General features: G+C 38.6%; 1 long non-coding RNA gene across 5 annotated transcripts; it reads right to left on the reverse strand.

The window, feature by feature from the left end:
* Window positions 1–21,499: 21,499 nt before the first annotated feature.
* LOC141577557 (uncharacterized) lies at window positions 21,500–50,207 on the reverse strand. Of its 5 annotated transcripts, none has more exons than XR_012506805.1 (7): window positions 50,056–50,207; window positions 40,293–40,362; window positions 40,103–40,171; window positions 24,060–24,199; window positions 23,521–23,711; window positions 23,326–23,441; window positions 21,500–22,763 (listed from the first exon to the last, which is right to left on the reverse strand). It is a non-coding gene; the product is annotated as an uncharacterized LOC141577557 (long non-coding RNA). The 5 variants fall into 5 exon arrangements; XR_012506809.1 differs by having other exon boundaries at window positions 23,298–23,441; XR_012506806.1 differs by having other exon boundaries at window positions 23,521–23,876.
* Window positions 50,208–72,089: the final 21,882 nt, after the last annotated feature.

Consider the following 72,089-nt stretch of genomic DNA (forward strand, 5'->3'; position numbering starts at 1 on the left):
TATTTTACTTCATTAAAAAAACAAATAAAAGTGGGTGAAGACAAACTAACAACAACTAAACTACCTGCTTAATATCAGAAACTGTATAAGAGAAAGTAAAGGGAAAACAAAGGGCCTAGTGACAAACCTTAGATCCAGAAAACCCGAAATCATTATCAGGTACTCGCTGCAAAGCTTCATAGTCCCTCTCAAAAAAAGGAAGCAAAAGCTGGAGGGTCACGTGGGAACCACCAAATTGGATGAGAGTCCACCGAACCATGTGAACATCTGAAAATGGTAAGGTTATCTGGGGGTCTGTACCCTGTGAAATCTAGAAACCAACCCACTGAAGCCCCCTTTTGATATTGAAGAGATAGTGCTGATATAGAATCCAAACTGATCAGGTCAGGGCGCATAGGGGCAGAGGACAGAGAAGAGTCAGATAAGGGGAGGCAGGGCTGAAGCCGGGGGGGGAGCTGTGGAGGAGGTTCTCAGCAAGTAGAGGCCTTATTTTTGATTAGCTGGTGAAAACAACAGAAGAGGGGCTCTAGCAGGGTGAAACTGCAGTAAATATCCTTATTTGCCTCCAGTCCCTAAAACTGCAATATGATCATTTTTTAACAGAAAAGAACAAATCTGTGTCCATATTAGGTCTGTTTCTTTGGCTTTAACCCTGTGCCCTGTTTTCTAGGCTTAGTCTTGCTAGCTCTGCACCTTTTGTAAAATAATGTTGCCTTTAACTTGAAATATACAGGACAGCCTATTCTCAAGGCTCTGACCTTTAAGGGTATTAACACTTTTGCACATATATAAAGATAACAAGATGCAGAATAGAAAATAACATTTGTTTTGTTAGAGGTTTTACAGGGGCACCATGACCTGACCCACGTGGACAGCAGCAAGAACAAAGAATTCCTACACCTAGAAGTTTGCAACAACCAACCACACCTCCTCCCCTTTTCAGTATAAAAGGAGGCTTAATTCTGACTGGAGTAAGATGGTTCTCCAAGATATTAGTCTGCCATCTTCTCAGTCTGCCAGCTTTCCGAATAAAGTCACTGTTCCTTGCCCCAACATCTCGTCTCCTGATTTACTGGCTTGTCGTGCAGCAAGCAGAATGAGTCTGAACTCGGTAACAGTTTCTCCTACAGATGTGTCACAGAAAAGGTATGAAACAGAATCTCATGCAAAGCTGTTATAATTTAAAAAAAGAAAAGAAGGAGAGGAATTATATCCCTTTACATAAGGAAAGCATGCCATTAACATCTACCTATATAGCAGGTTAAAAATTACTAAGTTAATTTTTCAAAATAAGCTATGAGAAAATGAGAAAAATTATAGAAATTTCAAAGAATAAAACAAATCAGCAAGCTATAAAATGTTAAATGATAGAAATTTAAAATAATGACAAATCTAAAAGAGAAAATTTAAAAAATACTTAGTGAAAATAATATTTGAAAGTATAATAATTTTGTAGTCCAAAGTATAAACTAAATATCCATGAGTCCATACTAAGTAAATGATTCAATAAATGAGGCAAACAGACAAATCTGTGCAGAAGTCCAAATAATTTATGTAAATGATCTGCCCTAAAGTTGGTGAAGCATAACTTCCCATTCCGTAAGTGGGAGTTGTTCACAGTAACTCCTTTCCAGATAGTCTAGTAAGGAAAGGGTGGAGGATGGGGGAAAGAGTAACTAATGTTACTTGAGAAAACTGGCAAACATTATCTCAGCCAGATGGTCAAGCTCAACATCAACAGCAAAGTCATGTTTAGTGTATGTACTTTTGATTTGTTATGAAGAAAATGACACATAACCTTTGTAGTCTGCTTCTTCCCCAAAACTTATAACCCTGTCTGAGAATAAGAATGTCCAAAAAAGGGGACATTCTACAAAAGACCTGACCAGTGCCCTTTAAAACTGTCAAGTTCATCCAAAAAAGGAAAGTCTGAGAAACTGTCATACCCAAGAGGAACCTAAGGAGACATGATGATTAAATGTAATCTTGGAGGGGATCATGGAACAGAAAAAGGACACTAGAACAAAATATGGACTTGACTTCATAATAATGTTACAACATCGGTCCATTCATTAAACAATTGCACCACATAATGTAAAATGCTAATAATAGGCAAAACTAAGTGTGGGCCAAATGGAAACTGTGCTATCTTTTTAATTTTTCTAAAATTAAGTTCTAAAATTAGTAAGTCTAAAGGTCTTCTAGAAAAAAAGTTTCTTTTTCACAAAAGTAAAAATCATTTAAGTGTGAAATCTAAACTAAGATGAAAAGAACAAATATAGAAAATAAATAGACCTTAAAGGAATAAAAGATGCAGAGAAAAAAAAAATTAAAGCAAAAAGCAATGAAGACAACAATGACATAACACTACACATATATTAAAATGGACAAAATCCAGAATATTGACAACACCAAATGCTGACAAGGATGCAGAGCAAAAGGAAATTTTATTCATTAATAATGGGGATGCACACTTGGAAGACAGTTTGGGGGTTTCTTACAAAACCAAGCATACAGTTATCATATATTTCAGCAATAGTCCTCCTTGGTATTTAACCAAAGGAGTTGAAAATGTACATTCCCAGAAAAACCTAGCCGTGGGAGTGTGTAACAGCTTTACTCATAACTGCCAAAACCTGAGGTAACCAAGATGTCCTTTAGTAGGTCAGTGAATAAATAAAATGTAGTAAATTTCAGACAATGGAATATTATTCAGTGCTAAAAAGGAAGTGAGCTATCAAGGCATGAAAAGACATGGAGGAACTTTAAATGTGTATTAGTAAATCAAAGAAGCTAATCTAAAAATGCTATATACTATATTATCAAAACTATATGATATTCTGGACAAGCAAAACTATGGAGTCAGTAAAAAAATTCAGTGGTTGCCAGCGGTTGGAGAGAAGGGATGAATAGGTGGAGCACAGAGGATTTGGGGGGATGATGAACCTGCTCTGTATAATACCATTAGGATCAATACAAGTCATTAAATAATGTTCAAACACATAGAACGTAAAACACCAGGAGTGAACCCTAATGTAAATTATGGACTTTGGGAGATTATGACATGTCAATGTAGGTTCATCATCTGCAACAAATGTGCCACTCTGGTTGGGGCTGTTTATAACAGGGGAGGCTTTGCATTGTAGGAACAAGAAGCATATGGCAAATCTCTGGACTTTCCTTTCAAATTTACTGTGAACCTAAAACAATTTTTGTCTAAGAAAATTATCTTTAAAAACAAAGATATGAACGGATCCAAATGATACTAAAGAAAATGATAGAGAAGTTAGACATACATGTATAAGAGTGGTACTCAGTAAGTATCAGTAGGAAAAAAAAAAGCAATGAAACAGAATAAATACTTAAAAACCATAGCATTACATCCACCACAAAATCACCTCTAGAACTTACATATTGAAATTTCACATTAAGTACCAGAGAAAATTTCTCAGAAAGAGTGCCCCAGAGATTTGTTCTAGTAAAATTCTTAAGGTGGAAAAAAATATTTGAGGCATTAACACTTTATATTAGAAAACAGAAGGCAGTAACAGGGCACCCACTCCCATCGACATGGTGATAGTAACAGAGGTGGCCTGGTGGAAACTAAGGAATGTCACCACCACTCAGCACTAACCAAGACACTCTGGCCCCATTGTATCAGTCAGTTGAGACCATGTGAGGAGCAGTAACCAGGCACTCCTAGCCTTCCCTGCCATAGAAGTATTATGGAAGCCCCTTGGGAAGCCAAAACTTCTTCCCACGCTGAGCAGCAACAAGGAATATCCTTGGGTGTCAAGGAAGGCCAAGTAGGAAGCCTGGATTTCTACCCACTTCTTGCAGTAAAAGCCCACTGTTTCCCTGTTAAAGCAATTTCAGAGGAAACCAGCTAAAATACAAAGTTGAAATAAGACCCAGAGTTTAACATAATACCCCAAATACCCATGATTCAATTTTTTTAAAGTTATAATACCAAGAACCAGAAAAAATTTCAAGAAAGATGAATAGAGAAGAATAAGATGTCACCACTAATATGACAGAGATGTTAAAATTATCTGACAAATGTTTTAAAGCAGCCATCATAAAATGCCTCAACATAGTGAGGAATATGTTTCAAACATGTGAGAAACTAGAAAGTCTCAGCAAAGAAATAGAAAGTCTCAGAAAGGCAATACAAAGCATAAAGAAGAACCAAATGAAAATTTTAGACCTTAAAATACAATAGCTGAACTAAAAATGCAATAGATGCACTAAACATCAGAGTGGAGGGAACAAAAAACAAGCCAATTAAGCAGAATAGAGAACAATAAAATTACCCAGTTGAATGACAGATGAAAGACTGATTAACAAGTAATAACAGAGCCTCAGGGAACGATGGAACAGTAACAGAATATTTAAAATTCTTGGTATCAGTCTCAGAGGGAGGAGAAAGAAAATGGGGCTTAAAAAGTATGCAAAGAAATAACTGCTGAAAACTTCCCAGATTTTCAAAAGACATACACCAACTTATTTTCAAAAGCTGAACAAGCCCCAGGTCTGAGGTAAAACTGTGTAGAACATACAAGCAGACACACACATGAGTACAAGTAAAACTGGGGGAATCAAAATACCATTGATGGCATGTATCAATGTCAATATCCTAGTTGTGGTATTATATTACAGTCCCTAAAACAATTTTTGTCACATTGGGGGAAACTGGAAAAAGTATACAGGTTCTCCCTGTATTATGTTGAGAGTTGCATGTACATCTACAAATATGTCCTTAAAACTTTCCATTAAAAATCTTTTTAGCCTCCCAGTCCCAGTTTAGCCTGCCTCTCTGCTCTCATCATCCTGTAATTTAAAGAGCCTACAAGGAAGTCGGGAGGAGGAGTAATTTGACATTTCTTATATTCTTGAAAGGATGTTATTATAGAAACGGAGAGAAGATTGTGGTTGCCACAGTTAAGGAGGGGTGGGATCAGAGGAAAGTGGTTGTGGCTATAAAAGGGCAACGTGAGGCACTCTTGTGGTGATGGAAATTCTCTGTATCTTGACTGTACCATATCATCCTAGTGGTGATATACTACGTTCTATAAAACACTACTATTGGGGGACATTGGGGAAAGGGTACTTGAGATCGTTCTGCATTATTTATTGAAAGTGCATGTGAACCTACAGTTACCTCAAAATTTAAAGTTTTATTAAAAAATAGAATTCAGCTGATTAAAATTCATGTTTAGGAACTCTATAAATGACCAGGGATGAATACTGAATCTGTTAAAAATAGAACTAATCTTATTACCAAATAAATAAGGAAATTATGATTTTCAGAATATTATAAATGTAAACCTATAAGAAAACAAAAATTTGGAAGTTATAGGAAGGCCATGAGAGGGATTTTAAAAATCTAGGTCACCACCTTTTACAGAAAGGAGAAAATTTATGAGTTGTCACTGGTTACTATCATATAACTTAAAAGTATGTCATTAATATCTTAATAGTTCTTACTATATTTTAATGTTACAGATATCCCTTAGACTATTCTCCCAGAGAGAAAATATTTATTTGAATATCAGAAGTTTCACTTTAGATTATTTTTGTTGCATTACATTTAAACACAATTAAATGTAATACATCTAATAAGCCAGTATAGTGCCTAACATAGTAATAATGTTTCTGGAGTTAGAAAAGAAAGGAAAGGAGTTAATATGGTGTAGTGGAAGAGTTAATATATATTTTGGAACAGCAAAGAATTGAATTTGCATCTTTGATTTTGTATTTACTGGTCAGAGTCCTAGAGCAGGTAGTGACTTCATCTGAAACTCAGCTTCACTTTCTCTAAATTGGGCCAATACTGCTCATCTTACAAGATTTTTATCAGGACTGAATGAGGAAATGTAGGAACAACTTGGAACACAGAGCCTGGCATAGACTCTGCTCTCTGCGTTGAAGTTAAAAATGGATTAAATTCCTCAATTACAATTAATTCTTTTCTTCCCTTCAATATTATGTTCCATTATATTCAGAACATCTTGATTAAGTTCACAGGGAATTGTGGAGTGAATTTAGAATCACTTCTATTTAAAGTGGGTAAGTGTTAAGAAAAGAATCAGATTCCATTGTCATCTTCTACTATCCAGAAACCTCTCAGAGACCTTCAAGCACACAGGCTTTACTAAACATAAATTACCATTTATTTCTTATTGGGCATTTTGGGAAACAGCTGAGGCTTACTGGGGACAATTTTCTTGTTGGAAAACATATTGAAAATCCCTGAGATGGGTAAACAAAAGATAAGGTTGGAAACAAAATTTCAGTTCCGACATGACATACCAATTTGCTTCTCACGGGTGGACATTAGGTTGTTGGCAGGGATTAGCCAAACAATTTATATATTTCTCCCTTCCAGTCAGGCAGCATCTGGTTTGCAATGGAAGACTGAACATTTGCCTGCTCTTCTCTATCCCCAACTGTCCTCCCCATATGTACTCACAGAAGTAAAGAAAACTTCTAAATCAAATTAATAAAATGACAGACCATGAGGCAAATTATGGTACACTTTCTCTCATTAACCAGGGGTTCAAGTGGAAACAAATCTGCTTCCAGCTCGAGTTATGGTGTAGGTAAAAGAGCATCACACAGGTTTGCTGGCTGGCTCCACACCTTCACGTAACTTTGGTTCACTGTTCTGCTCTGACACTCACTGAGGGCAAACTGGTAAACTTGTTCTGCATCCAGGGACTTGTTTCCCAGCAGGGGATCCTCCTGACATTACCTGATGAGGTCATTGTGAAAATCATCTGGTCTGGAGAATTTTAAAGGATAAACAGATAGTCACACCATGATCAAGGGCTGTCAACGTATGAACCACCTGCTTTCTCAGAAAAAGTACCCTGGACAGAGGCAGGACACCCCTCTCAGCAAGTACATCTGTACAACAGCTATCAGCCAGCAACTAATCTATGCAACAGTTGACTGGCTGGCACCACAAGGGCACATCATCTACTAATCACAATTCAGGTATATGTTTCCACAAGTCTGTGACCCCGACTCCTAAAACTGTACACAAAGTTTGATCAACGTATTATGTAAGATAGGACTTTCTAAAATTTAGACAATTTAAACACTACCAATTAACTTGACCTAATTGGTATTTATAGGACACTGTACACAACAAATGCACTAAACACATTTTTTCAAGGATTTTAACAAAGGACCATAATGAGGGGGCCAAAAAATAATTCTCAACAACCGTCAAAATTGCTCATTCAAGCAAGTTATTTTGTCTGAACACAGTGGAATTAAATGAGAAATCCATAAAACAGAAATATGTTCTGTTATGAAGAAAGTCACATTCACAAGTGAAACAATTCTTTTCCAAATATCACATAGGTCAACAAACAAATCACAAGAAAAATAGAAAATAGTTTAAAGTAAATGATAATGAAAATACAACAGGCCAAAATTTGTGGGATGCAGCTTAAACACTGGTTAGAGGGAAATTTATAGCATTATATGCTTAAGAAAGATGAAAGTGTTAATGCTAATTATCTACATTTCTACCTCAAGAAGATAATGCAGGAAGAGAAAAATAAACTCAAAGTTAGTATAAGGAAGAACACAATAAAGGTAATAAGTCAAGTAGCAAATAGAAAAATAGTAGAAAGGATCAACAAAGACAAAATGTGTTTCCTAGAGAATAGAAATTGACAAGGCCTTAATATGTCTGGGAAAGACACAAATTAACATTATCAGAAATAAAAGAGAGAATATTATTAAAGATCCTGCAGAATTTAAAAAGAATAGTGAGGTAAATTCAAACAATAAATTCAACAAATTAAATGAAATGGACAAATCCCTTAGAAATCATAACTTACCATAATGGATACAAGTAGAACTACAAAATCTTTTTAAGAAATTAAATACAGAATCAATAAATTTCTCACAAAGAAAATCCCAGTACAGAATTGTTTCACAGAGGAAATAATCCCAACCTTAAACAAATGCTTCAAAAAATATGAAAGGAGGGATCAAATAACTCATTTTAAGGGCCAACAGAGCACTGAAAACAAAACATCAAATCACATAATCTGTTTACAAGTGGCCATCCCTCATGACCATAAACAAAGATATCCTCCATAAAATATTAGCAATGGAATTTAACAATTTTTACAGCAAACAATGTGTCATAATAAAGCTGTCCCAGGAGTCAAAGGATAATTTAATGTTTGAAAATCAGTCACTGCAATTCACCCTACTAACAAATTAAAAGAGAAAATGAAGGAGATCAATCATAGGAAAAAATTATGAGAACATTCATTCTTGGTAGTAAGAAAATTAAGAAAAGAAGGAAGCTACATATGATAAAGAGCATCTACAGAAAACCTAGAGGTAACATCACTCACTTCTTATGGTAAAAATTAAACTTTTCCCCAAAGATTGCAAAAAAAAGCAAGGATGTTTGCTCTCACTAATTCTATTCAATATCCTATTAGAGGGCCTAGACTTTGAACAAAGCTAGAAAACAAAATGCCTAAAGTTTGGAAGGTAGAGAAGTAAAAGTGTCAACTCACGCATAACAAGTTTGTTTATGTAGAGTGATACTCCTCTCTCCTCCCTCCTCTCTCCATGTAACCATGGGACAAAATAGAAGCTTAGTAGTTGACCCAAATATATACAATTAAGGTTTTCTTTACAAAGGTGCCAAGGTGCTTCAGTGGGGAAAGGAAAGTTTTTCACAAATGTTCCTGGCATTGCTACATATATGGAATGAAATGACTCATGACAGCTACTTCTCAAAAAATAAACAAATAAAAATAATTCAAGTTGGGATGTACAACTAAATGTGAAATCTAAAAGCCCCTAGAAAAAATCATTGGAGAATGGACTCTAAGTTTAAATAGCAAAATATTTTTTAGACAGAGAAAGTTCATATGAATCACTAACCATAAAAAAAAATTGATAACCTGTGCTACGTCAAAATAGTGACTTTCTCCTGTTCAAACAATATAATTGAGAAAATGATTAGGCAACCACAGAATAGAAGAGAATGTTCACAGTTGATAAACATACCAAAGGACTTCTTTTCAGGATATATCAATACCTGATATATCAGATTTTATCAATAGCTGATAAAAATCAATAATAAAAACCAAACAACCCCAATGGAAAAGATAAGCAGAAGACTTGAACACTTTATATATATTTAGATATTTATTTATCTATATAAATTTATATGTTATATTTTATATTATTATTTATTATTATACTTTTTATTGTATGTTTTATATATTTATGTTATATTATTATGTATTATATTTATAAGTATATTTTATATATATTTATATATGTAAATAAATGTTATATATAAGTGTATTTTTTAATTATATGTATATATCTTTGTATATATTATATATGTATATGTACATGTATATATTTATACAATCTATATATGTATATATACTTACATGTATGTCCAATAAACACATGAAAAGGCTCAGCATTAGTCAACGGGAAAATGATCATTAATGTCACAATGTGAGATACAACTGCACGTCCACAGAAATGGCTACAATTAAAATGACTGAGAACATAAAATGCTGAGCAGATGTGGAGCAACAGGAACTCTCACACATTGCTGGTGAGAGTGTAAAGTGTACAATAATTTTGAAAAACTGCAAGTATCTTAGAAATTTAAACAGACACTTAATGCTATGACTGTGGCAGGAGGTCAACTAGAGGATGTGACTGTAGGTTGACCCCTGAGCTGGACCCAGGCAATGAATGGTCCCTTGAACTTAGAAAATACTTTCTGTCCACCATTTCCCGTTTTCAAGGACACCACCTTAAGAGAGTAATGTGTTGCTGAGTCCATCTGGAAGGTATATGTGTCTGAACCCAGTTAAAGCCTCTATACAAATTTTTGAGATGCTGGCAGGTGGGTGCAGAGATCTAACTCTCTAGTGCCACCCAAGACAAGCCTCGTATGTAAGTTCCCTTGCTTATAAAACTTGCTACCTTTCAATCTGGAGTGCTCTGGCTCTTTCTTTGGTTTGTCCCTGTCCTCTTTGTATGGGGCCAGTTTCAGATTTCCCCCAGGAAGCTCCCAAAGTTTCAAACCAACAAAGACATTCCTATGCATTTATCAAGAGAATAAATATATGTGTCAATGAAAAGACTAGTATGAGATATTTAGAGCAGTTTTACTTAGAATGGGACAAAGCTAAAGAAAAAAAAATCCCCAAATCCTATTCCAGAAGAGTGAATAAACAAATTGTAACATATTTCTACAAAGGAATACAATTATTCCCATTAAGAAGAATAGGAACCAGCCAACAAAAACATGAGCTACTAATGCATGTGTCTACATAGATGAGATAAGTAAGAGAAGCCAAAGAAAACCCCTCAAGAATCTTGGGGGCAACATGGAGCAATAATATGGAGGAACAAAGTAATAATATTTTGCATTCATTGTCCTAAACCCATTCCATATATGATTTCATTTAATTCTAACTATATATAGTAGGTTTCATGGTTCTCATTTTATAAAGAATACATTATAGGACAATAAGTCATTAAGTATCATGCTCCGCATAACAGAGGATTAAGCCACAGATTCAGTATATCAGCCCAGTTCTGTCTCAATTCTAAGCCCTACACATTGAAGACTATTGCACTGACCTACAATTCATTTCTACTGTTGCACCAGTTTTCTAATCAAACATGCCACCTCATGTCTTTCTATTCTAAGAGAAGCCAACTTTCAGTTAACCTCTTCTTGACTGAAACAGTGAGAAGAGATTGTCACTCTTTCTTTGCCTATAAACTTTAAGGACCATCTTTTTTTATACTGAGGTTTTTAATATAAAACAGTACGTATAATAATATAAATATACCTGTGAATACAGAACTGAGAGGTAATAAATGTTAAGTTTGTGCTGTATATACCTAAAACTGATTTTGTAATAAAGAAATAAAGCAATAAATGGTAGTAAACTAACATTTGCCCCACTTCCAGAAACTCCTTGGAGGCAATCACTATAATGAATTACATGTGTATATTATCCGTGTATGTTCATGCTTTTGTATCCTATATAAGTGACAATAAATACTATATGATATTTATATGAGTGTTTTGATGAATGGAAGTGCCCTGATAGAATTGCTGTAACAGAAAAGAACAAATCTGACTCCATATTGGATCTGTTTCTTTGGCTTTAACCCTGCGCCCTGTTTTCTAGGCTTAGTCTTGCTAGCTCTGCACCTTTTGTCAAAGAATGTTGCCTTTAGCCTGAAATATACAGGAGAGCCTTTTCTCAGGTCTCTGACCTGTAAGGATATTAATACTATTGCACATATATAAAGATAACAAGGTCCAGAATAGAAAATAACATTTGTTTTCTTAGAGGTTTTACATGGGCACCATGAACTGACCCACATGGACAGTTACAAGAATAAAGAATTCCTACACCAAGAAGTTTGCAACAACCAATCACACCCGTCCGCTTTTTTAGTATAAAAGGAGCCTGAATTCTGACTTGAGTAAGATGGTTCTCCAAGACATTAGTCTGCAATCTTCTCAAACTGCCAGATTTCTGAAAACGTCACTATTCCCTGCCCCAACACCTCATCTCCGATTTATTGGCCTGTTGTGCAGAGAGCAGAACGAGTTTGGACACGGTAACATTATGAGGGCAATATCTTGGCTTTTCCAGAATACAAGGGCATTTAGGATCCTGCTAACAGTACTCTTTATATAAACACATAAAAAGTTTGCATAAAAATCTAAATATTTATCAAGTATTAAATATTAATCTTTCTACAGTAAGTATAAGGCAAAACACAATTTTTTCAGACCTAGAGACTTTTTTGCAGACTCAGAAATGTTTAGCATCCTCTCTTACAGCTTAAAAATTGAGAAACAGTGGAGTTTTAAAATTTAGAATTTAGAATTCAAATTAGAAATTAGAATTACTTAGAAGATAGAATTAATTATATAAAATGATTACATCTATTTCTAAATTATACATTTACAAAAAATGAGAATTGAACTAAAGCATTGTAACCCAAATTTAAACTGCTATGAATCAATACTATTTGTAGTTCCACAATTCTAAAACACATTTTTTACATTTTAATAATTTTTTACTCTGGAAGTTCATAAAATTGATACGTATGTTAAATGTACTTACTGTTTCTTTTCTTATCTTTTCCTCTGAGAAAAAAAGTGATGTTAGTAAATTCATGGGGTATTATACTCTTGGTGGAATTTTGTATTTAGGATATATAATCAATTTGTTTTAAGTTTTAATTTTTGTCATAAAACAAAGTATCATTAGCTACTTTCACCATATTCAGGGTGCTCAATGATGCATAATTTAATGCGTACTTTGTTAAAAGGATTAAATTTGCTCCAGAATTCCATTGGGAATGACTACCACTATTTGTTGTTTGCATTTATTTCACATAAAAAGATAAATCAGAGTAATCGAGGGACCTTATATACCCTTTGTAATTTTTTTCTACTTCAACATTGGATTTTTTAATTTGTGTTTTAGAAACGTTTCCCTAAAGGAAAAATAACTTTTACATCCTCACACTTTTCACTTTTATGCTTTCTTAAAACTTCAGAAGTAAAAAAGAAATTTTTTAAGTGCCCCAAAATCAGGAATGGCACTGTGATTAAAAGCAGAAGCTCTCAATCCAGCTACCTCCATCCAAATCCCGAACGCGCCTGCCAAACTGGGCGGCCTCAGGTAAATTTTTTACCTTCTGAACTTTAATTTTCTCACTTGTCATAGAGGGATTATACAACTTCCATTATATTTTGAGATATATAACATATTAATCATGCAAAGCATATAGCAAGTAGGTTGACACTTCATCAACAATGAAAATTAGATGTTTTATTATGGTTAAGTCAAAAGAATTCTTTGAGGTACAAATTTTCATGACATTTTACACTTTTTCTTCATACTTGAAGACATAATATTTACTAGAGAATTATTAATTAACCAGTTTAAGAAACATATATTTTTGAAATCTAATCTCTATAATCACTATGTAATTATGTTATTGAGATCAAATTTTAATAAAATCACTTTTTTAAATGCATATGTCTGCGCTCCTTCTACTTCTAATTTTTACTTATTTACACTTCCTCTCTTTTGTCCTTAATTTGATCTGCCAGGACTTTTCTATTATGTTTTTCTAAAATAAGTTCAAGGACATGTTTACAATATATTCCCTTTTCTATGTTCAAATGCATTCGTTTATACTTTTATCTTTATTATTTCCTATTTTTGCCTTTCCTTGAGTATATTTTATAGTTCTTTTTTGATTGAGTTGAGTTCATTTAATTGTATAATAGGGTAAGCACTTCAGAAATACACAGCTGTGTCATTTCTTTTTTCAGTTCTGATATTTTTTTAAATGACATTGATTTCCACTTCTCTTCCGAATGTTCTTATTCATTATTCAGAGCCACCTATAAATGTTGGTATGGGTTGGCATTATTTGCACTCTGTATCAATTACCTTCAGTAGGAGAATGAATTATGGGTCTTAGTCTTTCACTCTTCCTTATATTCACACCCTTAACCATAACTTTATTGTTCTAGAGTGTATTTCTCTGCCCCTTGGCCTTTGGGCACATCCATGGGAATTTCTTAGACCAGAGGTGACTGGCAATGATACAACTAGAGACCTTCATGTGCTTGTGCAGCTGCACTTGCATTTTTATGTTTCTGCTATCCATCACAAGAAGATGTCTTGGAGAACCTACTGAACCAAGCCCAGCCTAGTCTAGTGGAAAAACTCAGCCAAAATCTGTCAATCTCTCAATCTTATCTCACTCATAGATTCTGCACCAAGAATATGTCAATGCTGTTTCAAGCTACTGAATTTCATGTAATTAGTCAGCATTCTTATGACAATAGTTGATAAACTCAGAGATTGGTAACTAGAAATGAGGTCTTGTGGTAATAAAATTCTCAAACGTGTGACAAGGGATTTGACACCAAGTGGTAGGCACTGAAGAAACAGTTAAAGCAACTATAAAAATGGTGACTTATATGAGTGGGAAAACACTTAGTAAAAACCACTGCCTGTGATAACATGGAAGGAATAAAATCTACCTAATGACCTTAAAAGGGTAGGAAGAGGTAATTTTAAGAAGATTCTGAAAATGTGTGCTGTTATTGGATGCATTTGATAAGGTACTAAAAAGAAAGAATTGAGCTCAGAAAGAAAGTGGCCAGTTGGGGACAAAATTTGAAGAGAATATAGATGAGCTGGGAAGCCCCATGAAAAAGATCGGCAGGACCCTCAGGCAGGGCCACTACTCTCCTGCCAGCACCATCCAGTTCCCTGGCCCAGTGGCATTATCACGCTTTTTGCATCTAAAACTGCTTGCTTCTAGGAAAGCGGAACTTAACCCTAAGATTCCATTGGTTCCCTGAGCTCACTCCTGATTGGTCCATTTCTATCACTCCTGACTGGTCCAGTTCTACAAAGCTCATTCCTAATGAGTCAACTTTTGTTACATCTTATTTGCATATGATGTTGCAGTCTTGACCAGCAGCCTATAAAAGCCTATGTAAACCTACAGACAGGGTCCAGAGCTTGGAGTATTAACTCCTTTGGGCCCACTGGTGTAATAAACCTGAGTTCTCCAACCCTCCAAGTACTGCTTGGTCTCACCCGGATCCAGGTGGCTGTCACAACTAAGCTGTAACACTGAGCTGTAACACTCTTTGCTGCAACATAGTCAGGCCAGAAATTAAAGGGATGGAAAATAAAACTATTTCTCACAAAATCAACTTCAGGACAGAAACCAAATATGGAAGAGGGGGTAGGGATAGGGCCAGGAAAACATGGCCTCAGGCAAAAGACAAAAACAAGATTATAACTGGAAAGCCCATTTGTAAAAAACTCTGAAAGAATTAATATGAGCACCTCAGATACGCTCAGCCAAAGAAGGTTCTAGGATGGTTAAAGGTGTGGTTACACAGAAGTCTGATGCATCCTGCACCTCTAGAATTGATATAAAATAACAGCTACAGAGTTTTTGAAAATGTTGAATTGGCTAATGCCCTGGCAGCCTGGATGAAAGAAAACTGAAACCACTTCAAGAGAGAAAAACTCTCAGGGCTTCTAAATTCCTACAGGCAGACAGCACACTGGGAAAGCTGACCAGGCACCAAAAGGTCCCCCCATAGCTTTAGGGCAGAGGTGGGCCCATTTTCCCTGTAAAGGAATGGATAGTAAATAGTTCAGGCTTGCTAGCCACCTGTGGTCTCTGCATAGTTTTCTTTGCTTTCATTTTGTTTTTAACAACTCTTTTAAACTTAAAAGCCTTCCTCAGTTCCCAGATCATAAAAAAGACAATGAGTGGCAGGGTCTAGCTTGATGGGCCAACCTGTGCAGATCCTGCTCTAGGCTACATGGACCTGACAACATTTGCCCAGGAGAAATTCAGAACTCTACAGGACCAGTGACTGCTCTGTCAGACAGACATGTAAGACTTCATTCAAAGTTATTGCTGTGGGAGAGAGAGGCCTGAGTTCAGGCTGAACTCAACTAACCAAAGCAAAGGGTGGCAGACGATTTTGTAGCTGTGATTAGAGGAATCCCGGCCCATCTGTGTTTGCTGAGATTTTCCAAAGGAGAAGTAAGCGTTCTTCTATTTCTGTGACGGACGGTAGTTTTGCAACTTGGACCAAGGTGCCCCTGAATTTAGGGTCCACAGGGACTGGAAAATAGTGCCCTCTCTTCCTTGAAAATTTCTTTCCAAAGAGAGGGGCTCTCAGGTCTTTGAGAAACACATTCCTGGGCTGTTCAACTGGCAAAAGGATGTCTAAAAGAATGACATCTCAAGAGGCAAAGAAAGGATTTACAAGCATGCGTTTTCTTAAATAAATGCTGTAAGATAAGGGAGGGGAAGGACACTGTGTTTGGGCCACCTGGCTGGGGTGAGGGGGTGAGAGAGAGGTCAGGGCCTGAGACACAGGAGGAAGTCTGCTAAAGTTTAATGAAGCTGAGAGAAATGTTAAGGCTATTCTGATTTGAAATAATTAGCATTATATTAAAAGTATATATATATACACACACACACACACACACACATATATAACATATATATATATATATATATATATATATATATATATATATATATAAAAACATATACATATATACAAAACATGTCAATAATTTATAATTCACCAAATCTGCTCCGAGTATACATCCTAGAGATATTCTCATATACGTGCAAGTGTAGCTTTCTTAATGCAGGGAGTAAAATTCTAAAGTAAATTTTTCAGAAAGCAAAATTATGCTTGTCTTCTTGTCCCTTTCATTTGGTCTTCTGGGCTGGCTCATTCCCTGCCCAACGATGAAGATAACCCCATAAATTTCTGACAATATAAAATGTTCTCAAATCATGTTTAGTTGCACAATCCAGTCTTAATCTTGTCATTATAATGCCCTGACCCATGTAATAGTCAAAACTTTAATACTGACTTAATATTAGAACTTCCCTCTTTCCCCTGGTTGGGAGAGGAGATTATCATTGGTCTTTCCTCTCTAGCTTCAGAAAAATATACAAAGGAAAAGAGGAATGAAGTTGAATGAGTTAAGAACTTTCTCACTGATTGGTAATGTGGAAATTTGGCTTCAGTTCTCTTTGCAAGTGACATATGATTAAAGCTGTCTCTTCCTCTTATGGACACCTCCACTGGCTTTGGGGGATCGCCAGTATTCCTGCTCCTTTTCCCATTCCCACTGCCTTCTGGATGCACAGCTATTTGGCAGTAGCCCCTTGGCTGAAAATGAGGTCTCCTCTCTTCAAAAGGACTGACATGTTACTCTGGAGTTGAAATTTTTAAAAAAAATTCTCTATGTACCTCAGCCTTCTAGACCAATGGGGAAAAGAAACAATAATAAGGATACTTCATTTAGCTACATTATATGTGATTACATTTTAAGAGAAAACAGTGAAAGAGGAGAGCAGTATGGGGGATGCATACAGGAAGAGAAGACCAGAGACACAGGAACAGAGAGAGAAATAGAAGGAGACAGAGGTTCATCAGATCGTGGAGTACATGTTAATTAGTTTTTAAGTCTCCCTTTGCTAGTTCCTCAGCTGTCACAAAATATTTAGCACCTCAAAACACTCCTCTTTGAAGCTGCTAACCAATTAACCACCATTCGCAACTCTTTAGCTCCTAGTTACATGCTAGAAAGTAATTTTTCTAGAAGAGCTTCTATCTTTCTTTCATTTTCACTGAATCCTTGTACCCGCTACAATGTCTGGCATATGGTAGGCAGACATTTAATACAACAATTTTGAATTGATAAATGGAGAAATGTACCCTTCAGCCTACATGGAAGGGAGTTACACTCAAATCACCCTGGTGGGACTACAGTAATAACACCAGATGAAGTAAGTTAGAGGTAATATCTTACCCACAGGCTAAAAGTATGTTCATTTTTCCTTTTAATCCCCTAAACTTGTATTGTGCACCCATTAAGCAACCTTGAATTTCAAAATCCACATTTGCCTAGAGGGGAAAATTCGTATCATGGTAGTACACCCATGAAGTACTGGAATTCTAGTTGTTTTAAAAAACACAAGTCTAAAAAATACAGAGCCAAACTGCCTTGCTTCTAATCCCAGCTCTGTCAAATTATCAAGTGATCTTGTACAAGGTACGAAATATCCAGTCATTCTTATTGGAGAAATGGGAAAATCATTTCAGCACCTACTTCCTAGGATTATTGTAACGTTAAGTGTTAAGAGCTTAGCCTAGTGTTGAGGACATGCTAGGTATTCCACATGCATTAGCTATAAACATTTTTTCACTATACTCTCTGCAGAGTCCCTAAGGATTGTTTCTTGTGTTTCCAAAAACACAATCCTCACAAGCACAAAATGAGCTGTATCCTTTACTTCCATTTCTTCTGTATGCCTGTATTAAATTTCAGTTTAGGTTTGTTTAGGTTTTCATTGTCCCAAATGCGCCTGATGTTGTCTACCAGAAATACCATCACTGCTGGCTAACGTGTACACCAAGACTGCCAGTGTCCAATGTTTGCTTATGTCAATATTGGTACTAATGAATTTCATTTATAAAACTCAAACCTTATAATCATTGGGAAGAAGTCTAGCACAGTTCCCCTTCAGAGCAGAAGCCATAGGCATCGATGCTATTCATATATTACACAACTTTTTCTCCCAAGGGAATACAAACATAGGAAATTCAATGTTCTTGTTCTCTTTTTATAGTCCTTTATCCTAGAGTTCAAAAATAAATTTATGACTCATGATCAGAGGATATTTGAGAAAGTGGTATTATTCTATGCCCAGTTACCCCATTGGCTGGATTTCATCCATTGACTTTGAATCAAACTTATATTTCAGTTCTTTCTTCCATTAGGAAGTGTTCCACTATGCCCACACGTCCCAGAGTTCTGCTCAACAAAGCATGTAGATGACTACTTTAAAGCCCCACAACCATCACTAGTCCTCCAGATACAGTAAAACATGCCAAAACTCTGGGGTATGCACAGCTTAGTCTCAATAATATCAGAACAGGATGAGAGACTAGCTGAGGGGAACTGCGGGCTGGTGATAGTGGTGAGAAAGGATGAAGGAACCTGGGAGAACTCACGAGTGCTATTAGAAGCTTTCAGAAATCATGTCATTACTTACGAACATCAAGAGAAGTGAGGAAAAAATAAAATAAAGATCTGTTCTTCATGGATGGCTGACACTACTTGCTGTTATGTCCTAAGTGTAGAACCAAGGTTTGTAACATATAAACCACTCACATTTCAGAGCAAAGAGTGTTTATCAATCAACTGGTGAGGTGGAGTTGAGCCTCAGAAAGACTACATGTTTTAAGCTGCATCCTGGCTCATAAATTCCCCATAGAAACTGCTACCCCAACAAATGTCTTGATTTCTAAGACAGACAGATGTAAATGACCTCAAAAAAGATGGCTTTGAGCCAGTGACTAGACAGTCCATCTCTCTTAAATTTTCCAATAATAAAGGTCATACACAAGTAGCCAAGATTCCTACAAAGAAACAAAATTTGACAAACTTTTTCATACTATACTCCTATACTCTCAAGGAAAAGATTCACTCCCTGGGAAGGTAACTAGAACACAAATGCAATTTTTAGGAAATTACTTTGGAGTAGATATGGATATAAATTTACACTTTTGAGTAATATTTATCTACTCTCATCTTTAAAACTCGTCATGATGCTGCCTGTCAACATTGTAAGCTATAAAGCTATTAAAAGGCATTAATATTTATTCCTCATGACACTTCTAGGGGAATTTTAAATAATCCTTTGGAGGCTGTTTTTATACCTAGGGTTTATTTGTTTGTTTGATTCATAAATGGATACACTTATAGAGCCTCAGGCTCTACAACACTCACATCATTGGATATAAACCCACAGAAAAATACAGCATCAATGACAGCAGCATAAGGTACAATTTTAGGTTTTACAATGATCTGCCCATTAAGGGGCATTCATTTATAAGCAACAGAAAACCTGTCTCAAAGTGGCTTAAAAAGATAAAGGGCATTAATAGGCTTTAATAAGTAGAAGCAAAGAGAGACCAGCCTTTGGAGCTGATTTGATTCAGGTGTAATGGAATGTCAATCAAGACACAGTTTTTCTCTATCTTTCTTCTTTACTTTCAGCAGTGTTAACTTCATCCTCAAACTGCCACACTCATCCTAGTAACAATTTTAAGGGCTCTACACTTCTTTCTTCACATCAGTGGAGGGAGAGAGACTCATTGACAGAAAATTTCTGATAAGACAGGAGAAGCTTATTTTGCATTGAACCATAACACACATTTTATCCAGTCTTGTTGGACCTAAGTCAGAGATGACAATTTTCCCCATATTTTTAGATTATTGTCATACTGAAAATATTTTATATACAATTATGGGTTTATTTCCACTTTAACATCTTCATGTAAGAATTTCACAGTGCCAGAATATAATGACCTCATAATAGGAAGACAGCATTTTGATTATAAAGCAGAACATTTTTTTCTACCACCTCCTTTAAAATATTGCCACATTCACTAACTTCTCAGATTATAAAAAGCACATAGAATCAATTTCCTCTCCTTAAATACATTTTTATATCCACAATGCATGAATCAGATACTGATCGATGTAGTAACTTGTGGAGTTTTTGAAATATTAAACTTTTCAGTTAGCACAGTGATTTAAATCAACTAGGAGAACGTGCCCTCAAAATATTGTTTTATGAAATTTCCTAGCTATTACCATAATAGCAAAGTAAAAAAGGTTAAACTTTACAAAGAAACTAAAAGAAAATATTTTACTTTTGCTGCTCCTTTGAAAATGCCATTATTAGTGTTCAAATAAAGAGAGCAAACTTGTAATTTGAGTGAGGGTGAAATCCCTTAGACATAAAATTATCAATTTTATCACAGTTTTACAATAACTTATTAAGAGAATAAAGAGGTTACTTTATTTTAAAGCATTACAAAATATTTTATGTTGCAAGCAAAGTGAAATTTAAAGTTAAACATATTAGCAAATTGAACTAACATAATCACTCACCAATGTAGTTTACTGTTTAACAAATCCATAATTATGGAACTTAGGAAAGATGTCCTTTTTTGCCAAAATTGGTCAGATTAGCTTTGAATCACTAGGCAAACTCTACAAGTCTCTGAGTCTTATGATCTTCATCTATTAAATTAGAGAACTACACTAAATGAACTTTAATATCCCTCCCAAACTAAACATTGATGTAGCATTGTTCTCTTAAGTAATCCATTGAGGAATGAGAGTTTCTAGATACATAAAGCTCCCCTTTACGTTGTAAAGCTTTACTTTTACAATAAATGCATTATATCCTTCCATTCACCCTAAAATAACATGAGATAACTGATAATGCAACCTCCTAAATTCTGCCTCTCAAATTTGGAATCTGATTGACTGGATCAGCATGCAGGGATTTCTGTGCCATGGCTCCAATTCTCTGCAATCCTGGAAAGAACTCTGAGTCTCAAAATGAGAATACCAGACACTTCCCTGTCTCTCTCTCAGTTTGGAAGACAAAAGAGATTCTATTTATCAAAGTATATTTAAACAAGAAATCACCATGCCAATGCAAAGAATTATTATTATGGTGACCAGTTTTGACTTGTTCTTGATTAAAATAGCTGGATTTACTATAATTTGTAAGTTACATAAAATATATACATTTCTGAGAACTTGTACATTTATGATTCAAATTGTTCAATTAACTTGACTATTTTGTAGTCATTTTGCTTTGTTTTTAATTTGCTGCTTTATCTCCTAATTAGTAGGACCTGATCCTCAGTTTGCTTCTCCCAGAGTCTAGAATTTTGACCTCTGAATACACAAGAATGAATACCTAAAGATCTCTCCGTTACTCTGGCAAATCTGGTATCACCACCCATTTTAAAACAATGGCTCCCTAAACTGGGAAGGGCTTTTGTTTTTTTTTTTTTTTTTATGATTCTGAGGCCTTACAGTGTGTTATTTAATATGTCTGGGGCAGGACATAGGAGAGCTGTTTCTCAAAATACCCCCTGGCAATTCTAGAAACTGCTATTTTGGGAAAAACTACTTAGCTCTCAATTTTAATAGCTGTTGCTTATGTTTTATAACAAATAAAAATTTTTCCTCTGACATTGATCATAAGCACATTCAAAGAAAATGTATAAATATCCATAGAGGACTACCTATAAGAATCTTCTACAAGAAAGCCTTAAAACATTATGTTACTGGTAGAGCTAAGACACAGCAAGTAGATGGTGAGAAGTGAGTGGTGTTACCCTTAGGAGCCAATTGTTTCTGCTTTGTTTATAGTCATCCACTGATCAACAGAGACAATCTCATAACAGCTGTCATTACAAAATAAAACAGGGAAGATCTCTAAACGACAAAAACTTGGCTAAGTAGCTAATCAGCATTTCTGAGAAAATATTTCTAGCAGGCCTAAATGAAAAGTGTAAAATAAACTGCACATTTTCCTGTAGAAATTTAAAGATCTCCATGCCTCTGGAGTTTACCACAAATAGGACAAAAAAGTTAAACAAAATTACTATTGTTGACAAATAAACTAACTGCAAAAACATGTGTAAAATAGATGCAAATTCAACCTTTAGGAAGTTTAAAGCATGTATAGATTTTACATTCTATTCATTCTACACAGAAGACTTAATTATGACAATGAGACATACAACTTCTAGGGGTGGGAGTGTATACCTTAGTGGTAGAGCACTTGCTTTGCATGCATCAAGGTTCTGGGTTCAATCCCCAGCACCTCCACCATAAAGAAAGAAAGAAAGAAAGAAACAAACAAACAAACAAACAAACAAACATAATTACCCCAAATAAAATAAAATAAAATAAAACATTTGGTTCCAAGAATCAACACCATTCCTTGGAAACTTAATACAAAACCACATGTGGTTTTTCCAGGAGACCTGGAGTCTGCAGCCACTGCAGAATGTCTTCATGTGCTTTGGCTGTCTTCTTGGTATAAACCTAAAATGAGCATGGTGTTGGTGCCGTCATGCTTCAAGGCAGCTGTGTTATACACTGGGAAGTCTTATTTCGATAAATATAACTGTCCCATTACATTCTAGGGAACATAGCTTAAGTTCTCCTTGAAATGTTGGATGAGACATCGTATGGGCTGTCTGTAATCCAAATCCACCAGGGTGTGACTCCAAATACTGGCACAGGAGGCTGGAATGTAAATACACATAGTTGAAGAATCTATCACTTTTCCTCAGAGGAACAGCATATTCACAATCACTTTGTCTGTCAAGTCCTAATTACTTAATGTGACATGAACTTGAAAACAGGGGTCAGCTACCTTTGTCAGTATGGAGTTTCATGACCGGTCACATGCATTCCTGAAAAGTTCAAACCCCCGGGAGAGGGATGGATGATACAGAAGGCACTTGTATTAGCTGTTCTGGTGATTTTGTGTTTGGTCCCAGTTTCTTTCAGGAGAGGTAATATAATACAAATCACACAGATTCTAGCAGTTTCATAGCCATCTTTAATAACTTGACCTATTTTGCAATGTGCATTAAAGCTTCCACTTTAAAGAGATGGAATGATTTCGCTTTTGCCACCCTCCAGTTAAGAGTAGCGAACTGAGTAGCGTTCAAATTAAAATGCAATTCATGCAAAAATATCCAAAATATACTGGCTAGAAATGGGAACCTTCCTGAAGCTCTCCTTGTATGTGCTCACACTCTGAGCCATGCTTACTTCCTGCTCTCTTGTAGATCCTTCTCACCTTGCCTGTTAAACAGTATTTGCCTCCAGCATTTTCATCCTTAAAAAGCAAGCAATTCCTGAAGATGCGACTACAGTAGTTCTGTAACTGTTGAGCTGACGGTGTCCTGAGATTACCTGAAAGAAGACATTTCTGTCATTACATACTCCAATCTCTCTGCCAGCCCTTGCCTCAGAAATGGGAATGTGATCTCACCTTTCATGAATCCAGAGGTCAGAGAAGAAGCAGGTGTACAAGTCCAATGGGCTGGATCGGATGTTGGGTGCAGGGCCAGAAGGACAAGTCTCAGGTACTGGGGCCATGGCTGGGGCAGCGGGACTCAGAAGCACCACCAGGCATTGCCTCCAAGATCCCTGCAGCTGCGCTGTCAGTGCTGAAACCTTCCCCTGGAGCCCAAGACCCAGACGTTCAATCACTGTCATTTTGAACTAATAATGTGTCCAGGACATGAGCTTATGCTGAAGTCTCTTGGCCTGAGCCATAGGCCTCATTTGGAGAGACAGGGAAGGAGTTTATTTCCTCCAAAACATGAGTTCTTAGCAAAGAAAATCCTAAAATGACAACCAGAACTCTTAAAAGACAAGGGAATAGATGAGAGGATAAAATGATTTATGCCAAAACGAGGGACTGACTTATGACAGGGCTGTATATAGGTTAGGGTAGAAACAGAAAGCAGTTTTATTTTTCTCCCACCAGGGGCTGCAAACACACTTGGCAGTATCCAGCTTACCTACCTCTGGAGTGCATCCTGACCCGACCTCCGTCTACTGTTACTATATCCAGGGCTCTCCAAGGCCAAGATTCAACTTCAGTCTAACTTCCTGCTCCTCCCCTCCTGCTCTGCTCAGGCCTGATGGATGGCATGTAGACTTGCCTGTGGGAGAGAGAGGCATGATCTTGATTTTATTTTTTATCCAGTTAACTTTATATTTCTTCCACCGCCCCTCTTATGCTTTTGACTGTCTAGGATTGGGAGCATAAGAAGGACTTGGAAAAAGAAATACAAATGCTTTATGTGTCAAGTTTTTGTTTACTCATTTTTTTGTTTGTTTGTTTTAATGTGGCTCTTGGGTGCCCTCTGTCATGGGCACCATCAAAAAGTTGACTTTCTATCTCAAGGTCCATTTTCACATTCCTTAGAATATCCTCCTTCCCTGCTCCCCTGCAGGGTGTCCTCTTCCCTGATATTTAATGTATTTCCCTGTCTGGCTACTCACACCCTCTTCCATCTCTTGTCGGTAGCAGAAAACTCCCAGCATCCTTCTGCTAAAGCCCCTCCCGTCACTGGCCAGCCCTTTTGGGTGAGTTGCTTTTAAGACTGCTAGGGCTCTGATACTATTTAGCCCTTGCTGACTTTTTGCCTTATCCGGCCATAAGCGGGTAACTCCAGCCAATTTTCTACCTTCAAAATTATGCAGGCAAGAGACAGCCATCAACTTCTTGGTTGGCTTAAAACTAAAATTGCTGGGGATTAAGAACTCTTTTGCATTCCTCTCCAGGAGCAGCCTGATAAGGACTAGGATTTGTAGCTCAACAAGCACCCAGCCCAGAAATAGGATGCCTGCTCCCCTTCCTGTAAGCAGCCCACGTTTTTGGAATGATTCTCTCAGGATCCCTTCACTCCGCAGTAGTTGATGGGAGGAGAGGAGACTCTCCCACCAGCCGGAAGGATGGAAAAAATCCTACAACTTCTTATTCCTGTAAGATTCTTCGAAAGAAGGCTTTCTCAGTGAATCTCCAGTCTACTCTAAATATTGTTCAAAGATGGGTGGTGATAGCGCCTGCAGTGGTTGTAGTAATCTTTAGAATGCAGAGGTTCATACCACACATCCTTAGTTTAAGTTTTGGGCTAAATTCTGAAACAATAGCAGTTTAAATAAGAAATAAAAGTAGAACTAGGGATACATTTTCTGATTTATTCTGCCACCCACCTAGTAGTACAGCAGCCAGGCTTGAGAGCTTAGTGATCTTTTCCCCACCATGCCCATGTTTCTATTGGCAGATTTAAAAACATTGTGGACAGAGAGGAGAGAAGGCTAAAAGGGATGGGAGCACTCAATATACTGCTCCTGTTATCCTGCCTTTGAGATTCAAGACTCTTGGTTCATGAAAGTTTAACCACATTCTGTGACAGCACTATAGAATACATGTGATTCCTTTTTATCTAAAAATAGAGCTTTCTGAAAAATACAGAACTATATTATTATTTTAATACGTAAGCCTGTGCTCAGTGAGGTTCTAAAATCCTGAAAACTTTCTCGACACAGGAAACATAAATCAAGGACCTATATTTAATATCACACAAAGCTGAAATAATCCTACACATTAAAAAAAAAAAAAGGAAAGAGGAGAGAAAGCACTCTTATAGCTGTAGCACATTAAGCAGATATACATGGTATTTATCTTCATTTGGAGCCGTTGAACAGGTGGGAACCATGATTTAATATGCTTTGTTTTAAATCAACATCAGATAGAAGGCACCAAAAGCAAATGTGTAATCTTATCAAGCACAGCAACTGAATTTGAGCTTATCCATTTGCCACTAGAGGCACTGAAGCTCATAGAATAAAATTCAATTTTAATTATGTGCACAGATAAAACCAATGCAAAACTCTCTTCTATTTATACAGATAAAATAGATTTTCTTATAAGTGGAGCTCATTCCAATGTTGAAATAATGTTTAAAAAAAGAGAGAGAGAATGAAAGATTTAAATACTATTATATCTAAATAGAGGAACTAAATGTAATATAATAAATTGTTTATTAATAAGAAACTGGTAATTAAAATAAACATTCCAAACTAGATATGTTATTTAAGTATTATCTGTTTTTAAAAATAATGTGTTTCCTGCAAATATGGCATTCAGATACTTTTAATATTCATCTACACTTTAAAATCATTGACTATTATGACAAAAAATATGTTTCCCACTACAGTGTTTATGAAAATTAAAAATATAGTGATTACTGGAAAACATCCTTTGTTTTTATGGAGAAATTCATTATCCCCTAATGCAACTGAAATGCAAAAAAAAATTAACAAAGCTTTTTATTTTTAATTAATTAAATTGTGGGTTGGAATTATTTTACTTTGCTCAGTTTGTACAGGTGGGATAAGGCTCTTAAATTAAGTGTCCCCAGAAATAGAAGAAAAATTGAATTATCAGATAATCATAAAAACAAGCTCCAAAAAGAGATTGTACAGTTAATAGACTAATTATTTTGATGAAGAGTGCACTTAATTCTTAACCACGTCTCCACAGTAATGACAGCTAGTAGAAAAGCAATTACAGTGTTAGAATTATTCTTAAACCTGCTGAGTCTGACCCTTTATATTTCTATAGGGAACCCAATAGGGTTTGTGATGAATTGAGATGAGATAATACATTTTCTTTGAAGCTGATTGTGTCGCCACATTTACCAGCATCTAGCATAATAATTATCTGACCAAGCATTCTTTGTTATAAGCAATATGTACAAAATGTGGGAAATCAATAATAAATAGAAAATGGAGCTGGCAAAAAGAAATTATTACACATGAGTTGGAGTTACACTCAATTGCATAATAAAATGTTCTTCTACAAGAAGACTTGTGTTAGCCCAAAATTCTCTACAAACATGGAGTTGTACGCTAGTGATAACATTTCAGAAAATCAGAAGAAAATGTATCATTCTTGTTTAATGTTAAGTAATAAAGTAATCATCCACATGTAACCATATGAGCCTTCAAACACATGTGGAGTCAATTTCTCCTTAACATTGTGTATAACATTTCTTGAATAGTAACTTTTCTTAAAGATGTCCTCATAAGTCAGAAAGTGAAAAATCAGCTGACCATCTGTATGGAAGAAAAAAGACTAACTTGCATGCTCTCTCCTTTTTCTGCATTACTGGGGGATTTGAGTAAGAATGAGAGTATCTGTGAAGCTTGGAAATGAAGAGGGGGTTTTCCATAAACCTGGCTGACTCCATGTTAGAATAGTAGATGGGGGCTTTTGTAATAAATTAAAATTAGGCAGGATAAAGTGATACTTTGTTAGCATAAGAATATAAACAGTCAGCCCAAACAATGTCATCAGGCAATGAGAAAGTCTCATTATTTAGGGGATAGTTGACCCTAAGTCAGACCAACATGCAAGACCAAGGCAGCATGGGAAGAAAAAAATGATTGGAAAGAGGGTAATTTGGGTGTGGTGCCAACAATGGTGACAATAAATCTGTCACGCCCACTGAGGAACCACTGGGATGAGAACTAGGATATGGTTCCCACATTCTTCATATTTTCTACCCAGAGTTGATTCTTTTTACACTGCAGAAAGCAATGTGAAACTGAAATAATGAATAGTGAATGAATACTAAATGTAGAATAATGTATTTTTCTAGAATCCAATGGATATATTAAGAACTCTCACATTAAGGGATTGCCTGTGATTGGAAACATAATTTATTCTTTCTCTTCTTTGTATCCTTACAAAAGTAGCTGAAAGTTGGTCTTGCTGGGATTCTTAGGACCAGGGTGTGTGTGTGTGTGTATGTGTGTGTGCCTGTTGTGTGTGTGTGTGAAGAGAGACAGGATTCCATAAGCTATTGTCAATTCATTTCACATGAATTATTCTCAGGCCATTCTTTCTCTCAGAAATCCACTGACTAGAGACTGTGCACAGCCTTTATTTACACACCTAATGTTGTGAGGAAAATCACCCTCCAGGAGCTGAACTAAAACCTAGTGAAACATCTGGGGGCTGGGGTGTTGAATTAACTTCCTATTTTCTAGTTCAGAACATTTACTGTAATTCCATGTGGCCAGCTCCAAATGGCACATCAAATACCATACTTTGTTCTTACTTTAGCTTAGAAACCATTTTTTGTCCATTACTAGTCCATCAGTTCTTTGTGCAATTGTTGGGTTAATATTCTGTTGACTTAACACAAAATTCATTGACTTTTTATGAATGGAGAAGGGAAAAAATAACCCTACTCAACAAAGGTTACATCAGAGTTTTTTATTGATTAACTTCCACATTGCAGAAGTTAACTAGCATCCTTCTTGAGTTATACCAAAAAAAAAAAAAAAAAAAGGAGTGGGTTATTTGTATTGGAGTCTCATTCTTTTGTTAAAATGTTAAAAACTCTCAACAGTAATTCATAATGCATATGAATCTATTATTGGTGAGTACTTGAACAGTCTCAGAGTATAAGACACAGCTAGCTCTGTCTCTGAAGAATCAGTTACCTGTGGTTAAGACAAGTACTCTGGGGTCAAGTGAACCTGGACTCAAGTGAAAGCTTCACCATTAACTTGAAGTACAATGTTGGGTGAACTCTAATCCTCATTTTTTTCCCATTTATAAAATAACATCAACCTCATCAGGATGTTATAAAGACAAAATGAAATCTTTTAATTAATTTCTCTGATAACATTTGCAAGGTCAACTGCTCTCATTCCTACTGACTCTGAGCTCAAAACATTGTAAATAGAAAATGTCCCCTGAAAAGAGTGCATGTGAAGGGAAGTAAATTCACTGTTTGAACTTGAGAAGCTGGTGCTGGAATTTTTTTATCTGTTTGCATCATCAGTTCTTTGGAGTATCTTTCTTCATGAAAAGAGTTTCATTTCCATTATGTCTTAGAGAATTGCCTTAGAATTGCTAACCTACCCTTGGCACCCTTTGCTAGCACCTAGCGCTTTTATAAATGTATTCATTTCTTCCTTTATTTTCCTAATTTTTGTGGAAATTTGAGAAAGGAAGAGGGGTATATGAGCGATATTACTCTGTTATGTTGAGCTATAAGTCTCAATGTATTTTTCTAATTTACATGACATATATATGGATTTTGAGGATAGTTGTACTTTCAACTGTTCCCTGTCCTTGAAAGCTCTCAGAGTTTGCAAACAAGATGACAAGACTTCACAGAGAAGACCCCCTGTGGTAGGCCCCCGAGTTTCATGAAACTTCTGCATCCTTCTGGAAATAACCTGTTGGAATGTAATCCATATATAAGGATATATTCTAGCAGTTAAACCGTCAATTGATAAAATATGGATATTTGATCATTAAGAGTTTTTAATATGTGTATATATATTTATATATAGATAAAATACATACATATCTATATATGTATATATACATATTTGGGGGTAGAGGAAAGAGGGTCATGTAAACCTAAACAGTCATCACGTTACCCCACAGGAGCCTGACATTAACAAAGAAGATAATAAATAACTTCTGGGGGATAAGTGACAACATAGGTGCAGCAAGAAGGGACAGAACACACGTATAACTATTAAATACACTTCTATATTTGTTTGGCTGAGTTCAGGCTGGCCCCAGGCTTCTGCACTTGCCAGACAAGTAAGCTGATGATACTCAAAAAAAAGTGTTTTTTTTAATTCAAGCAGAGTTCCATACCACTTACAACATGAAAATACAAAAAATTCATCAAAGAAAGAAAACTGTCAAACTCCACTTCCAGGTAGCACTGCTTAGGTAGCACTGCTTTCTCTGCATTCAATGCTTTACGTGATTCTAGTACATGTTCTAAAAACAACTGCTCACTTCACTGACAGGTGCATATGTTGATGGATAAACTCAACATGAATGCAACAGGTCCATGCAACAGGTCAATGAGCAAGAAGTGAAGAAAATAAGGGTTTCAGATAAATTAGTTCAAAAGGGGTTTTTTAACAAGACTACAAATGCTCTTGGCTGGCCTTAGCTCTCCAAAAGATTTAAACTGGCTGGGAAACAATGCATTGTGGTTACCAGTTAACACTGTTATTCAATTCTGTATAAATCTTTTAAAATAATTATTACAACCTAAAGTTAACCAGGTAACAGCACTACAACACAGTAGAGACCTGCCCTGAAAAACAATAATATGCCCAACTGACATCTGGCCCTGTATCATTTCATAATGGTAATTCACCCCACCTGTCCCATCCCCACCTCCCCATGCTACATCCTCCCCTCCCCCCAAAAATCTAATTTGTGCAAGAAATGTCAGGCTTATTCTATCTGAGAGCTTCAAAAAAAAAAAGATACACAACATGTAACCAGGTTCAAATATTTTGGGCAAACCCCCCTCAGGAAAAAGGAATAACCAAAATAACCAAAAAGTAAAGAAAGTGCCTAAAACATATGCAGACATGCACACCAAGAGAGGATCTACCCGGTCAAGAGAAAGTCTTTAAAAATAATAATAACAATAATAGTATCAGTAGCCTTAATAGTCCTTTCTTTTAGTACTGGAATTCTATCCTTTCAGATTCTATTAAGTAATCAACATAACAACAGTCCAGATCAGTTCAAATTTACATTAATTTATTTAGTATCTCACATGTCTAAGCCATTGTGCTAGACAATATGAAGAATATAAAGAGGAAAGGGTGTAGTTCTTATGTGGATGTGGAGTTAGCACAGTCACAGAGCTGGGTATACAAATACAATAGTTCTTAAAAGGAGGATTTAATAAATACTGAATGTATATTTAATCCCAAAGTCGCTGATCTCTATTTCACTGAAGTGAATACAGGGGAAGAAATGAGCCAAGGGTTCATGGAAAATGGGCCAAATGAAATAGGCAGAGATGCAAGACACAGAAGTGGGTAGAGAAATAAGCTATATAAATGTACCCAGGGAGGTAGGAATTCTTCAGAACATTATAGAATGAGAGGCACACCTGCCAACTGTAAGACAACTGGGCTTCTCTCCTGCTGTTTCTAACTTTTAACTTCCCTCCACATGAAAGAGAACACACACTCTTTAGAAGATCAATGTTACATCTTGAATATACATATACATAGCATTTGAGCTCTAGGAATAATGAAGTGTGCCATTTTCTGCTGGAAGAGCCGTAAAGGTTTTGAACTTGACTCAGAGGTGAAAAGTCTCTCCAGAGAAGCTTTCAAATGTTCAGAATTCAGGACATAGTTTTCCTCTAAATGTGAACAGAAATCCCAAAGCAGAAAAACCAAAATAAATCAATCAATAGGAGGGTGAGAAAAAGAGTGGACCAGCTAGTAAGATGGTGTTAGAAACTTGGTAGTTTGATAAATTCAATTTTCTGGGCATACACAGTACAGAGGAAGAACAAATGGGGCAGGCCAAGGAGAGCAAACTTGCTAAGCTATTATACAAAACATACATGCAGAGGAGTGTTTATTATAAAACTGTAAGATTAATTTTAAAGGTTCTTTATTTCTACTGTTTCCTTCCAGGGTCCTGGGAGAGGCTCTAACAATGTGTTTATATGATCATACATCTTGAAAAATTTGCAAAATAAGTTTGTTAACCGAAGTTAGTTAAGATAACAAACTTACGGTTATGGGGGCAGGGGAAGGGGGTGGGAAGAGATAAATTGGAATTTCAAGATCTGCAGATACTAACTACTATATATAAAATAGATAAACAACAAGTTTACACTGTATAGCACAGGGAACTGTATTCAATATCTTGTAGTAACTTATGGTTAAAAAGAATATGAATACAAATAGATATATGTTCCTATAAGTCTGAAATATTTTGCTGTACACCAGAAGTTGACAGTACACTGTATACTGACTTCAGTCCAATAAAAAATTTACTCTAAAAAATTTTTTTAATAAAATAAAAAAATGAGACTTAAGGAAGGAAGAAAAAAATCACTGTCTCTTTCCTCTCCAAGTTACCCTCTGTGACGTCTCTTCCTGTCAAATCAGGCAGCTTTTTGGTAAGACCTCAGTCATTACTGGGATCTAGCCAGAAAGAGGTTGAGTTGCCGACCGGTTTTAGAATGATGGTATCTGTGATTCCCAGTTACTTCTTCATAACCAGTTAACTTATTTCTAGCTCTTTCAGGGTGGCAATTACATCTGATATATTTATCTACTTACTCAGTTTTGCATCCAATTTTGTATTTATAATTTTATTTTATTTTGCTTGAAAAGGTTCCCAGTATTGTATAAGCTTCATGACCCACAAAACCCTGGATGAAACATAATTTCTGGAATGGAGAATTTGATCACTGACTTGAAGGCAAGGAACACAGATTCCAAATCAATATGATATAAAAACTGAGACAACATGACAGCATTAATAACTCAGTGAGGAATGAGAAGACCTAATTTCTTACCCCAGAACTGTTTAATAGTCATAATAATTTCATCTCTTTTGCATTATCTGTAAAAATGGAAAGGTTAATCCAACTCATGATTCCCAAACACCAGTTCTGAACTGGTGTTCATTCATAACAAAGTTTGAAAGACAATTCATTCCTTCACACATGACTAGAATATTCATTCAACTTCTACTATGTCAGAAACTGCTAGTCACCAAGATTACATGGACTCTTCCTTCCTGCAGCTGAGAGCCTAGTTTTTTGTTTCGTTTTGTTTTGTCGGTAGGGCTGGAGTGTAGAAACGTTAAGCAAATATCACAGAAATGCACACAGAATTGTATATTGCATCTAAGTAGTACGAAGATAAAGGAAAAAGAGCCACTGGAGAATACAGTAATTAACTTCTGAAGGAGACAGATAAGGCTTCTCTAAGAAAGTGCCATTTAAACTGAGATACAGATAAGCCCAACGTAAGTAATGATGATGAGGGTTTAAAAAAGGCTGAGAGCCTATCAGGCAAGTGGCAAAGTACAAACAACGTCCTGAAGTGGGGCAGAAACACAACTCACAAGAGCAGTGGTCTCCACATTTTATTTTGATCATGTATAATTGGATAAAAATTTTGACCAGACTACAATGTTTGTTTGTTGTTTGTGTATTTATTCATAAATAGTATATATACACTGTTTTATTTATATTATGTGTATAGTACAAAAATAACAAAAATATAAACGTTTAAATGTTAACGTGAATGGTAGAGGAGCCTTTCCACTCTCTCAAAAAATTAGCACTATTAATTTGTAATTTAATTCAGCACTGTTTTTTTTCTTTTTAACATTTTTTATTGATTTATAACCATTTTACAATTTTGTGTCAAATTCCAGCGTTCAGCACAATTTTTCAGTCATACATGGACATATACACATTCATTGCCACATTTTTTTCTCTGTGAGCTACCATAACATTTTGTGTATATTTCCCTGTGCTATACAGTATAATCTTGTTTACCTATTCTATAATTTTGAAATCCCAGTCTATCCCTTCCCACCCTCTGCCCTCCTGGCAACCACAAGTCTGTATTCTCTATGAGTCTATTTCTGTCCCGTATTTACACTTTTTTTGTTTGTTTGTTTGTTTTTGGTTTTGGTATTTAGAGTCCACATATGAGTGATCTCATATGGTATTTTTCTTTCTCTTTCTGACTTACTTCACTTAGAATGACATTCTCCAGGAGCATCCATGTTGCTGCAAATGGCTTTATGTTGTGGGTTTTTATGGCTGAGTAGTATTTCATTGTAAAAATATACCACTTATTCTTCATCCAGTCATCTGTTGATGGACATTTAGGCTGTTTCCATGTTTTGGCTATCGTAAATAGTGCTGCTATGAACACTGGGGTGCAGGTGTCATCCTGAAATAGGGTTCCTTCTGGATACAAGCCAAGGGATGGGATTCCTGGGTCACATGGTAAGTCTATTCCTAGTCTTTTGAGGAATCCCCACACTGTTTTCCATAGTGGCTCCATAAAACTGCATTCCCACCGGCAGTGTAGGAGGGTTCCCCTTTCTCCACAGCCTCTCCAGCATTTGTCATTTGTGGATTTTTGAATGACGGCCATTCTGACTGATGTGAGGTGATACCTCATTGTAGTTTTGATTTGCATTTCTCTGATAATTAGTGATATTGAACATTTTTTTCATGTGCCTTTTGATCATTTGTATGTCTTCCTTGGAGAATTGCTTGTTTAGGTCTTCTGCCCATTTTTGGATTGGGTTGTTTATTTTTTTTTCTTATTGAGTCGTATGAGCTGCTTATATATTCTGGAGATCAAGCCTTTGTCGGTTTCATTTGCAAAAATTTTCTCCCATTCCATAGGTTGTCTTCTTGTTTTACTTAGGGTTTCCTTTGCTGTGCAGAACCTTGTAAGTTTCATTAGGTCCCATTTGTTTATTCTTGCTTTTATTTCCTCTAGGAAAAATTTTTGAGATGTATGTCAGATAATGTTTTGCCTATGTTTTCCTCTAGGAGGTTTACTGTATCTTCTCTTATGTTTAAATCTTTGATTAATTTTGAGTTGATTTTTGTATATGGTGTAAGGGAGTGTTCTAGCTTCATTATTTTACATGCTGCTGTCCAGTTTTCCCAACACCATTTGCTGAAGAGACTGTCTTTATTCCATTGTATATTCTTGCCTCCTTTGTCAAAGATGATTTGACCAAAAATTTGTGGGTTCACTTCTGGGCTCTCTATTCTGTTCCATTGGTTTATATGTCTGTTTTTGTACCAATACCATGCTGTCTTGATGACTGTAGCTCTATAGTATTGTCTGAAGTCCAGGAGAGTTATTCCTTCAGCCTCTTTCTCTCTCTTCAGTAAAGCTTTGTCAATTCTAGGTCTTTGATGGTTGCATATAAATTTTATTATGATTTGTTCTAGTTCTGTGAAATATGTCCTGGGTAATTTGATAGGGATTGCATTAAATCTGTAGATTACCTTGGGCAGTGTGACCATTTTAACAACATTGATTCCCCCAATCCAAGAACATGGGATATCTTTCCATTTTTTAAAGTCTTCTTTAATTTCCTTCATCAATGGTTTGTAGTTTTCTGTGTATAATTCTTTCACCTCCTTGGTTAGATTTATTCCCAGATATTTTATTACTTTGGGTGCTTTTTTAAAGGGGATTTTTCTTTACTTTCTTTTTCTGTTGATTCATCATTAGTATAAAGAAACGCAACTGATTTTTGAACTTTAATTTTGTAACCTGCTACCTTGCTGAATTCTTCAATCAGCTCTAGTAGTTTTTGCATGGACCTTTTAGGGTTTTCTACATATAGTAACATGTCATCAGCATATAGTGACACTTTTACCTCTTCTTTTCCAATTTGGATCCCTTTTATTTCTCTCTCTTGCCTGATTGCTGTGGCTAGGACTTTCAGGACTATGTTGAATAGGAGTGGTGATAGTGGGCATCCTTGTCTTATCCCAGATTTTAGTGGGAAGCTTTTGAGTTTTTCACCTTTGAGTACTATGCTGGCTGTAGGTTTGTCATATATAGCTTTTATTATGTTGAGTTATGTTCCCTCTCTACCCACTTTGGCAAGAGATTTTTTTATCATAAATGGGTGTTGAATTTTATCAAATGCTTTTTCTGCATCGATTGAGATGATCATGTGGTTTTTGTCTTTTTTCTTGTTGATGTGATGTATTACACTGATTGATTTGCGTATGTTGAACCACCCTTGTGTCCCTGGGATGAACCCCACTTGATCATGATGTATAATCTTTTTTATGTGCTATTGGATTCTATTTGCTAAAATTTTGGTGAGGATTTTGGCGTCTATGTTCATCAGTGATATTGGTCTGTAATTCTCTTTTGGTGGTGTCTTTGCCTGGTTTTGGTATCAGGGTGATGGTGGTTTCATAGAATGAGTTTGGGAGTATTCCCTCCTTTTCAATTGTCTGGAAGAGTTTGAGAAGGACTGGTATGAGTTCTTCATTGTATGTTTGGTAGAATTCCCCGGTGAAGCCGTCCGGTCCTGGACTTTTATTTGTAGGAAGGTTTTTAATTGCTATTTGTATTTCCTTTCTAGTGATCGGATTGTTCAAGTGGTCAGTTTCTTCTTGATTCAGTCTTGGCGGACAGTATGTTTCCAGAAACTTGTCCATCTCCTATAGGTTATCCAGTTTGATTCCATATACTTTTTCATAATATTCTTGTATTATATTCTATATTTCTGTTTTATTTGTTGTAATTTCTCCATTTTCCTTTCTTATTTTGCTAATTTGTGCTGTCTCTTTTTTCTTCTTTGTGAGTTCGGCCAGAGGTTTGTCGATTTTATTTACTTTTTCAAAAAACCAGCTTTTGGTTTGGTTGATTTTTTTCTATGGTCTTGTTACTCTCTATTGTATTTATTTCCTCTCTGATCTTTATTATTTTCTTCCTTCAGCTGCTTTTTGGGGCTTTTTGTTCTTATTTTTCTAAATCATTCAGGTGGTGGGTAAAATTGTTTAATTGAGATTGTTCTTCTTTTTTGAGGAAGGCCTGTATCGCTATAAACTTCCCTCTTGGCACTGCCTTTGCTGTGTCCCATAGATTTTGAGTGGTTTTGCTTTCATTGTCATTTGTCTCAAGATATATTTTAATTTCAGCTTTGATTTCCTCATTGATCCATTGTTTTTTCAATAACATATTGTTTAATCTCCATGCTTTCCTTTTTTTCTCCTTTGTTTCTCTGTTGTTGATTTCCAGTTTCATGGCACTGTGGTCAGTAAAGATGCTTGAGATAATTTCTATCTCCTTGAAATTGTTGAGGTTTCTTTTGTGCCCAAGTACATGATCAATCCTAGAAAATGTTCCATGTGCACTTGAAAAGAATGTATATCCTATTTTGGGGGGGTGTAATGCTCTGAATATATCCACCAAATCTAGTTTTTCTATTGTATTATTTAATTTCTCTGTTGCCTTGTTTATTTTCTGTCTCGAATATCTGTCTAGTGATGTTAATGCAGTGTTAAAATCTTCAACTATGATTGTATTCCCATCAATATCCCCCTTTATCTCTGTTAGTAATTGTTCTATGTACTTAGGTGCTCCTATATTGGGTGCATATATATTAATGAGTGTAATATCCTCATCTTGTATCACTCCTTTAATCATTATAAAATGTCCTTCTTTGTCTTTCTTTATGGCCTTTGTTTCAAAGTCTATTTTGTCTGAAATCAGTACTGCAACACCTGCTTTTTTGGCTTTTCCATTTGCATGGAATATCTTTTTTCCATCCTTTCACTCTCAATCTATATGTGTCCTTCTCCCTAAAGTGGGTCTCTTGTATGCAGTATATTCAAGGTTCTTGCTTTATTATCCATTCTGCCACTCTATGTCTTTTGACTGGAGCATTCAGTCCATTAGCATTTACAGTAATTAATGATAGATGTGTGTTTATTGCCATTTTGAACTTACCTTTGCAGTTGAATTGGTATATCCTATTTGTTCCCTTTTGATCTTTCTTCCCCTTCTGCGACCCCTATTATGTGAAGATTGGGATGCTTTATATTATCCCATAGTTCCCTTATGCTATTTTCATTATTTTTTATTTGTTTATCTTGTAGCTCTTCTGAATGGGTGCTTTCTATTGTCCTATCTTCTAGGCCACTAATTTGTTCCTCTGCATTATCTAGTCAGCTTGCACAGCTATTAGATCATTCCTCATCTCTGTCAATGAGTTTACCCATTCTACTTGGCTCTTCTGTATAGCTTCAATTTCATTTTTGACATATTTTATATCTCTAAACACTATCTCTTTTAATTCCTTCAGCACTTTGATCACTCCTTTTTTGAAATCTTGATCTAGTAGGCTATTGATATCTATTTCATTGATTTTTCTTTCAGGGGATTTCTCTTGTTCTTTTAATTGGGAAAGGTTTCTCTGCTTCTTCATCTTGCTCATACCTCTCTGGCACTGTGGTTTATGGAGTATCAGTTATCTATTTTGGCCCTTAAGGAGTTTATCTATCTAATGCCTATTTAGAAATAAGACTTAGGAAAAAAAGAAAAAATAAGAGAGAGAGAGAAAGAATTTTAAAAGAAGGGAGAAAGAGGGTTTGAAAACAGTGTATAATGAATAATAGAAGAGCGAGTTGAAGCAGAATATCAATCGGGTTGAGACGTCCTTTTAAAACCTTTAAAAAAAAGGGGAAAAGATGAAAAGATGTATTTGAAACCTGTGTCTAATCAATAACAGGACATCAAAACCCAAGAGAAATAGAAGTGAATTAAGAAGTAAAAATTAAGAGGGTAGTAGGAAACAGAATAGGTAAAAACAGATTTAAAAAAAAGGGGGAGGGGTGTCGGTGTTCTCCTGGAGTCTGTGTGCTTTTAATGTGAAGTCTTTCTGTCTTTGTCCTGTTTTGGAAGCTCAGTTTGCTGTTTCCAGAGGCCCTCCATTGGCACCCTCTTCTGTGCTGCTCCCAGTACCTGTCGGAAAGCAGATCACACCTCCTCCCAACACTGGGTCAGGTGCAGCTCTCCTTTGCTGTGGGTGAGCGGGTCAGTGCCCCTCCTGATGCCGCAGTCAGATGTTGCAAACTGGCCAGGTAGAAGGGGGGGTCGCGCCCCATCCCAGCACCGCGGTCAGTGGCTGTATTCCTGCCCGAAAGGTGGGGGGCCGCTCTCCCTCTCCTGGTGCCGGTAGCTCCGCTGCTCTGTGCTGCTGCACGCTCTGCCCTGGTCGGCGCTCCGCGGGTGGGTTTGGGGAAGACTGAGGGACAGCCTTGTCCCTGCTCTGTGTCAAAACTCAGCTCCTTGTTTGTCTTTGTGGAGCAAGTTCTCTGAGGGACCCGGATGGAAGGATCCTATCTGCCTCGGGCTGTAGGCAATTCTCAGTCTGGCCTTTGATGCTGCTAAGCCCTTCGGTGTGGTTACAGCTCTGGCCCCTGCCTGGATGCTCAGCGCTGGAGGATATGGTGGCTGTGCCTGAGCCCCTCCTGTCTTCCCCCAAAAACTTTCTGCGGGTTTTCAGAGATGGGGGTATGCACTTTTCCCCCCAGGGCACATCAACCGTGTTGTTTTATGGAGGGCCCAGATTGTTCTGCCCTGTACACCCACAGGCATGGCGCGTAGCCCCTTGCAGTCCCCTGGGGCTGCCTAAGTGCAGCCACCTTCATCCTCTGCCCGGCTCGGGCAGCCTGGCCCTGCCTGCAGCTGCCGGCCCGCATCTCAGGCTGGGTGTCAGGGGACCCTCTGTGCCCGTTTAACTTAGTTCTGTCAGTGAATGGCTGCTCCGTATTGATCTGAGCCTCGGAGGCTCCCCCTCCATCCCGCTGGCCTCTCAGTTGGAGAGAGGGGACCCAGCGAATGAGCGCTGCCAATCCTCCTTTGCCGCTCCCTCCCTGCAGGACACGTCCCAATCTGCTTTGCCTTTTGTTCTTTGTTTTTTCCTTTTCTCCTACCAGATTATTGGAGTCTTTATCTTTTGAAGAGGGCAATGTTCTGTCGGAGTTCTGCAGGTGCTCTGGTTGGCTGAGTGGGTCTGTGGATGTGAGTCTTGGTGCATTGTGGGAGAGGGTGATCTGCGAGCGTCCTTCTACTCCGCCATCTTCTCTCTTCCTCCAGTAACAGTGTTTTATTAGTATAGAGTTGAGTTATGTTTTCATAAAGAGCAGTTGTCTTTTCTCTGTTCCCCTCTACAGAAGTTTAATAAGTATTTCTCAAAGTGTGGTCCTCCAAACACCTGTATCAAAATTTCCTCGATTCGATGCTAAAAAGGAGAATGGGGGTTCAAGAATCTCTGTGTTTAACAAACAGCCCAGGTGATTTTCATTCTAAATGTCCCCAACCCCTTATTCCAGTTCATTCTTCCAGACATTATACTGAGTGCCTGATAGGCACGAGACACTTTTCTGGGTTCTAGAAATACAGCAGTACACAAAACAGACAAAAATACCTCTCTGATACTTGTGGTCACTCAAATTCATGCTCCTGGATGTAATGGTATCAGAGTAAATCATAATACGTGCCATAGGACAGCGTATGTGGACTAGCAATGCAGAACACTCAACCCAACCGAGAACGCCCAAACCATCAATCATAGTGGTGTGCGAGTCCATGCTCACAAAGCTGTCTGGGTAATAGTATCCATCCTGATCAAATATCACTCTTGCCAAATACTCCAGACTCACCTGGTGGATGACTCCTGAGCCAGGGGGAATAATCCGCATGTTGCAAAAGGCCTGAGAACCCCACTAGAACTGAAAAATAGGAAGAATGCTATGAGTACCAGACACACCTTATGCAGCTTACCTCCTAGGCACCTCTCCCTGACATGGGACACACAAAGATTCCACTATTGGAACCAAACTCCATCCATACCTTTAAAAATTCAAATTGTTCTCTGTTTCTTTCAAATTCCAAGTCTTGATTCTTCTGTAAACTGTCTGCCCTGTGAAAGAGAAAAACTAAATGTATAAATTTTATGGCTTAGAGTGTTACTGGTCAAATTTATTAGTGATAATAAACAAAATGGCAATTTCATCTGCAGGCTTGCTGAGTAGTATATGCCCTCACTCAATGGGAAAGGAAAGGTAGTTAAATAAAGTAAAAAGAATAAGCATTATTTGGTTCAAGTGATTCTTAAGATGCCTGTAAACATGGTGGGTAGAAAACATTAAGTGCATTTAAGTTAAAACTACTCTAATCTTAGAGTCTGGCTCTTAGGAACAGACTCAAGACATTTATAATGACAACAGCAGCTTAAATATTTAAAGAAACACTTCTATATTCCTTTCTCATCTGTGACCTGGTTACAGTACCTCTCTGAGCTGAGCCATGTCCATGCTGGTATTTTCATCTGTTTGTATTGGGAGAAAGGGAACCAGTGATGCCAGGAGGCACAGGAATTTATAGAAACACAGTCTCCTACCTTTCAAACAGAGGTTTATATGAAGGGTGGTGCCACCCAAGAACATCTGTAATGCCCAGGGTATACGCCAAGGTTTGCTTAAAGTCATTCCGTGCATCAGGACTGACACGGACAATGCAGGGCATGAGGAAGCTTCTCCAGAATTTTTTATAATCAAACTACACTGTTTTGAGTCAAGGTAGAATAAGTCATAGTTGCAACTTTGCATGTTTAGCACACAGGAAACACTTATAAACTGTGTCATGGATTGAGTGAATATAGAAAAGGACAGTAAAATTAATAGTTGGGACCCAAGTCTGACTTCACTAATTGATAGTTACACTGGCTGACACTATTAGGAATAGGCCACTATTTAAAATGCTGTACATGTATTTTCTCATTTAGTTGCCAAAATATCCCATTGAGTTAGGTGCAACTAATATCCACATTTTTTTTCAAGAGGAAAATGAGACACAGAGAGGGTAAGAAACTTGCTCAGGACCACACAGCTAGTAAATGGAACTGGAACTGAAACCCAGGCAGTCTGATTCCAGAGTCGGCACTCTAAATCTCTGTACCATACTGCTCCCTGTCGCAGTAGTCACAGAAGCTGTAGCAGGAACGGCCGTAGTGGTAATAACAGCAGCTATCATGATAATAACAGCAGGAGCTGAAGTGTGGGATTGCTAGATACGTTGTAGGCTCCAAGTGCTTTATAGCCAGGAGCTCATTTTGTCACAGTGGCAACCCCTCACGTAGGTACTGCTGTTACCCCAAAGTACAGAAGAGGAAGCTGAGGCACAGACTTAGATAACTTCTCCAGGGTCAGATGCTTGTAGATTACAGAGCTGTCACCTGAACCCAGGTCTGACTAGTCCTGGAGCCTCTGTCTTAACCAGTATACACACCTTCTTCCTTCCCTTATTAATGAGCTACAGAGCTGACCTCTGCCACATGCTGGACACATGATGGTGCAGAAGTGGCATGTGCACTGCCCAGCTGGGGTTCAGAGCCTGGTGAGAGATGCAGACGGCAACCAGGCAACTGTACGAGAGTGGCTATACATGTCATGATGCGGGCAGTACAGGGAGCCATGGGAGCCATCAGAAAGGGCCGTGCACAAGACCAGGGAGCCAGGGGTGCCTTCTGGGAGGAAGTGACATCGATGTAGTCTGAAGGGCAAGGGGAAGTCTGCCAGATAACAGTGGGTAGGCACTCCTTGAGAAGAAAAGGGCTGGAGGCTGTTGTCTACCCTACAAGAATACATTCAGTTATCACGCTGATTTTTGTCTTTTCTCTTGATGTGTTAGTTGCTCCTGAGAGAACCTTAGAGCAGGGGTCCACAAACTATGGCTTCAGTTATACAGTTATACGCATATAATCTTTTTCATTATAGGCTATATAACATATTGAATGTAGTGCACTGTGCTATACATTAGGACCTTGTTGTCTATCTATTTTACATATAGTAGTTTGTATCTGCTAATCCCAAATTTATCCTTCCTCCTCTTTGGTAACCGTAAGTTTCTTTTCTGTCTTTGAGTCTCTTACTTATTTGTAAATAAGTTCATTTGTATCATTTTGTTTTAGAGTCCACATATAAGTGATATATGATATTTGTCTTTCTGTCTGACTTACTTCACCTAGTATGATAAATTCTAGGTCCATTCATGTTGCTGCAAATTACATTCTTTCATTCATTTTTATGGCTGAATAGTATTTCATTGTATATCCAGTCATGTGTTGATGGACATTTAGGTTGTTTCCATGTCTTGGCTATTGTAAATAGTGCTGCTATGAACATTGGGGTGCATATGTCTTTTCTAATTAGAGTTTTTTCTGGGTATATGCCCAGGAGTAGGATTGCTGGATCATATGGTAATTCCATTTTTAGTTTTTTAAGGAACCTCCATACTATCCTCCATAGTGGCTGCACCAATTTACATTCCCACCAACAGTGTAGGAAAGTTCTCTTTTCTCCACACTCTCTCCAGCATTTATTATCTGTAGACTTTCTAATAATGGCCATTCAGATAGGTGTGAGGTGATACTTCATTGTAGTCGGGATTTGTGTTTCTCTGATAATTAGTGATATTGAGCATCTTATCATGTGCCTATGGTCATTTGTATGTCTTCTTTGGAGAAATGTCTATTTAGGTCTTCTGCCCATTTTTTGATTGGGTTTTGTTGTTGTTGTTGTTGTTGTTGTTGTTGTTGTTGTTGTTATTGAGTTGTATAAGCTGTTTGTATATTCAGGAAATTGAGCCCTTGTCAGTTGAATCATTTGATTCAGTTTCATTCTGAATAGCTAAATAGCCTTTCTGTGCCTCAGTTTCCCAGTTTCTAACATAAGGTTAGTTGATGATCTAAAAAGTTCCTTCTGAGTGAAAAAATTGTATGATTTTTTCATTCATTTATTCAACACATAATTATGTTAACCATCTAATATGTGTTGGGAGCTGTTTTAGGCACTAGGGATGTGCCCTAGAATAAAACTGATAAAGCCCCCTCATGGTGCTTCCATTTCACTGGAGGGAGATTGACTAAACAAGCATGGAAACAGAATGTCAGACTGTGACCAGTTCTGTGGATAAAGCAGGACAAGGGCAGTGAGGAATGTCGGGGAGTGAAGGGTATCAGGAGATCAAAGGCCTCACTGAGATGGAGTCAACTGAGCACATCCTTGAAAGAAGTGAAGGGGCAAACTATGGCAATCTGGAGGAGGTGTCATATCATGTGCAAAATCCCTGAGGTAGGTCTGAGGGAAAGCAAGGGGGCCACAGCAGGGTGAGTGAGGGTAGAAAATGAAAAGATAATGTGGGGAGTAGCACTCTAGTGACTCTGACTAAGGACAAACTACAGAGCACTCTCTTAACTTTACATTTGGTTTAAATTGTATATTTCCAACATCAGAATTTAGGATCAGTAAGAAATTAACTCATAATGTGACAATATTAGATCACCATTTAAAAAAGTATCTACTTCCTGAAATCTAGCCCTTCTTTTGCCCTGAACTTCATTAAGTAACACTGGAGATTTTCAGGCTGTATCACAAAAATGATCATGACTCACTCAGCAGATGTGCATAGCCACCACCAAACCCAGTGGTCAGGATTTGGGGCATGGGGGCCATGGCCATGGCACTGTCTGATCGAGCAGCCCCTGCCTCTTTAAGGCTCCCCTATTCCAGGCTCAGTGGCCAAGAAGGCACAGTATCATATGCAGTTAGCTGACACATCCTTTAAGCTCATTTGTAAGCAGTAGCACAAACTCCAAAGAACAGAAATAGTCTTTTTATTTTCTGATATCACTGTGGGCTAATACAAACAGAATTTAAAAAAAAGTCTTGGTGGACTTCAGATTTATAATTCCGGAGATGCACTGAGAAAACAAAGTCTCTGTGGGGTCATGAAACATTAGTCCAGAAAGTAAAGGGAGAAGCGGGGCAGGACCCCTTCAGAACCAGGTGTCCTCACCAGCCCTTTGCTCCTGACCTCATCCTTTCCTCTTAAAGGTCAGTCCTCAGCTCCTTCTTGGAAAGGGGGTACCCTACCCTGCAGCAACCCACCGTCACCAGTGGGGCTTCACAAATGACACCTGTAGAAACCCCAGCCAAATCCTACTTCATCTAAGTCCTGGGAGCAGGGGAGTGGAGGGGTGGCAACTGTAGTGGTTATAAGCATACGGAGCAGGCCTGGTGCACAGCCACTCTTTAAGAAAGCAGCATGATTTCCTCAAGCTCCCAAATTCATTTAGTAGATCCGTGGTAATGAAATTTTCTAACTCAGATTTTAGGAATTAGAGCATCACCACAAAAGGCTGGATGTCAGGCTGCCAGAGGTCTCCTAGGGCAGCATCTCTCTCCATGAACCCACCACATTTCTGAGGTCATCTACCCCGCCCACTTCCAGCACTGCTTGGACTCAAGAATGATGACTCATGTAATCAAGTTCCTAGAAGCCAGAGATATAAACCCACACGTTTCTTGGTTTTCTAGAAGAAAGGCAACTGCTAGCATATTTTCTGACCAGCACATTCTTTCCCTGCAGCGGTACAGCCATGTGTTTAGGAGCTAGAAAGCCACAGCCAGACTGTTTGAGAGGGAACTCAAATGCCTGTCCATCTGACTTTAAGCCCAGCTCTTAGGCAACGATGCTCTACTCCCATCTCAGGGACCAACACAGCAGCATGGCATCTACAGGCAATGGCCATTTCATTGGGTCAAAGATGTCACAAGTAATAGAGCAGCATTTGACCATGACACATCTGGTACTTGGGGCTCTCTGGATTGTCTAAGAGAAGGGACTGACGTAGATTCATTCATACATCTCACATTGATAGACACTGGTCTGACATTGATTTGACATTGATGGGATTAAGGGTTAAGAATCCCCCTTGCTCTTCAGTCACACAGAGGCAGGGTGTCAGGGAAAGAATATTCTGGGCAGAGAATATTGTACAGCATGGAAGTCTGACCCTGTGGGACTCATAAAGCAGTTCCACGTGGATGAAGGACAGGGTTCAGGATGGGCAGGGCTAAGATGAGAGGAAAAGGCAGGGGCAGGGCCCACATCATGAGGGACCTTGCAGAAAGGCATAGATTATCCTGAAGACAAGGAGGAATCATTAATGGATTCTTGGCTGGATTCTTCAAGATCTGCCTTGATTTTCAGAAATCACTCTGGTAGTAGTGGGAGCTGACTTGGGAGAAGGATGCCAGATTGGTGTCAGGAAGGTAGGTTATGGTGCCATTACAGTCATCAAGTCAGAAAAAGGGGGCTGGGGCAAGGGATCCCAGGGAGAGTGAAGGGAGCAGAACGGACTGAGGGTGGGTGAGGAAGAGAGGTCTGGGAGAGATCCGTGCTCCTCATTTGGGCAAACTGGCAGATCCAGTGATGGCGATGAGAACCTGGATGTTGGTTTTAGATGTTGTGAATTTTGGATGAAGACGTTCAGCAGGCAGCAGCATGTGTGGGCCTGGAGCCCAGGAGGTCTGGGCTGAGACAGAAGTTGGGACAGGAGCTGCGCCCAAGCACTCCATCACTGCGCAGGCGCTGCTGCTGCGGCGTGCTGAGCGCCTGATTGACACCTACTTGCTTCCTGGGGTGTGCGGACTCTAAATTTGTAGCCTGTTTCTTTTACTGCAGATTTAAACCTACATCTTAAAACACAATGGGGATTACAAATTATTGTCAGAGCCACTCTTATCTACTGAGGGAAAAAAAGCATTGTAAAATCAGAGAAGACCCCAAAAAGCTCCAGATAGATGTGAAAAAAATCACAACAGACCATAAAGAAAGATTTTCCTCTAAAAGAGTTGCCTTTTAATAGTTTCAAGTTAAAGCTTATTTTTGTCACAGTTCTTTCAAAGCTTTAAAACTCTTGCAAGTGATATAAAATATTCTTGGTCCTAGGCAATATCTAAAATTTTTCCTTTGAACATGATGCATTTCTTTTATAATCAAAAATTTCCTCCAGTGAACTTAATCGACATAACTTAATTTAGCATCTGTTTCTTGGGCATCTTCTTTGCATTAAACATTGTTAAACACTACAGGGGAAAGGCAGATAAGGAAAACCTAGTTTTACATAAACATTACATAGATTACAATCTGACAGGGAGACTCAGATAAGCAAGCAAAGAACTGTAATATGCTAAGGTTTGTAAGAGAGGTCACAGGAAAGAGGCGGCTGTAACTAGGGAGATCGGCTGTAATTAGGGGGATGCAGAAAGGCTTAACAGAAGAACTGGGAGAAGGCAAGCTGGAGGACCAGAAGGCAGGAGGAGAGCAAACGCGGGAGCAGAGAAACAGGACCACATGGCAGGTGTTCAGAGCCCACTCAGGAGTTCAGTTGTGCTGACATTAACGTAGAAGAGATTTTGCTACAGCAGTCAGTACACGCTTGTTGCTAAAAAGACACAACAAATACTTTTTTTTGTTAGCTTATACAGTTGGAAATGAAGATGCTAACTCCTAGAAGAGGGAAAAAAGAACTGAGTATGAGGACAGGTCTAGATGAAACAAGATTGGCCAAATGCTAATGTTCATAATTGAAGCTGATTTATACTGTCTACTTCTTTGGTCTGCAATTTTCCACTGAAAGTGGCTAAAAAAAGATACATAACAAGGGCCTACTGTATAGCACAGGGAACTGTATTCAATTGTTTGTAGTAAACTGTAATGAAAAAGAATATGAAAAAGAATATATATAACCGTTTCCCTATGCTGTACACCAGACACTAACAGGACACTAAATCAAATATACTTCAATTAAAAAAAATGCTAACAATGAATGAAGGCCAGTCAGTCTGGGGAGATGGTCAGCTGATGGCTTCTCAGGTGATGGTGCTAATCCAATAAGAACTTTCTAACCTCTGGGTCAGCTGCAGGGAGAGGGCAGGGCTGAGGCTGGAGCTGACTCCACAGGGGAAATGAGACGCTGCACAGTGTGACTGAGGTCTGTGGGTCACCGTTCTGTTCCCCATGCCTCTCACTCCATACTTGTTTCCCCACTTCCCACTGGGAGAGAGGGAGCAGCTGGCGTCTGCTACTGGCAAGTTGGTGGTAAATCATTCTAAGAAAAAAGGCAACTGTGTGGTCCGCAACGTACAAGTAACTAGGGGTTATTTTTGGTTGTATCAAGTTTAATACTTCTAGAAAATTTAAAAATCAGCTGTACCCTACTACCAAGAGAAAACCACTCAGCTTTCGGCACATCCGTTGCCTCTGTCCATGCATGTATGCGCCTGGACATACACACGTGCTTTCCTCATAAAAGCAGGAACACAGGGAAGTCTTGGGTAATATGTTTTTAAATTTAAAAATTGTACTTCAAGGTATTTCATGAAACAGCATTTTGCAACATCAGTTAAGGGCTGCATGATAGTCCATTAAAGAAGATTCTCTGATCTGGTGCTTCTAACCTTGGACAGGGGCTTACATCAAACAATGCTATTCAGTAAAATGTTTTGATCTGAGAGGGCTCTCTCTCTCTCAATATTATTTTGAATTAATAGATACTAGTATAATATATACTAGTTCAGAAACGTGATGTGACAATTAATTTGTTTTACTGGAGCTGAGGGAGTGGTTAACCACCATTCTTCCCAGAGAAATAATCCTATCTTCCTTTACAAAGTATAGGTTTTTGGGATTTTAGTTTGTCTGTTTTCAGGTTGTAAAAGCAACGCAGGAATGCTGCAGACCAGGCAGAAATACGGTATTACAAAGAACAAGTACAAGTTCCCTGCCTGCCTTCCTTCCACCAGACTCCGCTGCCCAGAACTGGCTACTGTTAATTGTTTGGTATGTCTGTCTTGCAAACCTTCATCAGGTTATGTAACGTAAGTAATTTCTATCTGGGACTTGTGCTGACAGAACAAGAAGCGAAGGAAACGATACAGTGAGGGATCCCACCTACAAGACACCAGCGTGCGGGACGCTGGGTTCTGGCAGGGGCTGAGGAAGGGCCATTCACAGGGACACACCACTCTGAAAGTGGAAAGGGAAAGAGCCCCAAGACTGGGGAGTCCTAGTCCAATAAACTCAAGGCTGCACAACCGCAAACAGAAATGAACATGGATGAGAGAAAGGCCAAAACATGCCTCCCAGTTCTTCTGGAAATCGCTTCTCCACCACTTGGAAAAGCTCCTGCAACAACCCTCCCCCCTGCCCCCGCTCCCCCCACCACGGCATGGGCTCCCCACGGGCATCTCTCTGAACACACAGGTCCTGTGTGCCACATCACTGCCGCGATCTGGGTGCACACACAGCTCAGCTCTGCAGGCACGGAAACAACCAAAGGCATCTGAGAGCCTTGCTGGTTTTCAAGAGGCCAGCTGGGCTCACCATCTCTTAAATGGGACCTATCACTTGGTTTCCAGAGTGAGGTCAAGCCTGCTCACAACTACTAGATGTTAACACCACCGGTGCATGGGGTGGCTCCCATTCACAGGAAGAATCACAAACAAGAAATAGGCCCAGTCACTTAAGCCTCTGAAGCATTTCCCACAACAGTGGTTCTCAAAGTGTGGGACGGGACTCTAGGGACCCACAAGGTCAAAACCAGTTTCATAATGGCAAGGTGCTCTTTGCCATTTTCACTCTCACGTTTTCAGAAGTATACGGTAGAGTTTTTCAGAGGCTATCTGACATGTAATACTGCAACAGACTGAATGCAGAAGCAGATACGAGAATCTAGCTGCTGTCTACTAAACCTGACATCAGAAGAGATCTGCAAAAAATAGAATACAGTGCCAGTCAGTAACATTCTGTTTTGAAAAGTATGGTTATTTTCACAAAAATATGTTAATGTATAATAGGTCCACCATTATTTTCAAGTGAATTACTACATATAGAAAAAACTTCTCAGTTTTAGTTATACATGGTAAATATTCAAAAAGATAACCCCCCCCACACAAAAAGCTCCTTAGTGTACTAACTTTTAAGAGCGTAAAGGGATTCCTGAGGCTTCCCAAAAGTTTGTCCCCGACTCCTAACCCCCATCCCCGCAACACACACACACACACTCTCTCTCTCTCCCTCTCTCTCTCTCACACACACACACACACACACACACACACTCACACACATACACGTGTGAAGGGTGTTATGTACGCTGCAGGAGAGATGTGCCGTTCTGATGTGCTGGCTGAGTTAGGAAAGGCAGCGCGTGCTCCTTCCTGATCTCTGAATTTATTAGTATGGGCTCTGTGCCCAAACCTCCTATCCAGGGTCCCATCCCCCTCACCCCATTTTCCCCTTGCCACTTGCTGTGGATTCCCCGATCTGTCCCCACCACTGAGGATTTCCCCACCACTGAGGTTTTCTCTATCTGGCCACCCCCGGGCCGGCGAGGACTCCCGGGTGAGGCCCGCACGCCCTCCTCGGGGTGAGGACTCCCAGGTCAGCCGCCCCGAACAGCCTCAGGGAGGGCTGCCCCGGCGGCCGGCACAGGCTCGGCAAAGGAGAGCCGTTTCCAGTCCCCGTCCCCTGTCCTAGGCGCAGCACAGACTGGAGACAGGGCGGAGGAATCGGTCCTCGGAAACTAGTCCCCGACTCTCCCCTCGGCCTTCCCTGGACGCCCCCTCCGCCCGGTCCCGGGCTGTCCTGCGCGCGGCAGCCCGGCTCCAGGAAGGTGCCGGGGGGAGCGGCGGACTCGCACCCACCCTGCCGGGGCCTGGGAGGTCGACCATCCGACCCGGGGACGTTGGCCGGGACGCGTCGTACTCACCGCGGACTGCACGGCGGGCTCTGACCGGAGGCCGGGAAGCAGGCTGCGGGGCGCGCTCCCGTGCGCTGCTCGGCTCCAGCTGCCGCCTCCGCGCTCCTCCCACTGTCGCCCTAGGGGCCGCCGGCCGAGGGGCGGAGCCGGGGTTGGGCCGGGCGGGGGGCGGGGGCGCTGGGCCCGAGCCACGGGGGGGCGCGGCCGAGGGGGCGGGGCGAGGTCTGCGGGCGGGAGGGAGCAGCTCGTGGTCAGCCGCCGGAAGCCGCCCGACGCCGCCTCGGGCCGGTCCTTCCCGCGGCCCGGGGCCTGCGACGCGCTCCCTCTGGGGCGTGGAGGGTGAGCGCTCAGCTCGCGCTCTAGGAAATGAGCCGGAGAGGCGGGGAAGAAATGCGGCTTGTAAAAGTGACTGGCCCGTCACGGTGGAGGCTTCACTATCTGACACCCCGGTACGTGCGGCCACCTCCCCTGCCTCCCCGCTGCCCCCTAATTCCCTGTGAGGAGAGCCGAGCGAGCTGACCGGACCCCACCGCTCCCACGGTTACGAGTGCAGAGTTCACGTGTTTAAGTTTTTGTTTTTAACGTGTAACAACACTTCCTAATGTGGGCTGTTCACCCGTCAGAAGTCAGAGAAGTGGCCGTGTTGGCACTGAGTAGGCCTTCATCTCTCCTGCTTTTGATAGGTTGGTAGGAGTTGTGCCCGCTCAGGCAAATGTGAGTGCTGAGACCTTTCTAGAGGAAAGGGGAGGTTTTCCTGCGCGATTCAGATGGCGAGTTATTGCAGTTTTCTATCTTGAGTATCTGAATAAGCAGATTATAAGACGAATAACTAACAGCTAATACTGATACCGACTGCTACCAGTTACCACAGCCCTGCTCTGTTCAGAGCCCTCTGATTGGATCTTTATGTAAATTATTTAGTTCAGCTCTTCCAGTTGCCCCATGAAGTGAGGGAGGTGATCCTATTTTGCAGGCATGAAATACTGCTAACAGGGCTTCCGTTTTTAGGCTTGTCTGATTCCCAAGCCCACGCTTTTCTCATCATACTACACTGTAGGCCACCTTAGTTATATTTAATGTTTAAATATAAACGGTTATATTCAGTTTTGAAGAAGCAATTTACTACACTTGCAATGTAGGAGAAGACTTTCTTTCCACCCACTTCCTAAAGTCCTTCCACTCACATTCAGTCAACAAACTCCTTGAGTGCCCCCACTGCCAGAGGGTCACCACAAACCCTGAAAAATAGTAACACTGGGGTCCCCTGAGAAGTTAGGGGGAGTGCAGGGAAGGCTGAGGGGTAGAGAGAAAACACATCCAGCTAAATTTTGATTCTTCTGAGGCAGCCCTTCGGAAAGCAGAATGTCTTAGTGTTGAGTGATAACATATGTATAAAATGAGAAGTGATAATCCTTAACAGAAAAGAATTAAATCCAAGCTATAAAAGGAGTTGGTTTATTGGTAAACACTCTGGCCAGAAGCATGAAGGAAATAGTTCCCACATCACTCTGCTCTTTTGCTCTTGAGAATGTCACCAGTGATTTGCACATCCCGTGGCCTCTCTTCTGTTCAGTGCCCTTTGGCATCGGTGACAAGTCTTTCGTTGAAATTTTAACCTCCTTTTGGCTTTTGAACCTTCTACTCTCATGATTCGCCTCTTGTCTCTTTGATCCCTCTTTCTTATGCTTTTTCACTGTACTTTTTCTCCTCTCATCTTACATGTAATTCCACACACACATGAGTTCTTCTTTGTTTATTTTTTCTCTACACGAACCCCTTGCCTCCTGCAGCTGAAGCCCACTCTGTCTCTATCCTTGACCTTAACCCTCTCAGATCTCCACACCGTTGTGGACAGCCGCTCCAGGGGCATCACCACCTGGGTGTTCCCAAGGCACTGGACATTCTTCAGGTGTACAGTGGCAGTTCAGATCTACTCTATCCATCTGTCTGCCCTACCAACCCATCGTTGGTTCCTCATCCTGAATCCCACATCCTGAGTTTGGATTTCATGGTATATTGAGAGAGCTAAACATTTAAGGGGGTTCGAACGGTATCACTTTGCTGATACAAGGTTCTGATACATAGTTCTGTCGTGATCAAAATATTCTACAAGTGGTTCAGAAGAGTATGTAGACTTTAAGGCCCTTCTGAGAGGAAGCCACCCAGGGGTGGTAACTGCTCAGGCACCGTGGGTCTGCGGCTGGGGCCAGTGGCAGAAGGAAGGGCCTTCAGTGATGTAATAGTACTGTTCTATCAGCCTTACCTGCCAGAAGCTTCTGTGACTATAAAAAGAATCATGAGGATTTGGTCGGAGACATGTTAAGCTCTGAGCAATGCCTCATTATGCTCCACACTGACTTCAGTTACTTGTATAAACTGGGCCATCCTAAAAACTAGAGCCCATGAACTTTGTATCATGCTTTGTAATCCATAATGCACTTGCATACGTAATATCTAATAGAAAGGAAGAGGTGTAAGAGGGCAGCCTAGCATAGTGGTTCTCAAGCCTCGAGGTTTACTGAAGACACACATTCCTATACTGCACTCTTAGAGACACTGAGTGTGAGGGTCTCACCACCCATTGAGAAACACCAGTGGTGGTTCCAAACTGGGTGTTTCTTAGAATCGCTAGAGGGCACTTATTAAAAATACAGCCTCCCATGTCCCCACTTCCTAGAATGTCTGATTCATTAGGTCAGGGGTGGGATCTGTGCTTAGAGTCCAAGGAATCTAAATACTACAGGAGATTCTGCCTGAGCATGTCCACAGATTGCCATCAGGGATCTACTCCTGAAAATACTTACTCCATGAACCAGGGACCATGTCGGTTTGTTCATCACCCCTAACTCAGAGCCTGGAGCCCAGAAGGTGCTCAGTACACCTGTTGATTAACTTACTGTGTGTTTCTTTCTGTCCCCTACTTTGCTGGCCTGCGTGCTGTTTAGTGTTCTCTAGTGTGACCCAGAGGGGAGATAACTGTATGACAATGAATGAAGTAAAGGTGGTCCCTCCTGAACTTCCTGTTGGAGAGGACTCTGGAATGCCTAAGTGCATCACTGACTGTACATCTTCCTCATGGCAGAGGAAGTTTGAAATAAATGTTTTCTGTTCCTCTTTTTAAAAATGCTCCATTCATAACAAGGAAAGGCAGTTTTTAGGCTAATCTTGGCCTCACACAAATATCCAACTGCCACCCCCTTCCCTGCCTGTCTTAATTTTTTTGCGCTCTGTCTTATTACCTAAGTGCCTGAATTCCTGAGCTGCCTCCCCAGGAACCAGGATCCTCTAGACACCTGCTTTACAATTAAGCAGTGTTCCCCATAACAGCTCAACGTGATGAAATGTCCCAATGAACCTTAACAACACTTCCAGACTGATGATGTTGTTGCCATTTCACTAATAAGGAGACTGAGAGTCAGAGTGTTTATATACCTTGCTTCAGATCACGTAACTCGTAAATGGTGATGCTGGGGCTTGAACAAAGGCTGGTCAAACTCCAGAGCTGGGGGTTTACACTCTATGCCATCAAGTATAATTTTATCTAAGTGAAATCTTTGGATACTCTGAGGTTAGAAGTCATTGATTCTTTGCAGAAAAGAGCAACTTAAATGTTCAGGGAGGGAGCTTTATTACTAGATGGTCTAGAATACCTATTCACTTATTTTCAGGGCCCTATTCACCCTAGCATGTCCACAGATTGGTGAACACCTGTTCATTTATTTTATTCTCCCTGATGGTAGATCTTTGCTGCAGCCATGTACTTGAAGTGCACACAGACAAAGATGCTCCCCATCCTGGAGATGGAAGTGCTGGAAATCGGGAGCAGAACTGTCACCGTTCCGAGGCTGCTGCTACTGAGTTAATATCTTTTTTTTCCAGAAAATGATTTGATAATGAGTAATTTTTACTGACTCTTGGGGTATTGCCAATGATTCAGCTGCCTGGTCTGCCATCTGATTTGCTACTTGGAAGACTACAGACTCATACGTTAAACAACCCTGGCACCTGAGGTGGGGACACTTTAGACCCAAGATATACAAGGGTGGAGGTGATTAATAGTCTCTTTGTCACCTAGATCCAACACTGCCACTGGAGTCAAGTGGCAACTGCAGCTGACATTCTGTGGACATGTCTGACCCTGAATTGTTCTCCTGTACCTGATGCCATCAATAGCAGCCCTCGACATGGACCCCCTTTAAACAGGTATGAACCTCATTTCATTCTGACATACATTTACATGCTTCTGTGGTGCTTGAGAGGTCTTGATTTATGCCATGTATGGAAAAGGGGGCTACAACCACTCAGTGACACTGACCGTGTGACTTAGCCAAACCAATGTAAGGCTGATCCAAATCAAATTTAATGAGAAATCCTGGTAGGAATTACCTGTGCCTGTTTGGGTTTTATGTTTGCGTGTGGCTGGAAGTGGGCCATAGAATCTCTCTCCATTGGGGATGGAGGTGGTTTTCTGGCCCATCTGTTGCTTTCTGTAATTATCGGCACCGACACCAAAGACCAGCAGGTCAGTGTAAACTCCCTTGCGTGGGTGGTAATGGATAATGGACTGGCCTTAGACTAGGCCACATCCTGACTGGCTGGCATATTTGAAGTCAGTACTGCACGTTACCTTCATCTTGTTATTTGGAGTCCAGTTGGTAGTAGCCTTAATTAAATGCTGTATAAGACCAATTGAACAGATTCAGTTCTAGCCTTCGTTGTTCAAATGAATCAGAGTGGCCAGCAGAGTGGCATACTTCTGCAAAAGTTTGCCGGAAACCAGGACGTGGGGACAACAGATGGAGTGATGGGGAAGGTGACTGCCATGTGCCCTGAGCATCCCTGCACACTCTTGCTGGGTGTGGCAGGAACGCAAGATCCTGACTGCGCTTTACCCACGCCGTTCCTCAGGCTGCTGTTTACAGTGAGCAGCTTTGAGTGTTGAGTTATAGAAAGTGAGATGTTGGCTTCAAAATTATTGGGTGGGGTGGAGGGAATTGAGCGAGGGCACAGAGGAAACAATATCGTCTAAGAATTAAAAATTGTCGAGTCTGAGTCCTGGGTGCAGGTAGGTTCAAAGTGCAGGCTTTCTTACTTATGCTTCCCATAAACATGGTAGATCCCCAAACTCAGTGTTCCTTGTTTGCAGCACAAACTCAGTACGTGTATTACATCCTTCTGAGCCCCTCCATGTCACTCTATAATTATAAAGTCTTGGGCAGTATTCTTTCTTCTATATCCTCACTCAGTTCTTCCTCACGTCTGATAATTGTGAAGCAAATACCTGATTTTGTACAATTTCATGTATTACAGATTTTGTTTTAAAAATGTAACTGCAGTATCATCACACAACAAAGTTAAAAATAATTCCCAAATATAAAATATCCCTTCTGTGCTCAGATTTTCCCAACAGTCTTACAACGTTTTTAAAATAACTTGTTTGTTTAAATCAGGCACATAATCTTTTCTTTGTTAATTTACAGATGTACACTCTATTTTTTTCCTTATAGTTTGTTGAGGAAATAATTGTTTGTGTTCTACCATCTGGATTTTGCTAATTGCATCTCCATGATGTCATTTAATACGTTCTTCTGTCCCCTGCAAATAGACCCATGTATCTTGAAGCTTGATTAGATTATGCTTCCATGTTTTGCATGAGAATACTTCATCGATGATGTGCACTTTTATCAGGAGGTACATCATATCTGATTGTCACTTTTTCTGGGTGAATGTGAGCAGGCATTGATGATCAGAGCCTAGACTGATTAATCACTAGGGTTTGCAAATGAAGATATTCTAATAGAATCTCTTCAAGTGGACTCCTGAGTCCTTTTGACATAATCCAGCCATCCTGGGTTGTAGCCTTGCTTTCCGGTCTAACGAGGGGTTCCTTACTCAATTTGTATATTTTCTTCTCGAGATCTAGAATCTGCCATTTCTCAAAAAAGCCCTGATCCCCATTAGTGGGAAATGGTACCCAGAGGCATCGTCTGGGCACTAGGGGTCCTCATTGCTGTTGCATTGGTCTTTGTAGAAACAGTGCCTTTTCAGTGGATAGAGTCTTTGTTTGTTTATAAAATACATCATTTAAAAAACTTTAATTTTATTTATGATTATGGAAATTATTTTTATGGTTTCAAAGTTGTGATACTGTGATTTGTAGTAAGAAATATATATTTGGTCTTTGTTTCTGGCAGAGCTCCTAATACCCTTGGAATTTCCTGAGGATGAGAGCTTAAAAGTGTCTTTTGTTTTGTTAATGAGGTGGCTCCTGGAGAGCACCCAAGGATGGGGACTGGTTGCCAGAGGAGCCCACCTTGTGATTATAGTTGGAGCTTTCAGTCCCACCCCTGATCTCTAGGGAGTGGTGAGTGGCTGGAGGTTAAATCTGTCACAGCCAGTGATTTAGTCAATCCTGTGTATATAATGAAGCCTCCATAAAACCCCAGAAGGTCAGGGTTTGAAGAGCTTCCAGGCTGGTGAACACGTGGAGATTTGGGCAGAGTGGTGCACCTGGAAAGGGGAATGGAAGCTCCATGCCCTTTCCCAGTGCCCTTTCCTGTGCATCATTTCCATCTGGCTGCTCCTGAGTTACAACTTTGCATTATAAACTGGTGATCTAGTAAGTAAAATGTTCCTCTGAGTTCTGTGAGCTGCTCTAGCAAATTAATTGAACCCAAAGAAGGGATTGTTGGAACCTCCAATCTATTGCTGGTTTTTCAGAAGCATAGGTGATAACCTGGCCTTGTGATGGTGTCTGAAGCTGGGGGAGGCAGTATTGTAGGATGGAGCCCTTAATCTGTGGGGTCTGATGCAGTGTCTGGATAGAGTCTGAGTTCAGTTGATTTGTAGGCACCCAGCTGGTGTTGAAGAACTGCTTGTGCGTGTGGTGACCCCCACCCCACACACACACCCAAATGTTGGAATTGTTCACCAAAACCTTTAAAAAGTCAAATCTGTAAAGCAAAGTATGGGCAGAGAAGTCTAGCTTCTATCTCAGTCTTCTTCAACCTATTCCTTCCTACCTCCAATAGGTACTCTGTATTTTTTAGTTTTGTTATTAATCAATTGAATTTAACAAAAGTGAGTATATGACTATGTTCTTATTCTTCTCTTTCTTAGACAAATAGCATCATTCAACACATTTTTCTTCCTCTTGATTTTTATTTTTTTGCCTAACCACATATCATGGAGATCACTGCATAGCAGTTAGTATACAATGCGTTTTACCATTCCTTTATATGAGTTTATAATACCCTATTATGTGTGTGTACCGTTGGTAGACATTTTTTTCTCTAGTATTCATTATAAGTAGCACTTCAAACTCTTAGACCATATATCTTTTTGCATAGAGTACTGGAAGTGGTACTGATGGGTCAAAGGATAAATCCATGTCATTTTTATTAGATATTGCCAAATTCTTTTCTGTATCAGTTAGCTTCTGCAATGGACTGAATGTTAGTGTCCTCACCCCAAATTGCTGTGTTGAAATCTTTACCCGTCCCCATGTGATGGTGTTTGAAGTGGGGGGGAGGGGGTGTCTTTGGGAGATGATTAGGTCATGAAGGTGGAGCCCTCATGAAAGGGAGTAGTGCCTTTATAGGAAGAGACCAGAGAGCTAGCTAGGTTTCTTTTTGCCTTGTGAAGATACAGTATTAGCCCCTGTAACTTCTTCTGCAACCCAGAAGAGGACTCTCACCAGAACCCGAACACGCTAGCACCTTCATCTTGGACTTTTAGCCTCCAGAACTGAGAAATAAATGTTTGTTGTTTCAGGCATTCCATCTATGGTAACTTGTAATAGCAGCCCAAACTGACTAAGACAAGGTCAAATTTGGAAACAGAAACCACACTAGTTTTTTGAACCAAAAGAATTTAATATATGACTTGTTGGCTAGATGTAGTGCTATCAGTTGCTGAAGATAAAAAGAGAACTTTAAGGTATCAAAAAGGTAGCAGTTGTGGGAAGCTGCTTCCAGCCCTCAGCTGAGGACACATAGCAGAGAGGTCCTATGGAGCCACAACTCAGACCTCTTAGGAGGTGCTGCTGCTGGACTGGTGGGTGCTTCTGAGTTTGAAATGGGGAGCCCTGTGGGCCTGGGACCCAGACCTTGAAGGAGGAGAGAGCCAGCTGATCCTGCTGTCTCTGTGGGAGACAGGGATTTCCACTTGTGGAGGACACTGAAGACTGAATTTGGCTGGTGCCCTGGACAGATACTGCTCCCACAGGGTTAAGCGCTGCAGGGCTGACTCCCGGAAGCTGCAAGCAGGCAGGAAGCCCCCAGGAAACAGACAGGAAGGAGCATGTCCTTTTGTCCTCCCTCTGGTGCCCCTAGTAACACATCCCAACTTAGAACCACCCGACCAAGCAGAAAGGTGGTCTGAGAGTCCCCGCCCCATCATCAAAACACAGTGCAAAAAGGATGGATTTGGAGCTGAGAGGAAGCAATTAAAAAACCCCGCAGGTAGCATCTCCGTAGGTGTGGTAGAACTGTGAAGCATCTCCACAACCAAGTGCCTTTTCACCATGGCACCAGCAACAGGATATTTTGTCAGACTTGTAGATTTTTACCATCAGCTGGTTCTTTTAAACAATGGATAATTATCATGCTTTATAAACTATTGTAAAGTATAGGAAAAGATGGAAGATATAATAGTTCTTACTGCTTTTAGGCTTATTATACATAATGGCTTTAATGATGCTTGTAAAACAATTCACAACTCTACAGAAACATAACTGATGTCACAGACTAATGGATAGCTCTGTGACCAAGGATAAAATGATTATGCAAGATGGCCTGTAGGCAAAAGTGAACAGTGGAATCTTCTGTATTTTTATCCCTTGGAAATTTAAACTTTATCCTGCTCAGATTTAAGCCTAGAACAGCTTTTGCTGTAAAATAAGGATCTTTGTTAATAAAAGGTTTTTTTCCTTGCTTATTTTAAGATTAGCTATATAAAAGTGAACATCTAGAAAATAGCCTTGTAGGTTGTTTTCATTTCACATATAATTTCAATATTCATATATATTTTTACAAAAATCAACTAATCATTTAAAAATTTTGTATCTTTGCTGATGAAAATAATTGTTTCTTGACTTCTCTCTAGCTAGGTGTCCCAGTCATTTAAGTATATCAAAGATCTAAATATGCTCCCTACTGGGGAAAATCACTCACAGATACATCCTCTTACATTCTAGACATATTCTCCACTGAGTTTTGAAATCTTTGATTGAAATCTGTAAAGGTTAAGTCACCATATAAATAGCAGGGCTATTAACAATCACAAAATTAATGAGAATAATAATGAGCTCAAGCATGTAAAATGCCAGAGTTAGCAAAAACATTGTAATGCCTCCGTGTATGACATTTTTGTTTTGCCATAGGGAAAAGTTCTGTGAGCTGGTTCCCTAAGTGGAGCCAATATGTTATTACTGCAGATAAACTGCTCATTATCTAAGTTGTTTTTGCAGCTTTTGGAGAAAGCAAAATGAGGTATTCTTGAAGAAGACGTTTATGGCTGTGCAGTAAAATAAAAAAGTGATTTTAGACAGAGGTGAAATTAAGAACATTTCTGTACATTACTTTAATTATCATTATAAAAGTAAAACACGTTCACTGCAGAAAACTTTGAAAATATACCCATGTGCACATGTATGCGTGCACACACACACACACACACACACACACACACACACTCCATAAAAACTGCCCATAATCTCCACCACCCATGAATAACTTATCACTGGTAATGTATTTTGTTCTGTTGGTCTCTGTCTTATCTCAATAAGCGGGCAACACATAGCAGGAAGTTTTATGTATTGCATTTTTGTCAAAACACAATGACAAAAAATTTTCTAGGGCCATTAAAAGTTAATTGAAAACATGATTTTTGTACTCCTGCATAATAGTGCATCACACAAATAGATTGTATTTTATTTAACAATTGAGCATCCCCCATCTTTAGCTATGTAATAATTTCCTTATTTTCCTTTTATAAAGATGAACATTTTTATGCATAAAATTTTTTTTAATAGAGATACTGGGGTTGAACCCAGGACCTTGTGCATGCTAAGCATGCACTCTACTACTGAGCTATATCCCCCTTATGCATAAAATTTTGACTACATTTCTAATGATTTCCTTTGCACAAATTCCTAGAAGAATAGTTGGGCTGAAGGGTATACACATTCTTAAAATTTAAAAATATGTTTCCATATTATCCTCTGGAAAACTTGTATTAGTTTAAATTTCCACCTTTTGAGGCAGAATAACTGTCTTTTGATCCTTCACAATGTTTGATGTTATCATTTTGTGTGTGTGTTAACTTGATGGGAGAAATTGATAATCAGTATTTGTTAAAAATGTATATTTCTTAAATATTAATTTGTAAATGTAATTATAAGACCAAAATATTCCTGATATAGCTTTGATCAAAATTATAGTTGAAACCAGAAGCCACACATTTCAATAGCAGGAATCTTGGGGAGAAAAATAATTGTTGACATGGGTGATTTGAAAATGTAAAGCACTGAGATGGTTGTTTTATGCTATTAAGGAGATGAGGGCAAAGCTAAACACTTGATATTTTCAAAGTGTAATATTAGCCAGTACCATACTGTTTAGATTACTATAGCTTTGTAATATAGTTTGAAATCAGGAAATATGATACCTCCAGCATTGTTCTTTCTCAAGATTGCTTTGGCTATTTGGAGTTTTTTGTGGTTCCATGTTAATTTTAGAATTGCTTTTTCCATTTCTGTGAAAAATGCCATTGGAATTTTGATGAGGATTGTATTGAATCTATGGCTTACTTTTGGTAGTACGGACATTTTAACAGTATTAATTCTTCCAATACATAGATGTGGGATATTTTCCCATTTATTTATGTCTTCTTTAGTTTGTTTAATCAATGTCTTATTGTTTTATTTGCTAAGAGAGTAGGTCTTAAGTGTTTTCACCACACAAAAAAAAGAGTAACTACGTGGTGTTAGATGTGTTAATTAACTTGATTGTGGTAATAATGGTAATAATTTCTCTATATACATATGTCAGATCATCTCACTGTATAACTTAAATAGATACAATTTTTATTTGTCAATTATACCTTGATACAGCTAGAAAACATTATTTAGCTCTTTGAGAAAAAAGTATAAATATTAATCAGGGTTGGAGAATTTATTTTTTGTCATCATGAATTTGGATCTGACTAGTTCATCAGGAAGATGTTCTCCAGTGACCCACTGATCTCAACCCTTGAGATTATTTTTAAAAACCATTTTGGAGTAGAAAATTTTATTTATTTAACACCAATTATAGACATTTATATTTGAATTTTATACTATTTCACTAACTGATTATGTGTTTATTGACCTTGCTATAATTAAACAAACCATATAAAAGATTCTCTTGGAAATAAATGGGGCTGCATGGTATAAATATATGGCATTTAAAGCAGAAACATTTAAAAACCAACCATACTTTAAAAATACAGACAATAACAAGTATTGATGAGGATGTGGAGAAATTGGAACCTTCATACATTGCTGGTGGGAGTATACAGTAGTGCAAACACCTTGAAAACAGTTTGGAAATTTCTCAAAATATTAGACATACTTACCATTATGACCCAGTAGTTTTGCTGCAAGGTATATACCCAAGAGATATGAAATGAAAACATATGTCTATATAAAAATTTACACATGAATGTTTATGGAAGCATTATTTATGGTGGCCAAAAGTAGAAACAACACAAATGTCCATCAACTGATGAATGTATAAACAAAAAGTGATATATCCATTTAATGGGATATTGTTTGGAATATAAAAAGGAATGAAGTATTGATACATGTTATACTGTGGATGAATCTCAAAAACGTCATGCTAAATGAAAGAAGCCAGTGACAAAAGACCACATATTGTGTGATTCCATTTGTATGAAATGTTCAGAACAGGTAAATCCTCAACAAAATATTAGTCAGTCAAATTTATCAATATATAAAAAGGATTGTATATCCTGAAAAAAAGATATTTATCTTAGAAAAGCAAGGGTGATCAACATTTGAAGATTAACCACTGTAATTCACTGTATCAACAGACTGAGAAAAACTATATTTGCCTCAATAGATGGAGAAAAATCATCTGAAAAAATTCAACATCCATTCATAATAAAAACTTCAGCAAACTAGGAACAGAAGGGAACTTCCTCAGCCTGATAAAGGGCAGGTTCAACAAACCTACAGCTAAGATCATGCTTAATGATAAAAGACTGCTTTCCCTGTAAGAACAGAAACAAGACAAGGATGTCTACTGTCATTACTTCTATTCAGTTTTGTTACAGATCCAAGCCAGTGAAATAAGCCAGGAAAGAGGCATGCAGTCTGGAAAGAAATAGCTATATTCTATTTGTAGGTGACATGAATGACTATGAGGAGAATCCTAAAGAATTTACAAAAAGATTAGTAGAACTAACAAATAAGTTTAGCAGGATTTTAGGATACCAGGTCAACATATAAAATTCAGTTGTATTTTTACATATTAGCAACAAACAATTGGGAATTAAAGTTAAAGATCAGTACTACTTATAATAGCACAAAATTATGTAATACTTAGGCATAAATCTCAAAAAATACATGTGGGATCTGTATGCTGAAAACTACAAAACACTGATGAATGAAATCAAGGCGTAACTCAGTAAATGGAGAGCCATACAGTGTTCATGGATTTGAGGTCTCAATATAACCGGTTAGGATGTCAGTTCTTTCCAATTTGAACTGTGGATTTGATGCAGTACCAATCAAATCCAGCAGGAATTTTGTTTTGTAGAAGTTGATAAGCTGATTCTAAAATTTTCTATGATGAAAAAGCAAATGAAATAGAATATCTATAACATTTTGAAAAAGAAGAATCAAGCTGAAGCATTCACTGTGCCTGATTTCAAGATTTATTCTGAAACTATTTTAATTAAGATAATGTAGTACTGGCAAAAGAACAGACACGTAAATCACTAGAGAGTCTGGAAATAGACATGCATATACATATATTTATGTATCTTTTTTCAAAGACAATTGATTTTCAACAAAGATGCAAGTGCAATTTAGTGGAAAAAAGGTAAGAATAATTAGATATCAATATATAAGAAAATCAACATCAACCCATACCTCAAATCATAGTAAAAATTACTCAAAATAGATCATATCCTTAAATCTAAAAAGACTGTAAAAGTTTCAGAGGAAAACATAGGAGAAAATATTTATGTGGGTTAGGCATAGATTTCATAGACATGACACTAAAGGCACAAAGCAAGAAAGAAAAAAACTGAGATTCCCCCCCACCTGTCACATTCTGTCACATCCCTCTTTACTTCCTTGACAGCACATAACACATATGAAAGTATCTTTTATATTTTATTATTACCTGTCAGAGAAACTACCAGGAACTTAAAAAGAAATTAACACTTTATTTTTTAGAGCCACTTTAGGTTCACAGCAAAATTGAGTGGGAGGTACAGAGTTCCTAGGTACCCTCTGTACTCACTGTTTCACTAACTAATTTGTATTTAAGATTCTTCCATGTCGTCTCATGGTTCTAAAGCTCATTTCTTTTTTGTGCAGAGTAACATTTTATTGTCTGGAATACCATAGTTTATTTAAGGATAACTTGGTTACTTCTAAGTTTTGGCAGTAACGACTAAAGCTGCTTTAAACATCTGCATGCAAGTTTTTGTGTGGACATAAGTTTTTAATTCATTTGGGTAAATATCAAGGAGTGCAGTTGCTGAATTGTGTGATAATATGTTTAGTTTTGTAAGAAATTGCCAATTGGCTTCCAAAGTGGCTGTAGCATTTTACAATCCTACCCACAGTCGATAGGAGTTTCTATTGCTCCACATCCTCTCCAGCATTTGATGTTGTTTGTGTTTTAGATTTTAGTCATTTTAAAAGGTATATACTGGTATCTCATTTTTTGTTAAGTTTGCAATTCCCTAGTGACCTATGATATTGAACATCTTTTCATGTGTTTACTTGCCATCTGTATATCTTCTTTGGTGATGTATCTGTTCAGGACTTTTGCCCATTTTTAATCAGATTGTTTCTTATTGTTTTCTTATTGTTGAGTTTTAAGTATTCTTTGTGTATTTTGGATTACAGTCCTTTGTCAGATGTGTCTTTTGCAAATATTTTCTCTTAGTGTGTGGCTTGTCTTCTCATTTTCTTGACATTAACTTTTACAGAGCAAAAGTTTTTAATTTTAATGAAGTCCAGCTTCTCAATTCTTTCTTTCATGGATCAGGCCTTTAGTGTTGTATGTAAAAAGTCATTGCCATGCTTAAGGTCATCTAGGTTTTCTCCTATGTTATCTTCTAGGGGTTTTATAGCTTTTATTTAACATTTAGGTCTGTGATCCATTTTGAATTAATTTTTGTGAAGGGTCTGTGCTTAGATTTTTTTTTTTCTGCTTTTGAATATCTAGCTGTTCCAGCGCCATTTGTTGAAAGACTATCTTTGCTCTACTGTATTGCCTTTGTTCCTTTGTCAAATATCAATTGACTATATTTATATGGGTCTATTTCTGGTTTCTCTGTTCTGTTCCATTGATCTATTTGTCTATTCTTTCACTACTACCATACTGTCTTGATTACTGTAGTTTCATAGCAAGTCTTGAAGTCAAGTAGTCAAGTAGTCAAGTAGTCAGTCCTTTAATACTGAATTGGCTATTATTGAGTCTTTTGTCCCTCTGTATTAAGTTTAAAATCAGCTTGTTGTTAGCCACAAAATGTCTTGCTAAGATTTTGACTGGGATTGTGTTGAATCTACAGATCAAGTTGGGAAAGATCAACACTTTGACAATATTGAATCTTACTATCCATGAACATGGAATATCTCTCCATTTATTTTGTTCTTCTTTAATTTCTCTCATCACTGTTCATATTTTGTTAGATTTAAACCTAGGCATTTCATTTTTTTGGGTGTTAATGTAAATACTAATTTGTTTTAAATTTCAAATTCCACTTGTTCATTGCTGGTATATAGGGAATTGATTGACTTCTATATTTTAGTTTTGTTTCCTGCAACTTTGCTGTTATGGCTTATTAGTGTTAGAATTTCTTTTGTTGTTGTTGGTTCTTTTGGGTTTTCTGCATAGACAGTCCTGTCTTCAGCAGAGAGTTTTACTTCTTCCTTCCCAATCTGTATGCCTTTTATTTCCTTTCCTTGTCTTATTGAATTAGCTAAAACTTCCAATAAGGTGTTAAAAGCAGTGGAGGAGGGACATCCTTACCTTGTTCCTAATCTTAGGGGGAAATCTTTGAGTTTTTCATTATTAAGTTTTAGGTTAGCTATAGGCTTTTCTGTAGATGCACTTCATCAACTTGAGGAAGTTCCTGTCTGTTCCTTATTTGCTAAGAGTTTTTATCCTGAATGAGTGTTGGACTTTGCTTTGTGAAAAAATGCTTTGTTTTCATATGTTGATATGCTCATGTGATTTTTCTTCTTTAGTCTGTTGATGTGATCGGTTGCATTCACTGATTTTCAAATGCTGAATGAGCTGTGCATACCTGGGGTAGTTCTCACTTGGTTGTGGTGTACCACTTCTTTTTCTTTAATGCATTGTTGAGTTTCTTTTGCTAATATTTTGTTGAGGATTTTTGCTTCTATGTTCATGAGAGATATTGATCTGTAGTTTTCTTGAATGTCTTTGTCTGGTTTTCTTTTAGGATAATGCTGGCCTTGTAGAATGAGTTAGGAAGTATTTCCTCTGCTTTTATCTTGTGAAAGAGATTGTAGACAATTGGGAAAATTTCTTCCTTAAGTGTTCAGTGGAATTCACCAGTGAACGCATCTGAGTCTTACGCTTTCTGTTTTGGAAGGTTATTAATTATGTGTTTACTTTCCTTTGTAGGCATGTTCAGGTTGTCTACTTCTTTTTGTGTGAGTTTTGGCAGATATTGTCATTTGCAGAATTGGTTTGTATCACGTAGGTTATCAAATTTGTGGACATAGAGGTTCATAGTATTCCTTTATTATGTTTTCAGTGTCCATGAGAGCTATAGTGACGTCCCCTCTTTCATTTCTGATATTAGTAATTTATGTCTTCTCTCCTTTTTGCTTAGTTATTCTGGTTAGAGGCTTATCAAAATTTTATTGATTTATTTTCCAGAGGACCAACTTTGCGTTTTGTTGATTTTCTCTATTGACTTACTATTTTCAATTTCATTGACTTCTGTTCAAATCCTTATTATTTTTTCTTTTGATCCCATTTCCTTCTTCCTGTCTGAAATTTCAGAGGTTTCATTAAGTGTCTTATTTCTTGTTGTTTATGAACCTTTCTGCTTTTAGGTCCTCTTAAAATCTTTCTTCAGACCAGAGATTAAATTTCTGAAGGATTGGAAGGTGAAGGGACTGATGGGAAAAACCTAAAAAAGCTTTTTTTTTCTACAACAATTATAACTATTACTAAAATCTACTATTTATTGTATTTTTACTGAGTTCTAGGTATTTCAAAAATATTTTATTAAATCCTCACAATAGTCCTACAAGGTAATTAGTATTATTTTCATGTATACATGAGGAAAGAAGGTTCCAAAGGTAAAGTAACTTACTCAAGGCTGCACAACTTTTATAAGTGGAAGGGTTGGCTTTTAAGCTCAGATCTAAAGAGTAATAATATAAGAGATGTACCTACAAATAAATTCAGTGCAGCTGTATAGTCATATAGGGATTGTAACATCACAGGCATTTTGAAAACATCTTATGTTTAAAAAAATTAAGGATGATGTATTTTATTTATGAGAAAGTGGGATTGCTTTGTTAGCTTCATGGAATGACATTTGAAGTTGGAGATTTGTTGGTGGGTGAGGAATGGTAAGATTGGTTCTGTCTCAATATTCAGGATTAGTTTATGATATGTACTTATAAAATTCACTGACCCTTTTGGATGTCCATGTGTTTTGTCACTTACAAGCTGTAACAAATGGTGGGGGCAGGCAGGGTATAACTCAGTGGTAGGGTGCGTGCTCAGCATGCATGAGGTCCTGGTTTCGATCCCCAGTACCTCCACTAAATAATAAACCTAATTACCTGCTTCTGCAAGAGAAAAACTAACAAACAAATGAGGATTGAAATGTTGTCATGTCCAGTATTTCACTGTCTTTAAATACGTTTTAAAAATAATTATCACATCCTAAGTTGGTTTAGATTAAGTCTATACATAGTACTTCTTCATTCTTTTATATCTTATTCTGGAAAATTTAGCTTGACTTCCTTTAGGAGATAGGGATTGTGGTCCAGGAAGCCTCTCAGCCCAGTGATAGTGCCATAAATTTAATTTCCATGGGTTTATTAGCTCCTAAAGGCAAAGAGCTTAAAACAGGGGAGATGCATTTAATTACTGACAGTGGCAACTTTTTGAGATTCTTAGTGTGGGAAAAATTTCCATAGGATAACAAGGGAACATTTGATTTTGAGATACTATTTCCAATGTTAAATTGTGCCAATAGATGGAGAAGTTGTTCCATATAAATTAGAATGCTTGGTTCCTCCAGGAGGACTAAAGAAATACAGGTTTCTGGGAAGTTGAAAATGGATTTCCTCAATAAAAATGTGAAACAGGAAAAGTCGGTTACTTATAAATTTTAATAAGACATAATTTTAACAGAGGACAATTTTATCTTCATGAAAGAAAGACTTAGTACCTGCACCATTTTTATAATTTGGCTGTAGCACTTTTAGATCTGTACATATAAATGTGTGTATGTATGTGTTTATACCTGATCTTGTACACAAAGGATTTTAAACAACATACACAATTTTGTAGGATAAAAAAGATAAAACATAACTAATTTCAAAAGTGAATCAAGGAAGAATGGAGTGAAGTGAGGGTAATAGCATGTCTTGAGTTGGGTCACAAATCTGGCCTGGAGCTTCCTAGCAGCCAGTGCTAGTAAGGAAACAGGATCAGTTGCATAATCTAGTGTCTACAACATAACACATGCCAAGTGCTAGGAGAGCCATAATAATTCTTAGTTATAATGGCACTAAGATCAGGAATTATGTCACCTGAGGACTCATGAAGAGGATACTGTGTAATATAATAGGTATTATTCTTACATTAAGCACAATGATACTTTTCACATGACTGCTTCATTCAGTGTCAGCTGGTGGGTGGTACCACAGTGCTGTTCAGTTAGAGCTGGAGGTAGAGAAGGGTGGGAAAACATCATGTAACTCCAGACATTCCTTGTAGTATAGCTCCCTCATTGTCTAGTTTAATTGACATATACAATTTACAATCTACCAATCCTCCATAAATACTATTTCTCTAACTGAGAGGTTTGATAAGGATGGAGAGTTGCTGTGAAGAGTAAATAATGTGTTACATGCACAACACTAGCTCTGAGTCGAGAGAGTGAGGCCTTGATAAAAGCCATTCATGATCTGCCTGGACCATGCACCACCCTCAGCCAAAGGACACATGCTACTTGCTGTGTCTGGCTCGTGTGGTTATCTTTGTGGTCTTTTACATGCAGAGGTGTATTTTTCAAAAGTCATTTGAACTGGGATAGTTTTGACATCCCCTTCCAAAAGGATTCACTTCAGCCTCACGTTTGCTCATTCATCCGGTTCCAAACCTCTCATACAAAGTTCCTGGGTCCTGTCTGAGTTTCTGGACACTCTCTCGACATCTTCCTTAGCTTGATCCTTCTCTTGCTCTGGCTGTGATGTTCCAAAGGACATTGCTGCTCTAGACCCTGAAACCCAGACCAGACTCCCACTATCCCAACCTTTCTAACACATTGCTGCCCATTTCAGATTTTCCTCTTTCCAGGAAGGAAGATTAGACCACAGCCATTAGCTTTTTTGGCTTCATTCTCGGTCAACTTACTATAATTTCTCTGAGTCTGTGACATATTTCTAATATTTTCAGAGCAGCTTCTGGGACTAGAAGCTGATTTGAGAAAATTTCTTCTGGTCCATCCAGTCACCACTTGGTTTATTCCCATCCATCCTTTCTGCCTTCAGATATTGAATCATTGCAGCCTCAGGCTAGAAGTGACCAGAGGTCATTTAGTTCCCCTGCCAAATCACACAAATGCCCCCCAACATCTGGCCTCCCTCTGTTCTCCATTGTATTGATGGCAAATTCTACTAAATAGAATGTTGCAACAATTTTACATTCTATTAGCTGATGATATGCTAAGGGTGTATTTTTGCTTATATTTCTACATGCTGGTTGGGAGAATGTGCTCTGAATTCTGTTTTGTTTCCATTAACCTTTTTTTCTGAGAAATTACTGACCCTGAATATTGAAATCCACAAATGGATTCTTTTAACAACTATCCTGTCAGGATGCAACCTCTGTGTATTATGTGGCTTTTCGTCTGCAAATGCTTCCTCTTAATGCATCGATTATCTTAAGAAGTATTTATTTGAGTGACTTTCCCTTCATTTGGATTTTAGGAATATTTCTATCTCGGCTGTTTTAGGAAACCTCCAGTCAGAAGAATTTACAGTTCACTTATTTTTATAGCTGGTGGCAGCTATTTAAAACTTTGATTCTCACTCCTACCTGCTTGAGATCATCCCAAATCAATGATTCTTCTCATTTTTCCATAGACTTTTGTCTTAATTCTGTGCACTCAGTCTTAAGTAAGATATGTGTATCCTGACATATTTTTGCATGTTTCTGTCATCCCTGAGAAAATCTCACCAGCTCCTTCCTAGCTCAGTGCAAAGCAGAGTTGCACCCCTGCCATTTAGCTTCCAGTGAGAGACTGAGTTGAGATAAAGCAGCCACAGGCTTTTGATCTTACGCTGTTCGAACGGGAGCCCCTTTACTCCTGAGTGCAACACCTTTGTCTGTGCGATAGCCCTCCAGTTTTACCCTTAGAGGATGGGTCAGGATTGGCTCTGCTTCTAGAAAGCACACCCAGCGGGTAGCCACAGCACGAAGTCTGGGTTCGTTCATTGTTTTCAGGTGGTGCTGCCAACAACTTGGGACCCTAAAGCAGCCATCCTGTGGGGACCAGTCTCATCAGGGCTGCCCTGCCCAGTCCTCTGAGGAGATGTTCAGTGGTCAGGTCTCAGCAGATATGTAGGGTTTGTCCTCATGATATGTGCCACCTAACTTTAATTCTCTTCTTTATTTTCCATTATGGTAAAAATGAAAAACAAATACACAGAAAGACTTGTTATAATCAGCACTTAATTCCTATCAGTTAGTACGTTTCAAAAACCTTGGAATCTTGGGTGTCTATTTTCATGTGTGTGTGTGTCTGTGTGCAAACTAGGGGGTCAGCAGGGCACAGAGAAGAAAAAGGAGGTGCTGGAGACACTGGAGGGATATGGGAATATAATCAGACTGCAAAACAAATGCTTCCTTAAAGTCTTACTGGAGAGCCAGCCCAGAAGCAAAATGAATTGAATTTCAGACTGCTCCTCTCTCCCACCTCACCCTAAAATGCTTGCAGTATTCTGACTCCTAACCCTGACTTATTGGTGACAAGTGATATTAAGCAGCCTGGTTTCTAGGTAGCAGGTTGGATTGCAGTGAAATGTCTCCGGAACACCTCGGCCTTTGTCAGAAAGCTAAGAGAGCTGCCTTCAGGTGGTACCTGTAGCATTAGCAACATCATGGAGGTTTTGGTTGTATGAGGAACTGTGGGAGCTGGAAATCACCAAGGAAGAGTGCAGAGAAACACAAAGTGCTTGTGTGTGGCAGCAGCTAGGTATGGGATGAGACGGTTTCTGTCTCTTTATTATATGAAGCTGGGATTTGTCAATTTTGGTGCCATTGAATCCTTCGTATGCCAGAAGCAGCCTTGAATGATCATGCTAGACCCAGGGGAAAAGGAAGGGAAGCTTCTCTACCAGCATGATATCTACAGAAAGTGAAGCCCAGAACCCACGAGTTAGTGGAGGAGACCTGGGTGGGGTGTGGGAGAGGTGCATTGAACAAAGGGAACAAGAGAAGAATGGAGAACAAATACTGTCTTCCAAAGACAGAAGCAGTAACTAAAACAGTGTGAAAAATAATTCAAAACAAGAGACAAAAAGCAGGAGAGAACAAGATTCAATCACTTGTTTATTAAGAGGTGGTACAAACAAGAGAAGATATGGTGAATGTGATTTCTGGTCCTGGCAAGGCCATGAACTCTGGCTTCAAAATGATACAGAGGGAACACTGCACAGAAAATGGTACCCTGTGTCTCCCAAATTCATAATAAAACCGAGTCCTGGTCCAACCCAGGATGGAAACAGGGCAGGAAAGTGTCAGGGGGCAGAAGTTGGTAGCCCGAGGTCTGTGTGGGGACCTGCTCTGCGCTGGCAGAGATGGCCTTGGAAGACCTTTGTGGTGACCTGTTGTTTCTGGTCTGGTCTAGCTGGTGTTCAGAGAGTTGAGAAGGCACCTGGAAACTGTCTTTTCACTGTTGCTGTGAGGATGGTATAGCGGAGGAGGAGGAGCTGATGGGGCATCAGAGCTTATCTCTACATCTCTGTTTCCTCTTTTATAAAAGGGTGAAATGTAGTATATCTAACTCAGAGAGCCCTTGTGAAGAGTAAGTGAATACTAAATTAATTAAAGAAGGAAGCCATTCGGCTGACCTGGTTCTTATGCCATTGTGCCTATGTAAGCAAATCAAAGTCTAAGCCTGTAAATGCCTCAAAGTTATGAAATCAAAATGCTAAGGGAAACCAGTCACAGATAGCCAGCTAGGCTGTAAGCTTCAGCCAATCAATAATTTTCTTACTTCGCTTCAGCACTTTATTTGCTTCTCCCCGAGCTCCTGTCAGTGGAGCGCTGCTAACTACTTTCAGGTTGGCGCTGTGGAATTTGAATAGACTTTTGTTCAACTCTTAAAATGTCTATTGTGCCTCAGTTTACATTTAATACAGTAAGATTCCTGGCTCAATAAATGTTAGCTGTTTTTTAGTACTCATACATGTGACCTTTAAAAAATGTACACAAATATTTATATAACAATTTTATAAGTAAAAATGTCAGTTACAAAATAGTACTCAAAACAAAAAATACACACACACTAACGTG

Source organism: Camelus bactrianus, chromosome 4, assembly GCF_048773025.1.
Source record: "Camelus bactrianus isolate YW-2024 breed Bactrian camel chromosome 4, ASM4877302v1, whole genome shotgun sequence".
Classification (NCBI taxonomy): domain Eukaryota; kingdom Metazoa; phylum Chordata; class Mammalia; order Artiodactyla; family Camelidae; genus Camelus; species Camelus bactrianus.